Raw genomic sequence first — 72,089 nt, forward strand, 5'->3', positions numbered from 1 at the left:
AAGCACTAGAGATCTGCTGTACAGTATAGTACCCATAATCAACAATAATATATTGTACACTTAAATTTTGCTAGGATGATGGGTCTCATGTTAAGAGTTCTTACCACAATAAAACAATAATCATAATACAAAAAAAAAGGGTTCTCTGTAACCTCTGCTGTCATTTCAGAAATAGTTGAAGAAGAAAAGCGAAAAGGAAGAAATTTGTAGAGAAAAGAGACAAGGGCCACAGAGAAGAATGACCTGGGTAGCTGTTCCCAGGGAAGATAATGAAGGTTTATACAAGGAACATTCCTCATCCACAAAATAGGGGAAATTACAACATCTGTCTTACAGGTTTTCAGCTCTGTAGACCAGAGACTGCTGTGTCCTTTTTGTCTCATTTCTCAATGAGAATTGTACTGTGGGGTGATCCATTCCTGCTCCAACAATGTGGGACATAGATGGTAGGACATTGGGGCACATAATTTGTATTTAGTTTACATGTTTTCAGTTTAAAAGGAGCCTTATTCAAACCTGACATAGAGATAATGTGGCAGCTTTCTGAGATCTGATGTTTAAGCTCATTGCTCCAATGAGTTTTGGGTTTTCTTCCTCAGTGGGAGTGGCAGATTAAATTACTATTCACTCATATTTGTACTCCTCCATGCTGTACCCCTCTGCACAGGCAGATTATAAACTCCCAACCTCTGAAATTTAGAGATGGCCGTATGGCTTAGTCTGATCAATGAAATATGAGTGTAAATAATACATGTCACTTCTAAACGGCAATTTTAACTGAGATTATGGTTTAGAATCTCTTTTCCTTGGCCACAACAGCAACAAGATTCCAGAAAAAGACTGCTCCATTAGCATGGATCCCATCAGGAAGATAATGTGGAGAAGGGTTGTAGCTACCTCATGATGGGCATGAAGCATAACTGGGAAATAAGCCTTTATGGTTGTAAGCCAACCAGATTATGTGATGTTTGTTACTTCAATGTGACCTAGCCTATGTTGATTAATACACATGTAGTACCTTTACTCAATTTATTATATGTTTTTGTTAACTGACATATATATATGTATTTTTTTTAATTTTTTTAACGTTTATTTATTATTGAGAGACAGAGAGAGACACAGAGCATGAGCAGGGGAGGGGCAGAGAGAAGAGGAGACACAGAATCCAAAGCAGGCTCCAGGCTCCAAGCTGTCAGCACAGAGCCCAATGCGGGGCTCGAAATCACAAACTGAGAGATCATGACCTGAGTCAAAGTTGATCGCTCAACCAACTGAGCCACCTAGGTGCCCCTATATATGTATTTATATATGAACATATATGTAATGGTTTTCTATGACAAATATTGGTACCATTTTGTTGTCAAATTTTTTATAGATATTGTAGCCTAGAACAATGTTTTATTTTTAGGTCATTCAGTCTCTCCAGTTTTTCCACTCCGCGTGTGTGTGTGTGTGTGTGTGTATGTGTGTGAGAGAGAGAGAGAGAGAGAGAGAGAGAGAGAAAGATAGAATAGATAAATTTTACCTCACTGCCCAAGTTTAAATAAAAGTTATACATATTACCCCTAAAATTTTATAGTCATTTAAAAAAGTGTATTTGTCTTCAACTCTTCTAGGAAATAGTCTAGTGGAAAAATAGAATGTTAATACAGTTATTCAGTTATCAAATTTTATAATTTTTTCTCCTCCCCACTGATTTGAAAGGCTACCATTTTCATATGCTACCTCTAGAATTCAGTTCATTTCCATATTTACTGTTCTATTCCACTTAATCTGTCTTTCAGATACACAACATTTTAGTAACTATAAAATATATATACATTTTTATATCTTGTAAAGCCAGACCTATTCAACATGACTATCATTACTCTGGTGTTTCATTATTATAGTGGCCATTCTTATCCATTCACTCTTATAAATTAAGTTAATATTAGTTTTGGCAAGTTCTCTCCAAAATTCATCAAAAGAATAACTTCCCACACAATTTATAGGTTAATTGAAAGAATTGACACCTGCAAATATTGAGATTCTTGTCAAGCTAGATGGATGTCACTTTACTAACTCAGGTCATCTTTTATTTTCTTCTTTGGTAGAGTTGTCTTTTTTCATGCCCATGGAAAGTTATAAAATGTTATAAAGTTATAAAAAGTTATAACATGTTACCACATATGAGATAATTTTCTCCATTTTAAATTATATTTTAATAGCAAGCTTACTAAGATTTTCTATGTTTTAAAATTTTTTCAACTAAATCTTTTTTCAATTAGGTGATATAATAATTATATATATAATTATTATAATAATAATGTTATAATAATTATATATATAATTATATATAATTATATATGGTAATTATATGTAATTATAATATTAATATAATATATATTTATATAATATATAAAACAATTACACATATATACAATATATAATTATATATTATATTATATATATAATATAATAGTATAAATTAATTTCTAAAACTGATATATTATTTTTCTTCTTTATTTTTTTCAATATATGAAATTTATTGTCAAATTGGTTTCCATACAACACCCAGTGCTCATCCCAAAAAGTGCCCTCCTCAATACCCATCACCCACAGTCCCCTCCCTGCCACCCCCATCAACCCTCAGTTTGTTCTCAGTTTTTAAGAGTCTCTTATGCTTTGGCTCTCTCCCACTCTAACCTCTTTTTTTTTTTTTCCTTCCCCTCCCCCATGGGTTCCTGTTAAGTTTCTCAGGATCCAAATAAGACTGAAAACATATGGTATCTCTCTTTCTCTGTATGGCTTATTTCACTTAGCATCACACTCTCCATTTCCATCCACGTTGCTACAAAGGGCCATATTTCATTTTTTCTCATTGCCACGTAGTACTCCATTGTGTATATAAGCCACCATTTCTTTATCCATTCATCAGTTGATGGACGTTTAGGCTCTTTCCACAATTTGGCTACTGTTGAAAGTGCTGCTATAAATATTGGGGTACAAGTGCCCCTATGCATCAGTACTCCTGTATCCCTTGGGTAAATTCCTAGCAGTGCTATTGCTGGGTCATAGGGTAGGTCTATTTTTAATTTTTTGAGGAACCTCCACACTGCTTTCCAGAGTGGCTGCACCAGTTTGCATTCCCACCAATAGTGCAAGAGGGTTCCTGTTTCTCCACATCCTCTCCAGCATCTATAGTCTCCTGATTTGTTCATTTTGGCCACTCTGACTGGCGTGAGGTGATACCTGAGTGTAGTTTTTATTTGTATTTCCCTGATGAGGAGCGACGTTGACATCTTTTCATGTGCCTGTTGGCCATCGGATGTCTTCTTTAGAGAAGTGTCTATTCATGTTTTCTGCCCATTTCTTCACTGGGTTATTTGTTTTTCAGGTGTGGAGTTTGGTGAGCTCTTTATAGATTTGGATACTAGCCCTTTGTCCAATATGTCATTTGCAAATATCTTTTCCCATTCCGTTGGTTGCCTTTTAGTTTTGTTGATTGTTTCCTTTGCTGTGCAGAAGCTTTTTATCTTCATAAGGTCCCAGTAGTTCATTTTTGCTTTTAATTCCCTTGCCTTTGGGGATGTGTCAAGTAAGAAATTGCTACAGCTGAGGTCAGAGAGGTCTTTTTCTGCTTTCTCCTCCTTTCTATTTTCTCCTGATTGAGTTTTGGAAGTGTGTGGGTGTTTAGGAATTTGTCCATTTCTTCCAGGTTGTCCAGTTTGTTGGCATATAATTTTTCATAGTATTCTCTGATAATTGCTTGTATCTCTGAGGGATTGGTTGTAATAATTCCATTTTCATTCATGATTTTATCTATTTGGGTCATCTCCCTTTTCTTTTTGAGAAGCCTGGCTAGAGGTTTATCAATTTTGTTTATTTTTTCAAAAAAATCAACTCTTGGTTTTGTTGATCTGCTCTACAGTTTTTTTAGATTCTATATTGTTTATAGAATAAACAATTAAACAAATAAAAATTTCTGCTCTGATCTTTATTATTTCTCTTCTTCTGCTGGATTTAGGCTGTCTTTGCTGTTCTGCTTCTATTTCCTTTAGCTGTGCTATTAGATTTTGTATCTGGGGTTTTTCCTGTTTCTTGAGATAGGCCTGGATTGCAATGTATTTTCCTCTCAGGACTGCCTTCACTGCATCCCAAAGCGTTTGGATTGTTGTATTTTCATTTTCATTTGTCCATATATTTTTTAATTTCTTCTCTAATTGCCTGGTTGACCCATTCTTTCTTTAGTAGGGTGTTCTTTAACCTCCATGCTTTTGGAGGTTTTCCAGACTTTTTCCTGTGGTTGATTTCAAGCTTCATAGCATTGTGGTCTGAAAGTATGCATGGTATGATTTCAATTCTTGTATACTTCTGAAGGGCTGTTTTGTGACCCAGTATGTGATCTATCTTGGAGAATGTTCCATGTGCACTCGAGAAGAAAGTATATGCTGTTGCTTTGGGATGCAGAGTTCTAAATATATCTGTCAAGTCCATCTGATCCAATGTATCATTCAGGGCCCTTGTTTCTTTATTGACCATGTGTCTAGATGATCTATCCATTTCTGTAAGTGGAGTGTTAAAATCCCCTGCAACTACCACATTCTTATCAATAAGGTTGCTTATGTTTGTGAGTAATTGTTTTATATATTTGGGGGCTCCTGTATTCGGCGCATAGACATTTATAATTGTTAGCTCTTCCTGATGGATAGACCCTGTGATTATTATATAATGCCCTTAATTTCTTGTTACAGCCTTTAATTTAAAGTCTAGTTTGTCTGATATAAATATGGCTACTACAGCTTTCTTTTGACTTCCAGTGGCATGATAAATAGTTCTCCATCCCCTCACTCTCAATCTGAAGGTGTCGTCAGGTCTAAAATGAGTCTGTGTAGACAGCAAATAGATGGGTCCTGTGGTTTTATCCATTCTGATACTGTATGTCTTTTGGTTGGCGCACTTAGTCCATTTACATTCAGTGTTATTATAGAAAGATATGGGTTTAGAGTCATTGTGATGCCCGTAGGTTTCATGCTTGTAGCAATGTCTCTGGTACTTTGTCGGGATCCCCCTTAGGATCTCTCGTAGGGCTGGTTTATTGGTGACGAATTCCTTCAGTTTTTGTTTGTTTGGGAAGACCTTTATCTCTCCTTCTATTCTAAATGACAGACTTGCTGGATAAAGGATTCTCAGCTGCATATTTTTTCTGTTCATCACATTGAAGATCTCCTGCCATTCCTTTCTGGCCTGCCAAGTTTCAGTAGAGGGATCGGTCATGAGTCTTATAGGTCTCCCTTTATATGTTAGAGCACGTTTATCCCTAGCTGCTTTCAGAATTTTCTCTTTATCCTTGTATTTTGCCAGTTTCACTATGATATGTCGTGCAGAAGATCGATTCAAGTTACGTCTGAAGGGAGTTCTCTGTGCCTCTTGGATTTCAATGCCTTTTTCCTTCCCCAGATCCGGGAAGTTCTCAGCTATGATTTCTTCAAGTACACCTTCAGCACCTTTCCCTCTCTCTTCCTCCTCTGGAATACCAATTATGCGTAGATTATTTCTCTTTAGTGCATCACTTAGTTCTCTAATTTTCCCCTCATACTCCAGGATTTTTTTATCTCTCTTTTTCTCAGCTTCTTCTTTTTCCATAATTTTATCTTCTAGTTCACCTATTCTCTCCTCTGCCTCTTCATTCTGAGCTGTAGTTGTCTCCATTTTATTTTGCAACTCGTTGATAGCATTTTTTAGCTCCTCCTGGCTGTTCCTTAGTCCCTTGATCTCTGTAGCAATAGATTCTCTGCTGTCCTTTATACTGTTTGCAAGCCCAGCGATTAATTTTACAACTACTATCTAAATTCACTTTCTGTTATATTGTTTAAATCGTTTTTGATCAGTTCGTTAGCTGTTGTTATTTCCTGGAGGTTTTTTTGAGGGGAATTCTTCCGTTTTGTCATTTTGGATAGTCCCTGGAATGGTGCAGAACTGCGGGGCACTTCCCCTGTGCTGTCTTGAATAACTTGTGTTGGTGGGCGGGGCCACAGTCAGACCTGATGTCTGTCCCTAGCCCACCGCTCAGGCCTCAGTCAGACTGGTGTGTGCCTTCTCTTTCCCTCTCCTAGGGGCGGGATTCATTGTGGGGTGGCGTGGCCCGTCTGGGCTATTTGCACACTGCCAGGCTTGTGGTGCTGGTGATCTGACGTATTAGCTGGGGTGGATCGGCAAGGTGCACAGGGGCTGGAGGGGCAGGCTCAGCTCGCTTTTTCTTCGGAGATCCGCTTCGGGAGGGGCCCTGCGGCACTGGGAGACAGTCAGACCCGCCAGAGGGATGGATCCACAGTAGCACAGCATTGGGTGTTTGTGCGGTGCATGCAAGTTCCCTGGCAGGAACTGGTTCCCTTTGGGATTTTGGCTGGGGAATGGGCGAGGTAGATGGTGCTGGCAAGTGCCTTTGTTCCCCGCCAAGCTGCTCTCTGTCGTCTGGGGCTGAACAACTCTCCCTCCCATTGTCTTCCAGCCCTCCCTTCCCTGAGCATAGCTGTTAGCTTATAACCTTCCAGATGTCAAGTCCCTCTTGCTGTCAGAACACACTCCGTCCAGCCCCTCCGCTTTTGCAAGCCAGACTCAGGGGCTCTGCTTGGCCAGCGAGCCACCCCTCGCCCCAGCTCCCACCCGCCAGTCCGTGTATCACGCACGGCCTCTCTGCCCTTCCTACCCTCTTCCCTGGGCCTTTCGTCTGCGCTGGGCTCCAGAGACTCCGTTCTGCTAGTCTTCTGGCAGTTTTCTGGGTTATTTAGGCAGGTGTAGGTGGAATCTAAGTGATCAGCAGGACGCGGTGAGCCCAGCGTTCCCCTGGCCGCCATCTTCCCCAGGTCCTTATTTTTCTTTTTTAAGTGCATGACTAGAATTTCCTAAACAATGTTGAATAGCAGATAGCAGATATCCTTATTGTGTTACTTCATGGGTAATACTTTTTATATTTCAGTTCTTTAAATGACAGAAACTGTTGCTTTCTTAATGAATCTCATTTTGTGTTAAATAACCATCAAGTCTTAGTATACTCTGAATTTGCCTCAGACATATGTATTAAAAGTCTCATCATTTGAAAAGATTATAATATTATCATATTATCGGCCATATCAACATTATTCTTTTAATGTCATTAAGGTATAACCTAATATCCTTACATTTCAGGAATATATCCAATTGTCTATAGTGTTTTATTTGTTTAATCCCCTGCTGTCTTCAATTTGCTATATTTTTGTGGGGACTTTTTTTCATTTTGTTAGCATATAAGTCCTATGAGGACTAAAATCTTCTATTGCGTCTCTACCACCAATTACTGTAACTTGTAACATTAAATAATAAATTATTATTAATGAATAGATGCTTATATATCTTTAAATAAGATTGCCTTTTCGTTGTTCGCTCTCATTGGCAAATGACCTCATTCCAATGTAGGGGTTATGAACCTGAATATGGCAGGTGAAACTGACATTGGTGATCCCTCTCCCCTACTCTCTGCTATAAATATTTTTAAAATGATAAATAAAACATAATTTAAAAAATACCATTTCATTAAAAAAAAACAAAAGACAAAGAACAGGGGTGCCTGGGTGGCTCAGTCGGTTAAGTGTCCAACTTCAGCTCAGGTCATGATCTCATGGTTTGTGAGTTCAAGCTCCACGTCCAACTCTGTGCTGACAGCTCAGAGCCTGGAGCCTACTTCGAATTGTGTGTCTCCTTCTCTCTCTCTGCCACTCACTCACTCACTCATGTTGTCTCTCTCTCTCAAGAATAAATAAACATTAAGAAAATTAAAAAAAAAAAAAACAAAGAACAAAGGAAGGAACATCTCTGGTTCTATGATTAAGAAAAGGCAAAGTCCGTGTAGTAAACCTGAGAACAGATTACCTGGCCACTTCAGGTCTTTGAATTACAGATAGATATCCAAGAGATTGGGTCTTGGAGATATCCAAGAGATTGGAGATTGGGTCTTATTGACCCATGGAATTAGGATATGTGGCCTCAGTCCAATGCCAGGACAGACAGGAATCCAAAACCAATCCATCTGTATAGGACAGGAGTTCAAGACGTTCCCTTCTGTTCAGAAGTAAGGAAGGGATGAGGAGGTTTGCCTGTATCTACAGCCTTGGGTGAAATGAAAAAAAAGTCAAAACCTCAGTCTCACTGAGCTCATCTGTGAGGTCTCAATGTACAACAATTTTGTAATTTGGCTGCAGGTAAAGAAATTAAGACTTTTAAACTGGTCCAGGGCTGCCACACCCTCCTGGAGCAGGCCTAAGCTCAGCACTGCTCTCAAGCACCCTTTCACACCTCAGGACCCACAAGAAAAACAAATCAACAACATCAAAGTAAAGATCTAAAGATCATGAGCTCACAGAAAAATGCTACAGAGTATATTAGAAACAAATCATAAGGTAAAATCAGCAGATGCCACAAACAGGATAATTAGCATAGGGCAAACTTTAGATTACAAAAAAGTCAGAGGAGATTAAAAATAATTACGATAAAATTAGAAAAACAAAAGAATTGAAACTATTAGGAAAAACAGGACACTGTAAAAATAAAAGTGGATTTGTAAATAGCCATATACAGGGGTGCCTGGGTGGCTCAGTCAGTTAAGCAGCCGACTTCAGCTCAGGCCATGATCTCACAGTTTGTGAGTTCAAGCTCCACGTCAGGCTCTGTGCTGACAGCTCAGAACCTGGAGCCTACTTCAGATTCTGTCTCTCTCTCTCTCTCTCTCTGCCCTCTCCCTACTCATGCTCTGTCTCTCTCTCTTTCTCTCTCTAAAACATAAACATTAAAAAAAAATAGCCGTGTATAGTTTCTACAAATAGAAAAGATAGCTATTGACTCTAAAAGCTCAGTGCATTGGTTGAATACCAAAATAGGCATTTCTAAAGAGAAAAAATAAGATATAAATTAATATATGTTAAGATATAAATAATTTGTAAATATATATGTAGCTATTTCCTTATAATTATATTTTTCTTATTATATTTGATTTCTAGATATTCTGTAATTTTTACATTTAAATAGCACAGCATAGCAAGTACTTAGATAATATATGGAAAGTGCCTAACACTTCAACTGTGCTTTATTAATGTTTGCTATCATTATTTACATGATTTACCTAATTGGGTCCTTACAGAAATCTTATAAAATAGGAATTAATATTATTTCTTTTTTACTTGAAGGAAAAAGGTAACTGGAGGCTAAGTAACTTGCCCAAGTTCACACAGCTAGTAAGAAATAGAATCAGATTTTCACCCAGACCCCTTACAGATTAATAACCCCTTGATTAGATTCACACTCTACCACTTTGTAGTTACCAAGTAGTTCATGTTTTGTTATCAATTGCTACTCTGGGGAAATTTTTGATTGTTTAGGAAAAATCCATTTATGTGATTTCTAATTATAGGTTGTACATTCTGATATTCATCTATTTGATTCCATAGGTAATTTTTCAGGAAAAGTTCATGAGTGGTATGACAAATAATTTTTTGTGTATCTAAAAACATGTGTGTGCTTGTGTCAAATGAATGTTAATTGGGCAGGAACTAGAATTATGGGAAATTGGTCTTTCATCCTAAGAAAGCAAGTTGTGCCGCCTGTCACTGACAGAGCTGTGTTTTATCAAAACCCACTTTGGTTACTCCTGGGCATTGTTATACAAGCTTTCTGGGAAGTTAACCATGGCTATGTGGGTAATGGAACATTAGGTGGAAGCAACGGATGTCACCTTTATGTTTGTCCCATAAAAACGTCACAAGCTTCCCCACTGTCTCTCTTTCCCCATCTACTGCCTTTAAAGGAGAGGTCTCTGAATGGAGCCCCAAAGAGGAACTCAAGTCTCTAAATGAATCCAAGGAAAACCACTCACTCAGAAACACCAGCTGCGTTTTACATAAGCAAGAAGTAATTTCACTGTATTAAGCCACTGAGATATGGGGTCTTGAAACAGTATCTTGTGTTATTCACCATAACCAATCTAAGACTGTTTTCTGGATCATAGTGTTTCACAGGTTTTATGCTAATGTTATTCTTTCCTTTTCTGATAACCATCTTTTAAAATCCGATGCTTGTTAAATTTTCTCTTTGTCCTTGTAATTTACATTACATGTAGGTATGAATGTCTTTTTATTAATTCTGCCCTGCACTCAGTGAACTCTTTCCTTATGGATGCACAGGTTGTGGTTGGCAGAATAATGGCCCTCTCAAAATGTTCACCTCCTGATTCCTGAAACCTGTGAATATGATACCTATTACAGCAAAAGGGACTTTGCATCTGGGACTAAATTAAGAACCTTGAGATGGGGGATTTTCCGAGGGGGTCTAACCTAATCACAAGAGGCCTTGATAGTGAGGAAATTTTCCTAGCTGTGGTCAGAAGAAATATCACCAAGAGAAGCCTGGCCAGAGAGATATGAAGTTGCTATCTTTGAAGGCGAAGGAAGGAGCCATGAGCCAAGGAATATGGGTGGCCTCTAGAAGTGGGAGAGTGTAAGGAAACAGATTCTCCCCTAGAGTCTCTAGAAAGAAATGCAACACTGCTAACACTTTGATTAATCCCAAGGACATCTGTGTCAGATTTCTAACATACTGAGCTGTAACATAATGAATTTGTGTTGTTTTAAGCCACTAAGTTTGTGGTTTTTTCTTTTAGCAGCAGTAGAAAACTAATACACAGGACTTTGGTCAGCTCAGAAAGTTTGTTGTATTATTTATTTTATTACTGCTTTTCTTCTGCAAGTTCCATTGTCTCCTCTCAAAATTCAAACTTAAACATGTATTGGATCATACAGATATATCCTTTATTATTCATATTTCTTTCATCCCGTTCCATCATTATTTGTCTTCATCTGAGTTCCAGTCTTCAAATGTACTCATTTTGTTTGACTGATACTGAAAATGCTCTCCTTAGGAGCAATTAAATTTTTAGTTCAGCAATTATTTACATTTCCAAAATTGTACCACTATATCAACATCTTTTGTGACTGCAAAATTTCCTTGAGCCCCATTTAGAATCACCATTAGCTCTAAAAAATTATCCCTAACTTCCTGGAATAATTGTGATACCCTGGCAAACATATGTTTTGAATGCTCAAATGGTTTCCCTCTTTTGAACAGGTAATTTTTTTAATATACCTGGTTATTTTTCTCTGCTTGATTATCCTTATGAAAGTAGTTATAATGGTTATTTTGGCATCTAAAATAAATTCTTAAAAAGGAGAAAAATATTTAAGTTATATTGGATTTCTCCTTGCCTGGATAGTAACTGATATTTCCTACATGATAAAGATGGAGTTATTAGCAGTAGGAGGTGTCCGAAGGTTTGGAGTTTCATCCTTGTTTAAAACCAGTTTATTCCTTTATCTCTCTTAGCAGAGTAGAGCCAGCTGCACGTGGAATATCTCCCTAGACACAATATGACAGGACCTAACCAGGTCTGTCCCTCCTGTTCAATTCCCACACACAGACCACTCTCGACTCTTTAGTTTTGAAAACCATGAGTGGTACAGGGTGAAATTGCTACCATTTTAATTTGCAGGCACTGGGGAAAGGGCGCTTTAGGTATGGAGAATAGCATTCTTTGCAGTAAGGAGCAGGCAACATATGGGAGGAACAGAAGGGACCCCAGGTTTGATTAATATCAAGGTTTTGTATCACCACTTTGTACCACAATGGACTATTTAAAGAGCCATGAGTTTTCCTTTGGATTTCAGAATGTAATAATCTGTGTTGGTTAAAGAGGAAATAACACCAGTTAATAGTAATGGCATTTTAAGCAATACTTATTTTTCATAATCTAATTATATTATTTGAGACCTGGACATTTCTGGATGGAAGGATTAATCACACTTAATGAACAGTACTGTGATAAATGCTTTTACAAACATTATCTTATTCATTCATGTTTAACTCTTTAAAAAAATCTATTGAATAAACTTTGTAATCTATGTATTACAGAGAAGTCAACTGAAATTCAGAGGATTAAGTGTTGTCCAAGGAAAAAAAAAATACATAGCTATAAATTAGCAGAACCAGGCTCAGGATTTAAACACAGACTGGCCATCTCTAGATTCCATTCTGAAATTGAAGTGCAAATCTATTCAGTGGTAAACAATTCCAGGATGACAGGTGATGTCTGTGTATAAAGGAAACTGTATGTCTCAACTGAGACATCAGTGGTAGAAACAGCATCCATGGTCTTGGCTGTCCCAGAACTCTATCAGAGCGTAGTGTGAGGTTACCTGTATCACAGAAGTAACGTGATTGATCAAGAATCTTTTGCACTTTTAATATAAATTACATTTCTGTGATTTTTCACAATGTAATTGCTTCTGTGTGTAGTTCTTTTTCATGCTAAATTTCACATTTCCTTGATGTGGTCAGTTCCTACGAATTCAAATCAGTGGAATTCAAACAGGATTACATTTCTTTCATCTAAATAATTTATCTTAAAATAATGGATGTGAAGAGAGTGGCTTAGAAATAGAAAGCATTAGATACACAGAATCAGCTCTTGGCTTCCAGGAGTATGAAGGAAATTGCACAATAAATCAATTTTTATGGATGCTATTGACTTGCAACATTTGCTGCTTTTAAAAATTAATAGCTGAAATAATGAACATTCAAAAAACTCTCTCCACCGTCAGTTTGATTAATTCCTTGATATGAAGTACAGATGACAGATGCAATATTTGAAACTAGATTTTCCCGCAGTTCAATCAGAGGAAATCCAGATAGGGCCCATGATGGCCAATACGGTCTTTTAACTTTTTTTCAGTTAATTTGTGCAAAAGATCCCCTTGTATAGACATGCCCTAGCCAATAAAATGAAAGTTTAATTATTTGTATAAATATTATTGTAAATGCACAATAGTGCCTCCACAGTCCAAGTGTCATCATTTTATATGAATATTGCATTACAGTAAAACCGGTAATAAAGTGCTGCACTGAAGACACTGTGCATGGATTTTTAACATGGTGCTCATCCAGTAGACGAGTTTATTAAAGTTACTGAATTATGTAGTGGAAAAATGGAGTTACTAAAACCCTACCCAGGGAAACTGCCACGAAATTGAGACAATGAAATGGTTACAAGAAATTAGAAGCCAAACTTTGTGCTTGTTTGCACCGGTGTTAAATCCATGAATATCTTCAGCTTTCTACAAACCATATGCATCCATACAAATTAGTTTCCAGTAAATTCACGCAAGATCATGAAAACAAGTGATAACATAAGGCAGAAAGATACATACTAGAACAGGAAACCCAACTATGACTGTAGAAATAAAATTCCTCCCGGAGCCTTCCTTGAGGATCTTAGAGTCTCACATGCAGAGGAAAAAAGACAAAAAAGGATGCAGTTCTCATTTCGATCTTATCAAAAGGGCACTTATTTATCTCCTATTATATAAACTTAATTAGCTAACATACTACTTCTTAAACCCCTGAACTTTCCCTGAAGTTGTTATTTTATGTTGGAAAGTGTTCTTAGGTCATCCAGGTGAATGTGTACCTTATTAAAGTTAGGTTAGCGTATCATTTGGCCCATGTGAGTATAAAACACGGTGATTGAGAGCATGGCTTTGGAATCAGTCTAGCCTCAGTTTGCTTTGCAACCCTGCCATTTGCTGTGTGAGTCTGCACAAGTTAATTAACTTCTATGAGCTTCTTCCATTCTTAGAGGGCTGATGCAAAACAATAAACAAGGCATTCCCCATAAAGTATTTGGCAGAAGGCCTGGCTTAAGATGTACACAATGAATGTCAGTTATTGTCACAATGTTTTAAGTTCTATCTATATAACAAACTGCCGTAAACAGCTTGTATTAATGTGCCAAAGGTCCCCAAGACCACCTTCAGGTTTGGTGAGTTGGTAGAAGTACTCACAGAACTGAGAAAAAACCGTGAAACTCATGGTTATGGTTTATTACAGAGAAAGGATACGGATAAATCAGCAGAGAAAAAAACATGCAGAGTTTGGAGCCCAGGAGAAACCAAGCATGAGCTTCCAGTCACTCCACGTGGACAGCTTTTAATTCTCCCCGCAACAAGGTGGGACATGTGCCAGTTATTATCAACGAGGGAAGTTCGCCTAAACATTGTGTCCAGAGTTTTTATTGCAGGTTAGTTATGCAGGCACAGACTGCCCTTGGCTACTCAGGCTCTAGCCCCTCCAAATACCAAGCTGATAGAGCATGGCCCAGGATCCCAGGTAAACAGAAACAGGCATTCACCGTAAACCACATTCTGAGTATGAACTGTCTCATAAGGCTGAAGTCCCTAGGCAAACAAATACACTCTTCTCAGGCAGGATATTCCAAAGACTTAAAGGTTTCTCCCAGAAGCTGGTTTGTGAAATAAGGGTGCTAGCCACAAAGCGGGGCCATCCCAGGACATATGAAATCAGAAGAAGCACTGAAATCAGAGGGGAGCACTGCCTTCTCCCTGATTCCCTACGATGAAAAAGTGGTAGCTGTATAGGAATGAAACCCTTCTCAAACTTCTTAGAAACTGGCCCAGAGATAAACTCTCAAGAATAATCAGAGTTAAGTCAGGATCAGCATCAAGTTTGAGCGGGATTCTTTTGCTTGAAAACTGACCCCATTATAGCGGTCATAGCCCCAGATATGTGAGGCATCCAATATTGTGCTTCATTAAGGCAAGTAGTGCCTTAAGGCCATAAGGCAGCAGTTTGAGATAGTTTGGTGAATTAGGTGCTTAGGAGAGAATTAGTGTTCGATAAAGAATTTCTTAAAACTCTGACTTTGCACCTCTTCCTCTTCTGTCTTCCTCTTTCTTCTTCTTTTTTAAATTTGCTGAAGAAAGTTCCATGTTTATTTGGAGTAGGCAGAATAATGGACACATAAAGATATCAGATCCTAATCCTGAAAACTGTGGATGTTACCTTATTTGAAAAGAAAAGGATATTTACAGATGTGATTAAGGATCTTTTTAAGTTTATTTATTTATTTATTTTGAGAGAGAGAGAGAGAGAGAGAGAGAGACTGCACGTACGAGATGGGGAGGAGCAAAGAGAAGGAGAGAGAGAGAATCCCAAGCAGGGTCTGCATGATCAGCTCAGAGCCCGATGTGGGTCTTGAACTCACAAACCATGAAATCATGACCTGAGCTAAAATCAACAGTCAGATACTTAATGGACTGAGCCACCCAGGCACCCCATGGATCTTAAGATGAGTAGTGTTAGGGGTTGAATTGTGTCCCATCACAATTCATGCGTTGAAGTGTGAACCAATATGGCAGAATGTGATCTTATTTGGAAACGTTGTTGCAGGTGTTATTAGTTAAGAAGAGATCATACTGGTGTAGGGTAAGCCCCTAGTCTAACTGGTGTCCTTATAAAAGGGCAAAGTTCGAGACAGACACACACAAAGGGAAACATGAGAAAATAAAGGCAGAGATCAGGGTGATGGGACCACAAGGCAGTGAATGCCAGAGACTGCCAGCAAACTGCCAGAAGCTGGGAGACAGGCATGGATGGCTTTTCCCACACAGCACTCGGAATGAACAAACCTTGCTGGACCTTAATCTCAGACTCTGAACCTCTAGAACCGAGAGACAATAAATTTCTGTTTTTGAAATCACCCAGATTGTGGTATTTTGTTCCTGCAACCCTAGGAACAAACCCTAGGATTATTCTCCCTAGAGCCTCTGGAAGAGGCACAGCTCTGCTAACATCTTGGTTTTGCCTCAATAATATACATTTTAGATTTGGGACTCTAGGACTGTGAGACAGTAAATATCTTTTATCTTAAGCCACCATGATTGTGGTAATTTGTTACTGTAGTCATGGAAAATTAATACATTTTATATTCATTTAACATAATATGTATTAATCCCTGTGATGTTGTCAAGAATAGAACATTTGACTATAGTTGTGGCAAAGGCCATTCCAGAGTGCTGAAACATTCATCTACCCTGCCAAGTTTATACTTACATATTTAAGACACTTTATCAAACATATGAAGCAAATTAGAGCAGCTATGAGGTTTAAGGGTTTAAGGATATTTGATCCTATGATACTAGTATAAAATATTTGGAATGACCTTAGTGTATTTGGTTACTATAAAGATGCAAACTTTTAGACAAAAATAATTATCACTGAAAAACAACATGGGTTGATTAATCAAAAGTTACATCGGACCAAATGTGTTTATTTTCTTCGCCAGTCTTAGTAGACAATAAGTTTTCAGATAGATGATGGTTCTAGTATGTCTAGATGAAGACCTTTGAACAAAGGTAGAAAAAGACAGGTTGGATGTAAAATAGTAATATGGTCTATCAATCGATATATCTATCTATCTATTTATATATCATATATCTATTTATCTATCTGTCAATGTCAGGGTGAAAGGAGGTTTCGGGTAATGTGGGCAAGCATTTATGGAGCACTGTCTATGGGCCAAGCACTAGTTTGAACCCTCCTGGTTTTAGACATTATTTGTTCTCTCCACCTTCTCAGAACTCCTCCTTGGCCAACATTTTCCTTCTGTCATTCTCACTATTTCTCCTTCCCCTTGTTCTTTTCTACTTTCTCTGTAATGCAATATTTCTACTCATTTTTTGGGCAGATTTAAAGATAATTAACTCCAGTTCTGTGCCATTTTAATATAATAGCTACTGAGCTCTGGAAATGTGGCTAGTTCAAGTTGAGATTGCTGTACAAAATACATACTAAATTTTGAAGACTTAGTATTAAAAAATGTAAAAGACCTCATGAACAATTTCTTACATTGGCTACATGTTGAAATAATAGCATTTTGATATTATTCTGTAAAATAAAATATATTCTTAAGATAATTTTACCCAATTAACATGGCTACTAAAATTTTTAAAAAACAAATGTAGCTCACTTGTGGCTTGCATTATAATTCTGTAAGACAGTATTGCTCTAGATTAAGGCTGAGGACCTTGCCTTTGCATCATAAGCAAGAAATTTTGTTAATTGTTTTTGCTAAACATTTCTGGGGTAGGTAATCTACCTCAGGAAAAAATTTTTGCCACTTTTTTAGAGCCAAAAGTGAACACAAGCAGCTGTAGTTTGAAATGCCAATTATTTTTTCTTTAACCAATGACAAAAGCTACTTCATCAGTTTATTGAACTTGTTGGACACAATTGCATGATTGTTGAGAGTAGCCATCCTCCTCCCTCCCATGTCCTTTCAATAGTGGTTTTTGTAATTGATCTTTCCCACCCCTGATGAAATCTCAAGTGGTTCCCAAAGCTTTTCTGGTCCCTTTCGGAAGGAACAGCAATCTCATTTCAAAAATTTAAAAATCTCATCAAATCTAACATTACAGTTTAATCTATTATACAATTTAAATTATCTTTCCCCAGCTGGGGCCCATCACAGCTGTGCATCCTGCAAAGAGCAAGGAACGCACACTTGGTGTCTAAATTCTTCAGCCTTCCCCTTCCCATTGCTGCTTGTCCCTTCCAAAGTGGTGAAGAAGAGGGGAAGTGTCAGGGAGAAAAACTCTTAAATGCCGCATGACTTGTATAGTTAGCACATGGCCACAGGGCTCTAGGGGCAGCAGATAAGCAACTGCTTTTTCTCTCTGGGCCTTTGGTTGGATGCCTTTGAGATCCTCCTGCTATGGACCTCTAACCTCAGATCTTGTGAGGCAGGAGACATGGCATCTAGCTGACCACTGTCTCAGGAGCCTGTGTGGTTCCAGCAGTCTGTCCAGTGCTGGATCTATTCACCCCTTCATCCCTTTTTGGTATGATTCCCTATCAAGATGGCTGCAGGCTTGCTCCCTTTGGTGGAGTGCACATTTGCTTCTAGAAAAGATGACACATTTATTTTTCCTCTCTCCCACCCTCTTTCCTCTGTCACCATCTAGTCTGCCCTAGGTTTTAGAGAATTATTAGTGTCTTTATGTGACCACATTCCAGGGAACATAAAGCAAGTGTTTCAAATGATTTGTTTCATACAGCCCTTATTTTTGGCTTGGGATGGTGTACCTTCCCCTAGCTTCATGAGTGGCTGGAAGGGGGAAATGCTGTAGAACCACAGCAACTCTATCCAAGAGAATTTAGACTCTCTGTATTGGTTAGGCTGGTCTAGAAAATGACAACAAATGGAACACCATATTTCAACAGCTTAAAAAAGAAGTTTACCTAGCTCTCCCATAATAGTTCTGTGGTGGGGGGATGGGGGGGCTGTTAAGTAAGTGGCTAACTCTCTTCAGATGATCATTTGGGGACTTTTTCCATCTTCAGCTACATGAGTTCTTACAGCCTCGTCACCATCTGCACCCAGACTGAGAAAGAAGGGGAACATAGAGTGACACATCCACTCTGTTGAAAGCCCTGTCCTAGCAGTGGCACACATCTCTTCTGCTCACATCCCATTGGCCATACCAACTTGCCTGAGAAACACACTGCAACCATCAGCCATGTGCCCAGCAACAACTCTCTCTCTATGGAAGGAAAGAACAGACTTTGCTCTACAGTTGATGATATTTTCCACAATCTACAAGAACTCTAGGCTCCCCATGAATCTTTTGCCTCCTCCTTATATACCCTGGAAGGAAAACAGTGATTAAGATTGGGAGAAATCATTTCACAGTGCCTTATAGCATGCCCTGAAGAGGGGCTGTGTTCCTCATGTTATTGTACCCATGTTGTTGTTTTTCTCAGCATTGTGAGTCTCAGTAGAAACTGAGACAAAGTGTATCCTTACAACTTTCTATCACCCAATCATTTAATAAGTACCCATTCTGCACCCTGCAGTTTATAGTTGTCATCTCATTTATTCTTGCAATAGTTCTTTGACATAGGTATTAGGCTCAGAAAAGTTATGTGGCTTATTTCAACTTAATTAAAACAGTACAAAGAGAAGCTGAAATCAAAACTCAAGTTTTCAGGCTCTTATGATAAACTGACTATTGGCTACCCCCTTTAAATATTTACTTTTTTCTCTTTTAGCCACTTTTAATTTGCCTTTTAAAATGTGACATCAATGACACAAATAAATGCATTGTATATATATGTACAGTATTTATTTCCAATATATGTAGTACATGTGCATATTTATATACTGATTAAATTTGAAGGAATACAGAAACAATCACTGTGAAAAGTAAATAAGAGGATTTTTTTGATAAGGACAATTGTTTCTTCAAATTATTTGCTGTCTTTGGAATATACCTTAAAATTTATTATTGAAAGAGAAACATGCAAAATGGAAAGCATTATTCAGAACATAATAATTTGACAAAGTAAAGCTAACTACATCTGTATAAAATAAAGCTTGACTATACAATTTCTAATATATTTAATCATTTACAAAGTCTTTAGGGGCTAAAGTATTCTAGTATGATTTTTGGCTTTCAATGGGGTATTAGTCAGGGTTCAATGACAAACTAATTGGAAGTGTTAGGGGGCCAGATTCTATACTGGGCTTCAAGAAACAACTCCTAAAACACAGAAGAACTGTTGCCTCTGCCATGATTCCGACACAGAGGGGCTCATGAGAACCCACCACAGCCCAGATCACATCCCTCTGTGTGCTCAGAGCCAGGCAAGTGATTGCCAGAGTCCTCACCACATGACACCCATGGATTTAGAGGGTGGGCATTTAAGACCTCCCCTGAGACTGGTACCAAAAACCTCCACAGAGACACTTTGTGAGCAGAAGCAGCAGAAGTGTGGCCTCTGTCTCATGACACGGGTATCTCCCTCTTGCGTGTCATCACGGCTCCTCTGTTGAGTGAAAGCTTGATTGTATTCGGAAGTCTTGTTTTATTTAGCCTTTGGACTACACAGAATCATGCTGCAAGGGGTGGGGACGAGGCTGGTGAATCAATCCACTGCATCCATCACAGGTGGGAGGGCAAGTAAGGGAAACAATTAGGTTGTAAAAATAAAAATTGGTTTGAGTATCTTTTTCACGTGCAAGAAGGAAAAATTCATGCTAGATCATTTGCAAGCAGGCACCGGTTTTCTGATTGTGTGTTTTAAATGTGCAGCCATTCTCCAGATGGAAATATTACTCCTATTTGGAAAAGTCTTAACATAACAAATAAGGAGCTATCCGATGACTTCAATTACAGCTGTTTTTACAAGGACCCTTGAATGGGTCATGCTACGACTCATTATTTTTTCCATTTCAAACAAAATAATTAATTGTATTCATTTGGGAATAGTTTTGTCTGGATGAAGAATATAATTTTATTCAGAAAGTCTATTCGCCTTCGTTTAAATATGTACCAGCATTGAGCTATCTTTTAATCCTTACAACAACTTTTAAAGGTAGGAAAGATTAGCCCTATTTTATAGGTAGGAAATTGAATCTCAGAAAGGTTAAGTAACTTGTCTAGAGTCATATTACTAGGAAAAAGGTCCAAGGTAGGATGTGACCCTGGTTCAACTGACTCCTCCTTAATATTGGGAGATGGCCATACAGTTGGTGCTATCCCATGTGTTTAATAACTGCTCACACATTTTCTTTAGGCCTGTGTACTCTGCCAGACTTCCACATTAGAGATTGTATGTCATCTTCATGGCATGACATCCTGGCTGCCTCTGCTAGCTATTGAGAAAGAAAGGCAGGGCTCTGCCATTTCATTAAGATGACAGTTAGAGAGGATGGCGACAGTGAAGTAGCTGAGAGGGAGTATGCCTAATGGCAGTATAATCACATAGACAGCCGGGATCCAGGAAAACCAAAGCTGCCTATATAAGAGGTGGGAGAGGGGTGAAGGAGGAGTGGAAGAGAAGCCAGTTCCCATGGAGCTGCTATAGTTGACATCAAAAAATTCTGCCACTGTGGCTAAGAAAGGAAGAATTGAAATGGAGTGAGGAGGAAGAGCCACTGTGTAGATGAGGGCTGCCATTCATACCTAAGTAGATGCATAAGCCAGTCATATGGGTCATTTTGGTTATGGTGAACTTGTCAACCAGTAAAGAAAGTCAATAGTGGAAAATATTAAATTATAGGTTTTGAATCCTTAGAGACTAATAATAATTAGCAACGAAAATCTATAATCATGTCTCAAGTAGCACATATAATTATAATTTTAATAAAACTATGTGTTTATGTAAATTCATGGAGAAATCACTTCGTATTAAGATAGAGTGAATGATCATGCCCTAAATGAAGTATAATTCAGCTGACTTTTAAGCTTCTTGGATAGAATTCAGAGCAAAAGTAATAAATGTCATTAAACACAGATATTTTAAAGCATTTTATAATCATGATATAAAATATAGACATAATTTTGGTGAAATTATGGGTATAATATTTCCATGTTGACATCTTGGCACTGTGACAATTATGGGTAATATAAACAAGGGGAACTCTTTACCCAATATGGTCAATATATTTGAATTAACATCCAGTGTTTTTTTTTTTCTTGGTTATCTTGCTCACTTATTCAAAGAATGTTTATTGAGCATATTCCTATGTGAAACAATTTCCAGGAACTCTTAATTTTGCAATACACTCAGTATCTATATGTAATAATAATTTTAAAAAAAGCAGACGTGAATTTTATACCAGTGTAACAGTATAAACTTTTCTATCCATAGGGGAGTCTCTTCACATTCACCACTCCAAATGCTCTCCCCAAGTAGGGAGATTCTTGTGCTTGCATTTTTATTCAGTATTATTAACATAAATAAAATTATATTACCACAACTAAACCATTCTACCTACATTTAAAGCTCAAGAATACTACCTTAGGCTATATTCACTTACAAATAGTGAAATATCCTAGTGGAGGTTAACTCTTGACCTAGTGCACTGTGAATTCGTTTTTTAAAAATTGAAGGGCTGTCCATTTTTATCATGAACCAATAAATCATTTAAAAGTTTTTTTATGGCACTGATCAAGCATTTTTCAGAACAGTTGAAAACACCTATTTAAAATATTTTTTAATTTTAAGTAATTTATAATCACAAGTAATAATCATTTTTTTTCAAAAGTATTTCAAATTTAGCATCACCTCGATATCAAGATAATAAAATTTATTTTCTGATGACATCTTTCTTAGGAGGTGCCTAACTTTATTGGTTTACAACTATTTGATAACTTTAGTCACCTATTCTAAGAGGAAAATAGTGAGTCCAAATAGCTATATATCTACACAGGAGTTTCTGGTTATGAACTGAAAACTAACCAAGACATAAACTGAGAAATTATGGATAGTGAATCTATCTGCAGGGTGTTATTACTGCATCCCTAAAGGTCTCATCTGTATGAATGCAAACATCTTCCCGAACCATAATGAGACTCAGTGTAAATCTCTTCGGGGTCATGTTTAACAGTCTATGCCTATGGAAATCATAAGATTATCTGCAACACTGCTCGGTTTCTTTCTGTTTCTAGCTGAATTAATTCTGCTCTATTGCACAGTTGAGCATCTGAGTGATTTCTAAAACAATAAATAACAGGCTCCAAGAGGCTGACTTTAACTTTCCTGAAACTTCGAAAAATAGTGTATATTAATCATAAGGGTAAAAATTCACTAGATATTTATTGAAAAAAAACCCAGCTTAACATCTTTACAAATCCTACTGTCTAGTCTGCTGACTCAGGGCCTGGGCCAGCAACATTCGATAAATATGAAGACAAAAAAGCTACCCATCTACAAAGCTTTCCTGGGCCTTTGCTCTTAGGTATTATAATGCTAATAAATGAGAATGTGGAAACTATGTTTATACCAATAATGAGGTAGTGAAAGGAAGTAAATAAGAGAGGAAAGAGTTATACTTTCTTCTGGATATAAAATACAAACAGATGTGAAGATAGAGAAATATTGAAACAAGAAAGGTCTAAGTCTGCTTTTTTTACTTGTTACAAGAAACATTCAGGCAGCCATAGTGGATAGTATGTAGAGGGAACCAAATATTTTTCATTAAAAGTGATTAAGCAATAGAACATGCATTAGGAAACACACACACACACACACACACACACACACACGTGTGTGTGTGTTTTCACACAGAGGGACTATATCTGTTTTAATAGTTAAATGTAATTCCATGCTGTATCAGTTTTTGAATGAGTAAAACTATCAATGGGACTACCATAGAATAAGAAATATATGTTAGAATAAGTTTTATAGTCATGGATAAAATACTTAAATGAAAAATTACAAATAACAAAAATAACTTTCATGACAAGTGAGAAGAATTTGATTAGTATTTCATGTCACTTAATTGGATATATTATTCATGAAAGACCCCAGATGGACAGAAATGAAGACTGAAGTAATTTACCCAGAAATAAGGTACATTTCATGAGGTAACACATTCTCATGGCCTGTGACTCAGGTTATACTCTGGCTTCTTCATGCAATGTATACTTTCCTAATATCTATTTCCTCACCATGAGATTCAAAGTAATACTGCCAGCCTTATCCCAGCAGATGATCTAAGCTTGAACAGATGAAAAGTTCTCTAAATAACTTCTTAAGAGGTTGAACCTACAGTAATGTAATTGTCCTATATAAACTCACAGCTACAGTCAAATTAGAAAAACCTAGTAGTGTTATTTATGGATTTAGTATTCACTTTTAACATAAGGTCTAAGTTCTTGCAGAAAACTATTTCAAAATGTTTTAACTTTGCATTGATCACTTATCCCATTTTTTACTCCAACCTAATAATATTTCTGGGCATGCTGAGCTTACAGGAACAGTTTTAGTGATTAATGACCTCGATTTGAAAGGTCAGAGAAAATACAGAGGAAGAGGACTGGATTCAGAGCCCTCATTTCATAGTCACACTCTGACATCGTTTGTATTATTATAAGCAAGTTTTAAAAACTGTCACAGTCTTCTTGTCTATAAAATGGGAGTGACAATAGCTAGTTCATACAGTTGCCAGGAAGGAACTAGTCCAAGTATCCAAAAATCTCTTGCTGCATCCTATAGAGTCGTTGAATTTGACAACGAGCCAGCATAGTTATGGTATTAGCCACTGTCAGTGAACACAGTCAGGGGTTTGAATTTTCTGTCCTAAAGGGTAATGTGTTAATAGTTTGTGAGCAGCTTGAAAAACATTTCTCCGGGCTCATCCTCCCTTCTCTATTGAATCTGTGATAAGATTTTAATTTAAAAAGTCTATGATAGGGGCGCCTGGGTGGCTCAGTTGGTTAAGCGTCCGACTTTGGCTCAGGTCATGATCTCACAGTCTGAGTTCGAGCCCCGCTTCGGGCTCTGTGCTAACAGCTCAGAGCCTGGAGCCCGTTTCGGATTCTGTGTCTCCCTCTCTCTCTGCCCCTCCCTGTTCATGCTCTGTCTCTCTCTGTCTCAAAAATAAATAAACGTTAAAAAAAAGTCTATGATAAATATAGTAAATACAAACAAAAATGTAAATACATGTTAACTATTGTTTCAGAGATGGCTTCACATTTATATTAGACTCACATCTGGCAAAGAATCTAGTTTAGATAGCTATAACTCTCTAGTAACCAGGGGAAAATGAAGCATGAAAAGTGTGGTCCAGTAGCTTTTATGTTTGCTTATCAAAGAGTTTATTCAGAATTGAATCACTTTTCATCAGCATGAACTCTGGTCAGTCCTAGTCTCAAGCTAATTTGTAAGCATTTTAATTTGTATTGAAATGTTGTCACTATGAAAATTGATATAAAATCATTAATTTTATGTGCAAAGTGTGAAACTCTTGGCATGGATTGTATCTTGTGTGTGTAAGTGTACGAATATTTTACCCCCACTCCTTTTCCATGACAAAACAAGTAGGAAGATATAGATCCATTTATTTTTTATTTTGGAGGGGGGGGAGGTCAATAAGTGAAGAATGACAGATTATGTCTCAAAAGGAAACCTTCTGCACCAAATCCACATTCTTTTACCTGGACCATAAGAGCCTCTCAAGTAATGTGTTTACTTCCTATCTCCATGGAGAGTCCACCCCACCCCCAGTATCTGCCACCTCCTATACATACACACACACACACACACACACACACACACACACACACACACACTCTGATTTCAGGAAACCATTCAAACCCATCCACAGAGCAAAACGCCCTCTGTAGCCACCACTTGGGCTGTGAGCCTGCCAAGGCAAAGGCAAGGGCTTTTTAGTCATTGTTTGTCTTATTATTCTAATGCTGACTGAAGGTACAGTCAAATTTAAGTCATCCCTAAATGTGCCACGTGTCCACATGCTCTTTGCTGTTCTCTCCGCCTGAAATAACTTTAATTTCTTTTCCAACTGACAAATTCTTAGATGCCTCTTAAGGCCAATTACTATACCTTCTCTTTCATGAAACTTTCTCAAAACCCTTGTACACTTAATGGCAGACTCGACCCCTACTCCCTTCTTCGGGGACACATTGCACTTTCTACTTATCCCCTTTACTGTTTCTCCTTGTGTATGTAATAATATTTCAAATTATTTCAGCACTTCTCATGAACCAGTCACTGTGCTATGTACAATTGGTGAGACATGAAAAAGAATCACCCAACCAGACAATAAGTGGGCTACAAAGGCTACTTGATGTTAACAGACTTTTGAAATCAGAGTGAAAACAAAATTTACCTTAAACTATACATTTGTCTCTCTTCTCTATTTGTATATAAATATAAATATATGTATATTTATACATACACATGTTTTTGTCTGCTTGGATGGGCCTGAACAGGGCCTTCTAGAAACTGAAACCCCTTCTTCTGTGATTTAAGTTGTGTTAAATTATTAGAGCAGGCAAAGCTCACTTTTCCTAGATAGCAGTCTAATTTATTGATGTTAAACATTCGGGAGGATACATGGCTCCAGTAAATGTCTTTGATGCCAAGATACCAGGAGATGCGATTGAAGACTCTCCCAGGGGAACGGGTAAGTACTCTGTGATATACCAAAATACATCAAAAGTGCATACAAAGGCAAGATCACCAGATTAGGCCTTCAAACTAAATGCAAGTTTTCTACTTTTAGTCTCACTTCTATTTCCAACCATAACATTCTAGTTTTATGATGGACTGTGGGTTGCCATGGTAGTAGAAGATTGATATGGAAATGTATCTGGGAAAATGGGTCATTGGAGAAGTGTTTTAATCCATAAAATTATTTCTCACAATTACTCATTTGGACTTTGCCTGAGACATCATATTGCTTAGCCCTATGTTGCTGGCAAATATCCTACAGAATCTAAAACATTCTAAGGTTATCTAAACCAAAGACAACGCCAGGGGACAGAGTTCTAAAGGGTGCTCATCTTTACAATCATTCCATTAAGTGTGTATAATATTATCTCCATTTTATAGATGGAACAGTCTGAGATGATCAGAGATTTGTATGGATTACTCAATTCATTTAGTAATAGAACCAAAATTTCAACTCACGTCTGTTCAGTTCAAAGCCTATCTTTTCCAGTTTTTGATCACTCACTCAACAAATGTATACTGGGTTATGCCATGTGTTAAACATGGGTAGACTCTGAGAATGCAATGGGGAACACGCATTCACAGTTCCTACCCTTATAAAAAGTTTATAATCTAGTGTGAGAAATATATAATAAACAGGTAAAAAATGTCAATTAAAAACTGTGCTGTGAAGGGAAAATTTAAAACCAATTGCTAAGGTAGGAAATAACTGTGCAGATCCTAATTCACATGAACTATACAGGGAAAGGCTCTATAAGGTGTTATTTAAACGGAGACTCAAAGGATAGAAAGGACCTGGGCATGCGCAGGGCAGGGGAAACATAGCAGGCAGGGGAAACTATAGGCCTTGAGCAAAGGAAGAACTTGACAGGCTGTAGGGCCAGAGAAATATCAGTAAGACTGGGCACAGCTACTGCCATGAGAAGCCACAAGAAAGAATCCCAGAGAAGAGAGGAGACAGATCACAGGTGACCTTGTAGGCTGCAAATAACAGACTCCTCCAGAACCCCAGCTAACACCCTTGGGGCCAGCGCTTCTCAAACTTTTATATGTATATTAAATCACCTGGAGATCTTGTTAAATTTGTTTTAAGTTTATTTATTTATTTTGAGATAGAGAGCAGGGTGGGCAGAGAGAGGGAGAGAGAATCTCAAGCAGGCTCTGCACTGTCAGCACAGAGCCTGACGTGGGGCTCAAACGTGAGATCATGACCTGAGCGGAAATCAAGAATTGGATGCTTAACCGACTAAGCCACCCGGATGCCTGAGAGCTCATTAAAAAGTAAATTCTGGTTCACTCTATAGGAGGTGGGGCTGAGATTCTGCATTCTAACAAGCTCCTGAGTGACACAAATGCTGCAGGACTCTGGACCACACAGTGAGTATCAAGGTTCCAGGGCCCACTTTTGTACTCTACCATTGGAACTTGTGGACCCTGTTAGCCTTTCTGATGCACAACCAAACCTGGAAGTGTGAGGGCACTGACACTCCGTGGGACAAATCTTAGCCAATGGGAACAAAAGTCAATGTCTTAAATTCTTTCCCCTGCCAACCCTCAAGAGTGTTCTCTACATGACTCCTCAGAGTGTCCCAGTGGGATGGAGCTTCAGTTGCCCACAGTGGTGACCAGCTCAGAGGTATACCCTTGTTTTACCCACCCTTACTTGTCTGATTTACCTTGTTAGTTAGAAGTTTAAAGATGTTCTAATTTATTAATTTGCCTATTATTTAGTTTTGACCAGTCTACATTGTCTTGGTTTATATAATAAGTGGGGATAAGGGAATGATGGGGACCTGGGTAAATTCAGGTTTAAGATTGGAGACCCTCCCTCCGTCCGCACACACACACAGTAAACCAGCTCTAGGAGTCAGGGTAAAGCAGCCACTTAGCTCAAGATCAAGAGATGGATTCACCATCACCAATTGACAGACATTTATGATATGGGAGGTGAGCTCCTGGGAATTTGCTATTTTTATTTCTGAGTTCTTTGTTAATTTTCACAATCAGATTCTCACTCTTAGAAGTACAGTGATTGTCCTGTACAAGTTATGTGCATTTGTCAGCTCCTGAATATGCCACTCTTTAACTTACACCATTAAAAATTCATACATCAGAGTATTACATTTACATTATGCATTAAAAATGAACGTTTGCACCATAAAGTACCTGGAGATTAATAGACAAGATTAAGAAGTGAGAATAACATTCTACTCAGAACTTTAAAATAGTATTGTTTTCAAGTAAAAAATTTACAGTAAATGAAGGAAATATGCTTACTTTTAAACTTGTCCTGCATGTGAGCTTCCTTCCACCATGAAAATATAAGAGCATTTTATCTGTTCTACAAGGACACTTTGATAAGAATACCAAGTCTTCCTACTGGTCTGGGACAATCATGCCCTCTTACCAAGTGCAGGAATGATTTTATTTTTGGCATTTTGAACACCTTGTGAGCAGCAGCAGAAAAAGAAGCAGTTGTTCATCTCCTCAAAACAAAATAAAATAAAAAGTCTTAGAAGCAGGCTCACTAAAATCTAATGACTGGAAAAGCAAGCAGACTGAATCTAATCTTTTCATTAAATTGCCTAGCTTCAATTACTCTAACTGGGTTACAAGTGCCCCGAATATATTTGAATAGGTGACTGCCAGTTTCTCACAATCCTCTTCTTTCAAGGTGGTGTAGCTATTCCAAGCTTCATCACTATGTGAGGGCTCTATCCTGGCTGAGCAGATGGGCAGACAGGAGAACCAAGAAGAGCCTGGGCTCGGCCTCTCTCAAGTAGGTGAAGTTTCATTCGGAAGAAGGGGAAACAATATTGAAAACAACGGCAGCAGAGATGTGTCTAAAAAGGATTAATAAAATAACATTTATGCTGGATGATGAAATTCACTAAAGCTCTGAAGGCTCTGCACACAATTGTTTCGAACCTGATATTCCTTATGAGGTTTTCCTACTGTGTACCAATGATTATTCTGTATCTACCTCGGAGTTGTGGTAAGTGATGTGTTGATGGAGTAAAGCACTCTGCTCTTCTTTGTGAAAAAGATTGTTTTTATCTATTAAAAACATGGTTCTTGTATTTTTATGTAAAATAAGGCTATGCACTGTCACTATAAACTTGATTCACATGGGCTTTTTTATAGGTCTACGTGTTCATAGTCAAGGAGCAAAACCTATTTGGTGGGAGGCACTGACATTTTGATTGTAGGAAGAAGGAAATGGCAATAATTTCTCAGAAGCTGGGCAGATTATAAAAGAGATATAGAAAATGCGACCCAGGCTGATACTGTAACACCTCTAAAACACAGATGGTTGGCAGAACTCTGATAAGATGTCCCCCCACTGAATAAAAGTACAAAGATTGAATAAATCAAATGCCCACCATTGTGAACCAGCAAGCACATGGAACCATTTTCCCTCCATTCCATTCCTTGTTCTATACGGACACAAATTACATGACCTCAGGCAAAATGAAGAAGCTGTGTGTGGTAACCCCCCAAAACTCCCTAACCTTTTCAAATTCAGTAAGGTATTTCATGATAACAGCTCTCCAGTTAGATATATACAAATTGCCTGCAGCACAAATAATTGTTCTGACTAGCTGCACACTTGCTCTATCCTCACAACTGACTTTTTAAAAATGTAGGATATGTGGATTCTAGATAATAAACATAACAACTACTAAATGTCCCCGAAGTCATCATTGAAGGTGTTATCAAAGAAAGTTTATAGCACATGTAAAAAAATGATGGACATATTTATTCTTTTTTTGAAATGAGAGACCAAATAGGTAACAATAATTATACGCTGAAGTTGTTTCAAGACAATGATAGAACGGTGCCATCCACTGAAATATTCTGAAAAAAAAAATCTGTTTTATATATTCTTCTAAGTGTCTTCAGAACGCGTTATTATCTGTAGTCCTCACTTTGTCTGGTAGCCCAAATACCAAAGAAAAATGTAGTCAGCATATCATAGAATATATTATAAGAATGTTATTAGCTGGTTGAGATATATATAAACTATATTTCCTTTGTTACAAATTATGTATATTAGAATACCAGAAAATTTTCCCTACTAAAGTCAGAATTATGCAGTTAATTTTCATAACCTAGTCTTAGTGAGGAAAAGAGGGAGCCTCTCTTTGAAGTAGGCTTGGGCTCCAGGCCTGCAGAAACGACTAGAAAAAATTTTAAAGAATAATAAGAAGATAAAAATATTAGACAATAAGCCTCTTACTCTATATTCCTTACTGCTAAAAAATCACACTACAGTGCAGTGGAAAACCAATTCTATTGGGACAAGGCCACCAGAATTTCTGACAGTACAAAATCAGGCAGCATTCCTGTTTCCAGGCACATACTCTCTCCTGTTTACCATACCCATCCCCCAGGTCAAATGAGATGGTATAATAAATAATTTGTCTGGTCTTTGTCCTGAGTCCTGATAGGGAGCATCAATAGCCCTTAGAATTTCTTGAATGATGAGTGTCCTTGTTATGCTAATGAGGTGACTCACTGTAAGGCTAGTTAGCTTCAGGATAGGGGCTAGTCACCAGAAAAACCAACAAACAACCTGCTTAGAGGGCCTGAACTTTCAGCTGCCTGATCTGTGGGAAGGTGAGAGGGGCCACAGATTGATTCAATCATGCTTACATAATAAAATCCCAAAAACTCTGGAGGACGAGGCTCGGTATAGCTTCCTGGTTGGTGAGCACATCAGTGTGCAGGAGAGGGAGGGTGGGGGGTGGGGGAGACATGACCTGATTCCACAAGAAGAGGGCACAGAAGTTCTGTGATCCTTTCCAGGCCATGCACTATGTGCATCCTTTATAATTAAACTGTAATCATAAATATAGTACCTTCCTGAGTTCTGTGAGTCACATTGGCAAATTATAGAAACTGAGAGGGTCATAAGAATCCCCAAATTTGCATCCAGTCATTCAGACATGTGGGTGAGATAGGGATACCCCGAAAGCTGTAGATGATGTCTGAAGTAAAAAAGGGGTAGGGGATTTAACCTATGGAGTCTGTGCTAACTGCAGGTAGTTAGTGTCGGAACTGAATTGCAGTGTATCTAGTAGGTGTTAGACCAATTAGGGGTGAAACAGTACGTGCAAATATTTTAATAAGATTAAGTTTCTAAAGACAGATCATTTGAATAAAGGAAACTATGGAAATCTTTAAGTATTTGTGAAAGCAAAGAAAAAAAAAGTTAAAAGTTCCCATCACATTTATCCTTCCTGAAAACAAAAGTGCACAAATAATTAATCCAAGAGTAGGTAAAATATATTGTATATAGGTTGTATGACTAGAACTTGGAAAATTTTCAAACTGAAAGATATATATCTCTTCTATCAATATAAAAACAAAGAATCAGAAACTCTGTAAATGAAAAGATATAATAAATAAGAGAATAAATATAACTCATAACATATTATGGCCAGACTGTACATAACTGATGTTTAACAGAAGAGAAGGCATTTGAACTTGAACTTGACGCTATTATCAAGTGTGCGACATTGGATTTATGCCACATGAGATTACTAAAATAGGAATATGTCTCCTGTTCTAGGGTATAATCACACACACACACACACACACACACACACACACACACACATTTGGTATTCTACTTAATAATATTTGTATAATTATAATATTATCCATGCTGTTTATTGGTTTTCAATTTTTATACTAACTAATATATATGCAGTACTTAATGTTGGTGGCACATTAACATTGCTTAAGTATCTTATGAAAAATAGTAATTCATAGGCTCAACACCAGAGATCGTGATCTAATTGGTCTGGGAACATTTTTTTTTTTAATTTTTTTTTCAACGTTATTTATTTTTGGGACAGAGAGACAGAGCATGAACGGGGGAGGGGCAGAGAGAGAGGGAGACACAGAATCGGAAACAGGCTCCAGGCTCTGAGCCATCAGCCCAGAGCCTGACGCGGGGCTCGGACCCACGGACCGCGAGATCGTGACCTGGCTGAAGTCGGACGCTTAACCGACTGCGCCACCCAGGCGCCCCTCAAGATTTTTTTTAACATTCATAGATGATTAATACACAGCCAAGGTTTAGAACCATTGAAATAATAGCATGGGAGACTTAATTATACAGAATGAAATGTAAAGGTTACAAACCTTGATGAGGTAAAAGAAAAGAATGGTGTGGCTGACAGAGGTTTGGGAGCAGGGTAGACAAAAATGATGGACAGAGGATAAGTTCAGCAATGTACTCAACATGGCAAAAGCCAGTGATGTCTACTTAATGTTAATAAAGAAACAGAAATTGAAGTACATTATTTAAAGTTATGAAGATAACCACCAGAAGCCTTTAAAAAACTGCAATGGGCTAATTAGGAAAATCTAAGTGATTGGTTAGTAAAGGTGGTAAAAGATAGATAAAGAATCTAAAATTGATTAATCAAGAAACAGAGGCAAGATATCTGCACCCCCATGTTCATAGCAGCATTATTTACAATAGCCAAGACATAGAAACAACTTAAGAGTCTATTAGTGGATAAACAGAAAATGTGATACACACACACATACACACAGTCTTCCTCCTTTCATCCCTCCCTCCCTCCCTCCATCCCTCCCTCCCTCCCTCCCTCTGTCTCTCTCTCTCTCTGCAATATTTTCAGCCATGAGAAAGGAAATCCTGCCATTTTTGACAACAGGAAAGGAACTTTAGGCATTATGCTAAGTGAAGTAAGCCACACAGAGAAAGACAAATACTGTATGATCTCACTTATATGTGGAAACTAAACAAACAAAAACAATGATCTCATATAGATACAGAGCAAACTGGTGGCCTCCAAAGGCAGGAATGGGGGATGGGTGAAGTGGGTGAATGTACTCAAAAGGAGCAAACTTCCAATTATAAGATAAATAAGTTTTGGGGATATGATATACAGCATGGTGACTATAACTAACAATTTTCTGCATTGAAACTTGCTAGGTTGGTATATCTTAAAAGTTCTCATCACAAGAAAAAAAATGTGTAACTATGTCAGGTGATGGATATGAACTAAACTTACTGTGGTAATTATTTCCCAATATATGCATATATCAAATCATTCATTTTACTGTACAAAACTAATGCGATGCTATATGTCAATTATATGTCAATCAAAAAAAAAGAAATAGAAGCATAAGCACTTCAGAATTATGTTTGTTTTCAACAGAAGAGCTAAATACATAATAAAAACATGGTCACCCCTGGAAAATGATCCTGGGAAGGGGTAATGGAGCTAAATTTTTGCTTTTAATTTTGCACATTTGGTGAGGTGTAATTACTTTTAAACTATGGTCATGTGCTGCATTTAAAATTATTTTATTAAAACAGTATTTCTCAAAGCTGCTATCTAACTTTGTGATTAAAAGTCATGAGCAATTCTGTAAAATAAAGTAGCAAAAAGGATGTAAAGTCATGCACATTATAATATCAATCTTTTCTTTTGAAAGCAAAGGCCAGAATTTAACCATCATACCTTCTCTTTGTTAACTCATCAAGTTAATATGACACTGTTATTCAACTTGAACCAAAAAACATACACTACAATTATTTTATAGTACTTGCTGCAACCCATTCTAGACAAGCTTTTGAAATACTTTATATATTCAGCATGTAAAACAGACACACATTTTACCAAAGCCATCAGATTCTTATAAAGGACTTTTAAAGAAATCAATATTACTATTGCCTATTCATGATATACAATTTCTATAGCTCAAGTACAAATAAATGAACATTTTTTTTCTAGACTAGGCTATTGCCCATTGTTCATTCTTCCCCTTTGGTTATTATGGTCTAAAAATAATATTCCTCTATAGAGGAAAAAGAACATTTTTTGTGGCTGAGTTGGCAAATACTTCAGCGTATTAAGACATAGTAGATCCTCACTCAAAATGGATTGAAGTCCCTTCAAAACAGACAATTCCCAAGGTTTTCTAGCTCACATTTAAGTGACATAATTCCTAAATTTTTTCTTTAAGTATTTTACCCTTCCTGGTCATTACTTTTATTATTAATAATAGCAACCTATGGCTGCATAGTGCATTATAAAATGTTCACAAAAAACTTTGAAATATATTATTTTAGGTAATCCCACATATAGCACATAGAATTGATAGTATATCCTCACTTTAAAAATGATGAAATTGAGATTGAGTGTAACACTTTTCTAGAAATCTACAGATTTTAATGAGAAAACAGAATTTTAAACTAGTTCTGCCCTTCGCTCCCAGCTCATGCTTCTTTTCTCACTTCATGGGCTTGAAAGGAATAACTTGTTTTGCAACTCTCATGCTCTCATGTATCAGCCATTGGGTAGTGTTTTTTTTTTTTTAATTTTGTTTTGAGTTGTTACTTATTTGAGAGAGACAAAGACAGCATGAATGGGGGAGGGGCAGAGAGAGAAGAAGAGAGAGAATCCTAAGCAGGTTCTGAGCTGCCAGCAGAGACCAATGCGGGGCTCAAACTCACGAAACCATGAGATCATGACCTGAGCTGAAACCAAGAGTCGGACACTCAACCAACTGAGCCACCCCACCACTCTGACCATTGGGTAGGTTATCCAAAAGAAGGTAAAACCATGTTACCTGTCCTCATTAAACACTTATATTCCAGTAGAGAGTTATATCCTTGCAAATTTTCCATCTCAGAATGATGTGGAGGTGCAAAATGATAATCTAACCTATTTTTACCAGAATATTCAATGTTCTTAGATTAAATGTAAGGTCATTTGCCTTACAGCATTTAGAAATATATTTCAGTGCAACGAAGATTAATTATTAAGTACTGACAATAAACAAAGCATTCAGCTAAAAATTTATGGACAATTGGTTATGTTTTTCCCTGCTGCTTCATAGGCCTCCACCCATTGAGGTTGATGCACTCAGTGGCTGGGTGACTACACTTTCAGAGTTAAACGGCAAAGTGTACATTAAAAATTACATTACTTCAGCTTTAATGGTTGTGAGTACCAAGACTTTCATTGGCATGAGATAAATTTAAGAGACACAAATTCCCAAAACTTCCCTTTAAATATCAAAAACAGAGGCTGTCACCCCAACAGAACAAGGATTTCCTAATAACATAATTAGAGAAGGTACTAGATACAAAATGCTTATAATTTCATCTGTCCCATGAGGAGGTAAAAAAATCCTTTCTGGGATGGATTGGATACAAAATTGGCAAAAGAAGATGGTAGGAAAAATAAAAGAAGGTAGTGGGAGAACGAAGGAAGCAAGAAAGGTGTGATTTGTGATCTGAGTATGTGGCCTCACCCTACTCCTCCTTCTGGAATTTGAAACTCCAGGATGGTGGTGGGGTGGAAAATAAAACCCAAATCCTGGGAGAGAGGTGGCTTCTTTCCAACTGCTCCTCAATGGGGAGCACCTTCAACAAGAGCCAACATGGAGGCCTGGTCAGCATCAGGAGATAAACTAGGCTCTGTAGAGTAGATAAGTGGCCACAGGATAAACCAGCAGTGGTGACAACAGTACTAGATATGGGGAGGACAGAGACAGTATGTTAGTCCCACCTGCCATTTGGGAGAAAGAAGGGAGGGAAGAAGCCTGGATTCAAATATTAACAGAAAAAATATTAAAGGTTCAAGATTATGGTGTTTTTAAAAATTTTATCTTTTTTACAGTCATCAGGAATAATAATAATAATAATAATAATAATAAATAATTAGTGATACAACAGCAAATTGAATTGAGTTATAGAAAATAAGATTGCATTTCTACTCATCTGAGAGTGAAAAGTACAGCCATGCTACTTTATAAATGGAAGTAAAATGGGTTGTGACAAACAGCTAAGCTAAAGACTATAGAGAGAGAATAACCAATATAAAATTTTTTGTTTTGATATGTTAGAATATTGAATGTCAAATCCAGAATTTAAATATGAAGAAGTCAAAAGTATCTATGTTTATAAACCAACGAAAGGCAATACAGTACGTTTCAGCTCTTAATTCAACTTTTTGGTAGAATCTTAAAAAGATTATATATTCTCACACCTTTTTGGAATAAGCTGTATCATAACATTGGCTTGGTACTTCTGATTCTTTAAAACTGGTGCTCTAGTTTAACAGTGAAATTTTTAATTTTGAAACTTTTAATTTTTGGAATGTTCGTCTCTGAGAATTAATTCAATAGCTGTTAGATTGATATGGGTCACAACTGGATGTATCACTAGGATTGTCTCCCATTTCTTTTGCTTTCGCTCATTTGGCAATAGCGACACATACCTTGAGATTCTTTAAAAAGACTCCTGCCTTAAAGCTTCCGTGCTGTCTGTTCCTTTTGCTTGGAATTATCTTCCCAAAAATATCAATGTAATTAACCCCCTGCACCTCCTGTAAGCATTTGTTCAGATAGCACCTTGTCCATGAAGTCTATTCTCCCCAGCTTTGAACACAGCAATCTGACCCACAATCTGGTACTACTGATCCCTCTCATCATGCTCTACTTACTTGTTTTCAAAACACCCATTACCTTCTAAATACTATGCAATTTACCTATCCATTACTGTATGCTCCCCACACTCAAACATAAGCCCCAGGTGGGCAGAGATCTTTGTCTTCTTTATTCATTGACAATTCCAAACTAGAACAGCACTCAGAGAAGGTGCTCAATAAATACACAATGAATGTAAGAATGTGAACATTTCACATCTAATCTCAAATATTTCTTATATATAATTTTATCTTCAGAATATATCCTTTCATGTAATAAATAAGAGCTGTTCTCTCAAGTTCTGAAGATCAAAGGGGCCTGAAGGTTTCAATGACCATCCTAGTCTCTAGACTGTTTCACACTCACTGAGTCCTTATTTTGGAACATTGGTTCAAAGAGTCTGCAGTTTCAGTCTCAATCCACTTTGCATTTGTCCTTAAGAAAGTGTTTTTGTGCATAAGGCCCCATCCTTCTATTGTATCCCTTGCAGAGACTGTGAGAACTGACCATAAATTAACAAAATGCCCCAAGATTCCCAAGACTTAGACCCTTTTGCCCATTTTCATTTCACATCTTTTAAAATTCTCATGACCCCCACCTCCACCTTGTTCTCTTGCTGGTCCAGCCTTCCCCAGTAATCAATCCCCTTTGATTTACACCTTCTAGATGACAGGCTTGTCCCCTTCACCCAACTATTTACACTTCTCTGAGAGGCCCCTTCATCCTTTATTTTATAAGGGACTAGATTGCAACATATATCTCCATATTTCCATGCCAATAAGGGTCATCCACAACCCCTTTTTGTCCCTAAGAACTCTAAAATCAATCGTCTTTCCTCATCCCTAACACTGACAGCTAATAATAGAGACTTTCATGACGGAAGGAATTAATTCTGTTCATCTTACAAGCATGAGGCAAGATTCTAAAGTAATTTAAACAAAGAAATTTTCTTCAAGACATCATTAATTACATTTAAAATTTCAATGCCTTAAATCTTGACCTATAGGAAAAATTTTATATCAGTCTAAGAACTCCATGCTCATTTTCCTTGTCTGTACCCAATGAAGACTGTGAACTTTAAAAAAAAATCAGAATCCTAACTTTTCAGACACTCAAATACCATCTCCATTCCAACCTCTCTACTCTGCCCTCAATAATCTCACTTCTGGGACCTTTCCCCTTCAGTCTGGTTTTTCAGCTGTTTAATAATCCTTCTTACTTCCCTTGACCCTGCTCCTCAGAGTTTCATCATGATCATTTCAATTTTGCAGCTACTCTTCAGCCACTTCTGCTGGCAGAAAAGTAATTTTTTTTACAAGAATGCAATATATCAGATATCTACATTAAGGTGCAGCGCATATCAAAAGTCTTTTTTTGTCTTTTTCTTTTTTTTATAAAGAAAAATGTCTGGGATGGCCTTGATGATAAGAACAGAAATGATATCAAGCATCTCACTTTATAGAATCTTAAATGTGAAAAGCATTAAATAAAAAAATAAATCACATCATACATATTCTACATGAAGTACATACACACACAAACACGCATACACTCATGTACATATATTAAGAGAGAGTAAGGAAAGAAAAAATAAGGGGAGCTAGGTTGAATTCTTCACTAAAACGTAATATCCTCATGCTATCCATGGTGTGGATTTTTTTTTTTTTAATGAATGAGTGGGATGAAGAAAGAGCAGGGCTTTGGAGTTGTAATTTATTTCTGAGACAGAAGGATAATTGTGCTCTCTAGTTCAGTAAATCTCAGTCTTAGTTGAGTTACAGGCAAGTACTGACAGGACAAACTGAATAGTTGAATTCAGGCGGTATAAATGATAAGGAAGACATTTGAATAAGACACTATTAAGTTCAAAGATTTGAGAAAACTAACATGGCAGTGTGCTGGCTCAAACATACAATCAAACCCATGAGCTTCCACAAAACACAATTTCTTGGTTGTTACTTGACTATTTTTCATACTGATAGATGTTTTGCCCTTGGGGTGCACTGCTTTGCACATAAAGAATGATTCTGCTTTGTTCCCATTAGTTTGAAAGACAAGACAGTGACACTGTGCAGAACAGAGTCCAGTATGAACACTGTATTCAGAACAAACCCACTTTCAAAAGCCCTATTCCGATGATAAAGAAACAGATGCTATTTTTTTTGTGTCTGAATTTGTGATCCCTGCAGTATGAGGGGAAAGACATCGAATGTGTTCCCTGAATAGCAATGAAGTATTGGAAAGCAATGACATTCTAATCACTGCTTCAAATGTCAGTGCAAGGATGCCGTGGGTAGCAGCCCCAGTACATAAGTTAACGGCTTTACTGTAAAACCACAAGGGAGCAATTAATGGGAAGCTGTTACTAACCTTCATGCATTCCATTGCTCAAGTGTCTAGAGAAAAGGTCTAATTATAGTTCTAACCTTTCCCAATGGGCCATGAATGACTCTCCAAATATAGGATGTTGTGTAAGAAAAACTATGATGAAGACATAGAATTGACATATAATTGAATTTTCTAACACAGTGTACCCATAGTAGAGCAACAAATCATGTTGGTAACTTGATTTTCACCAGTTTTTCATTAGAACAAAAATATTAAACTCTGCAAAAAGATATATGATTAAGAAAAATCGAATAGTTAAACATATGAAACTTCCCATGAAAGATATAGTAGACATAGTATCAGAATATTACATTATATCTGAACTAAAAGCATAACTATTTAAAAGACAAGTATTTTATTTGAAGGAAGAACTAGGACCAATATAGAATGTAAGACTTAGCAGCCCATTAAGCAATGTGATTAAAGGGAATCTGGTTAGCAAAGGATTTTCATTCCCCCCAAATTTCAATAATTAGAAACAACATGAAAAAACATTTGCTTATAACAGAAAAAAAAACCCTAAAAGCGCAGTATCACTTTTTAGGGGGCATGCATTTCAAGATGATGGAACATTTGTTGTCTATTCTAGGTAAGATGCCTCTTGAAGAGTGCGGAAATTGACATTTCCATGAAGTCCAGAGACCCTATTCATTTACAAAACATTCATTGAATTCTTTGTGGAAGGAAACTATACTGAGAAGGATAACAAACTCACTACTTTCAAGAAATATATAATATATGTAGAGATTGAAGAAAATACTGAATAAATATATGAAGCAAAGATGTAGTGGGAACCCTGTAAGTGCCTAGCAAATACAGTGATACCTGGTACCCAGAGGAAATATTGAGTCCAGAGGATTGGAGTGATCAGAGATGCTTCCTAATGAAGTTGGGGCAGATGACCTTGCTGAGCATTCAGTCAGGGAGAGGTCATTCCCTAGGTGATCCTTACTTATTCCTCTCCTTGAATACAAAAGGAAGAATTGTTTCCTCCCATTTCATCAAAGAAAAAGCTATAGATCTTTGATAGCCTAAAAAGTCCTACATGATCAACTCCTCCCCTCCTCCTTTTAAACCCCCTCCTCCTCCCTTTTCCCCCACTTCATTTTTTACTACTTGCTCCTTTGTTCATACTGCTCCAGCCACACTGGCCTCATCCACAAACATTCCAGAAACTCAGGCATATGCTGCCTTAGGACATTTGCACAGCTCTTTGCTCTACCTAGGCCATTTCACTCTGCCTGGACCACTATTCCACTAGACATAGGCATGGCCACTTTCTGCACCTTCTCAATCCATGTCTCCTAACCAGGACTCCTGGCACTCCTTACACACATGTTCCCTTCAGCCTTCCAACATGTATATGTATGTACACATACATACTTACATATACATATACACACTTAGCTATACACACACACACACACACACACACACACACACACACACACACACACTTTAATTATTGTTAATTTTGGCTCTCTCTTGCTAGGATGTAAGCTTCCAACATACTGGAATCTTTGTTTTCTTCACTGATGTATCTCAAATCTCTGGAACAATTCCAGGTACAGGACAGATGCTCTGTAAATCTTTGTTGAATTGAATCAAATACTCCAAAGTTTCCAATAAGTAAATTTTAACTATAGATCCATTTTGTGATAAATTGATGAATAGTATACTTCCCCAATTTATAAAAAAAATCATTTTACTTTTTCATATGTATAATCTGGAGTCACAAGCATCTATGTTTAAATTGGTTTTCAAATACAGTTAATGTCATTCTCTGTCTTTTTTCTTGCAAAACATGTAAATGTAATTGTGGTCATTTTAAAATGCATTAGTTGGATAAAATTATTAGGAAATGAAAATTGGGTAAATACAAATGCTTCCTTTGTTTTACTTTAAATTCCTCAAGTCACTTTTGTAAATATAAACCATATCTGATAATTTGGGGATAAGAATGTTTTAAGAATAATTTGAAAAATATGGTAACATATATTTTATCTAACTTCTCATTAACTTTTAACAATGCAATTACATTTTTTTTAATTTTTTTTTCCAACATTTATTTATTTTTGGGACAGAGAGAGACAGAGCATGAACGGGGGAGGATCAGAGAGAGAGGGAGACACAGAATCGGAAACAGGCTCCAGGCTCTGAGCCATCAACCCAGAGCCTGATGCGGGGCTCGAACTCACGGACCGCGAGATCGTGACCTGGCTGAAGTCGGACGCTTAACCGACTGCGCCACCCAGGCGGCCACTGCAATTACATTTTAAAAGCAGTATTATATTGGTATCATTGATATAGATTTAGCAAATTTTATTTACATTTTATTTATTTTATTTTTTAAATTGTATTTGAGAGAGAGAGAGAGCACACGAGCAGTGTAGGAGGCAGAGGGAGAGAGAGAATGTTAAGTAGGCTTCACACTCAGCTTGGAGCCTGACGTGAAACTAGATCCCACACACTGGGACCATGACATGATCTCAGCCAGAATCAAGAGTCGGAGGCTCTACCGACTGAGCCACCCAGGTGCCCCCAACTTTTCTTTAATTTTTGATTTTTAAAATTGTTTTATTTTATTTTAGAAAGAGAGAGAAGCAAATTGTATTTACATTTTAGTCACAGGTCTACAGTAACCTTAGTTTGTAAAATTTTTACACATAAATAAACTTTTTGTTTTTTTATTTTCTAGGTTATACATACATACATACATACGTGTGTGTGTTTATATATATACATATAGTTATTTGTCTGTGGATTTTGTGGATGTTTGCTGTGCTTAACTCCAAAGGGGACCCACATGATGAGTAATATAATAATCATGAGCATATATCCATTAAATCATGTGGCATAATGTTTAAACACTAAGAAAACAAAATTAATGTAAAACCAGTGATTGGATTATTTCAGCAATGTAAGACAACAATGAGAAGTGTTGCAATGATTTTGCCCCAACTATTCAAAACATTGTCTAGATAACAATAAATTCTTGTTAGGTAAGAATGCTATGTAGTTCATATGTTTTTTTTTAAAGAATATGGCTAGTTCATGTGCCTTTTACATAAGAAAGTGTAAATAAACTATGCCAAAAAATTAGACTCAATTTTTATTATTCATTTATTAATTTAAAAATATTTACTGATCTCCTATTATGTTTCAGATGTTATGCTGTTAACAAAGAAAAAACGATAGAGATAAGATTGGCTGAGCATATATTAGAATACTGGAAAGGAGTTTGAACAGAATTTTTGGGACAGAATTTTTAATGGTGAAGCATGAGATTGTACGTAAATATAAGAAACATAAAATAATATCCTATTTCTTTCACGTTATCACAATCCACTTAAGGATATAAAACATTTATAGAAATAACTATAGTGAAAGGCAATGATGATTAATGATACATTAAGAAGAAATGAAGAATTTCAGTGAAAGTAAACCATAAACTTACCTTCGGTAGTTCTGTACCTGATTCTCCCTATTCTGTTCCATTGATCTGTATGTCTACCTTATACTAATAGCACATTGTTTTGATGAGTTCTCCAACTTTGTTTACCTTTTTCAAAAGTATTTTGACTATTAGAGGTCCTTTGTATTTCCACGAAAATTTTAGAATCATCTTGCCAATTTCTGCAAAAAAAACTCCCCAAACCAAACCAAAACAAAAAGATTTACTGAGATCTTGATTGAGATTATGATAGACCAATTTTGAGAAAATTGACAACTAATAATATTGAGTTCCAATTCATGAACTCATTTACTTAAGTCTTCTTTAATTTCTTTCAACAGTATTTTGTAATTTTCAGCGTACAGGCTTTGTACAAACTGTGCAAATTTATCCCTAAGTAATTTATATTTTTTAAATAAAATTTTTTAATGTTTATTTATATTTGAGAGGACAGAGACAGAGTGTGAGCAAGGGAGGGGCAGAGAGAGACAGAGACAGAATCTAAAGAAGGCTCCAGTCTCTGAGCTGCCAGCAGAGAGCCCAACGCAGGGCTCAAACCATGAGTCATGAGATCATGACATGAGTTGAAGTCGGACACTTCACTGACTGAGCCACCAAGGTGCCCCTCAGTACTTTATATTTTTAATGCTATTGGATATGGTGTCTTTTTTTTTTTAATGCTAATTTGAAATTGTTTTTTCCAGTTAGAAATTTAGCATACAGAAATATTATTGATTTGTTTAGTATATATTACCCTTGTATCCTTCAACTTTGTAAATTCCTTTCTTTGTTCTGGTAGCTTTTTCATAGATTCTTTGGAATTGTCTATATATTTTGTGTAGAATTGGTATTATTTCTTTCTTAAAATTTTGGTAGAATTCTCTAATGATTTTATTTGGACCTGAAGTTTGTTCGCAGGAAAGCTTTTGACTACAAATTCCATTTTCTTTACAGGTATAAGGATATTGAGTTTATTTCTTTCAGAGCAAGCTTTTAATAGCTTGTATTTTTCAATAATTGTGTCCATCATATATAATTTGTCAAATTTCTGGGCATAATTTTTATCAAAATATGAATTTATTATCAGGTTTTAATATCTATAGGATCTATAGTGATAACCTTTTATCATTCCTAATATTAGTGATTTGTCTTTAATTTTTCTTAGTCTCTCTTCAAATAACATGTTACTTTAAATAAGAACTCTACAATATCTCTCCATTTTGATCCTTTTGTCCTTTGATCTCATACATTTTATTTCTACATATGTTTAAACTCCACTATTTTCATCAGCCTTTGAGTCTTTTAAATAGATTTAAAAAAATTAAAAAATTCCATGTGCTTTTACCATCCTATGTGCTCTTTATTTTTTGTATGGATCTAAATTTTTGTCTGTATCATTTTCCCTCACCTGAAGAAATTTCCTTGAATATACCTTAAAGTATATGTCTGCTGATCATGAATTATCTCAACTTTTGGGTTTTGTTTTAAATGTTTGCTTTAGCTTTTGAAAGATTTTTGCTGAATACAGAATTCTGGAAGGATAGGGTTTTTGTTCATTTGCTTAGTACTTTACAGATGTTGCACCATTGCTTTCCATCATGCAAAATTCTAATGACCAATCTACTCTCATTCTTCTATTTCTTTTACATGATTTATCTTGTTTCCTCTTGCTGCATTCAGGATTATCTCTATCTTTGTTTTTCAGCACTGTATTAGCTCTCTAGGACTACCATAGCAAAGAAACACAGACTGGGTGACTTAAACAGCAGAAATTTATTTTCTCACAGTTTTGGAGGCTGAAGTCCAAGAACAAGGTTTCAGCAGGGCTGGGTTCCTTCTGAGGGCCTTGAGAGAAGTATCTTTTTCAGGCCTCTCTTCTTGGCTTATAGATGGCTGTCTTCCCTCTGTGTCTTCACGCTGACTTTCCTCTGTACATTTTTGTGTCCAGATACCCTTTTCTTAAAAAGACATGAGTCATATTGGATTAGTGCCCACTCTAATGACCTCATTTTAACTTAATTACCTCCGTAAAGACCCTATCCCTCAAAAGGGTCACATTCTGACGTACTGAGCTTAGGACTTCAACATATAAATTTGGGAGTGGGACATAATTTAGCTCATTACAAGAATTCTGACTAGGATTTGCCTACATACATTTTTCTCTAAGCTCTTTGAATCTGTGATTCTTTGGCTTTCATTAATTTGGACGAATGATTGGCTCTTGTCTCTTTCTAATATTTCTTCTGTCCTGATTTCTCTAGTCTCTCTTTCTGTGACTCTAATTTCCTTTTTACTATATCATTTTGTGTTTTCCAACAGCTTTTGGATGCTTTTTACTTACTCCTTATTTCCCCTTTTGTTTCACTTTGGGTAATTTCTAATGATATGTCTTAATATTTACTGATTATTCCTTCTTTTATGTTCAGTCAGCTAAGCCCATGGAAAGGATTCTTCATCTCCAACATTGCATTTTTCATTTTTAGCATCTCTACTTGACACTGCATTATAGTTTGCATGTACCTGCAAAATTTTCCCGTTTCTTCATGCATATGTTTTCTACTAGATACTTTAAAATATTGATCATAATTGTTTTAAATTCTCTCAATATTATAATATCTGAGCTGTCTTTGAGTCTGATCCTGTTGATTGCTATATTTATTGACAATGGCTTAATTTATTTTTTTTCTTTTTATATGCTTCAAATTTAGGATTGGATGCCATATAAAAGAACACTATAGCCTGAAGTAAGTAATATTTACACCCACAAAGGAGTATGTCTTTCTCCTGTCAGGTTGTGAATTTGGTGGTGAGGGTAGGGAGTGGGAAGGGGCGAACTGTTGAATAGTGGCATTAAGCTTGGATTTTGTTGTTGCCATAGTTACATTTTGTGCAACTCATATGTCAAATTCCTCCACACATGGATTGTTGCTGTCTTGGAGTTAGACTAAGCAGAGAGTCTCTGAGTGTTGTTCTACTTTTTGCAATCTCTGCACACCGGCACAACAAAAAGGGTATCTTTTCATGTTCTTGCCTCTTCTCTAGCCATCAACTGCTTTTCTTCTTTTTTCAGTTCAAATGCTATGATGTGGGCAGAGAGCATTTTTCAATTCTACTGCATTAGCTTCAGTCATAAACATGTCGTGTACACCTGAGGGATAGAACTTTCTCAGCATTCCTGGCCCTCCTCATTTATGCCAAAATGCTTTCAGTTGGTGACGATCTTTGGCATGAGTAGCTTTCCTTTTCCTCTCCCAGAGGCAGTGGAACAATAGTTTCTCTCTGTGTAAGACCCCAGGCATGTATGGGTCTCCTTCCCCACCTTCAGTGACAGATGCTTTTACTTTCATCTTTCCCCTGGCAGCACCCAGTCTTTTCTGGGTGTTACTGGGGGAAGCAAAAGAGTCTCCTACCTCGCACCCAGCAGCAGACAGCTTTTGCCTCACCTAAGGAGAAGAGTCCACAATATAGGTGGATCTCACACATGTGCACCAGTGCTAAACCACTAGCAGGTGGTATTATCACATGCATTACCAGAGAGGCCTCTCTGATATTCACTGCTCTGTCCCCAGTTCTTCTCAGGTATCCAGTGAAGGTCCATGGAAAATAGTGGTAAAGAAGCATAAATTCTATGTCTGGGACTCCCACAGATTCAAATTGTCATGCTACCCCACACCCAACCTTTTAAAATTAATTTTAAATACATTTACAGGGGTGCCTGGGTGACTCAGTTGGTTAAGCATCTGACTCTTGATTTTGGCTCAGGTCGTGATCTCATGCTTCTTGGGATTCTCAGTCTCCCTTTCTCTCTGCCCCTCCCCTGCTCATTCTCTTTCTCTCTCTCTCTCTCAAAATAAATAAAACAAACTTTAAAAAAATTCATTTACATTTCAGTTGTTTCCTCTGAACTTCACACCTGGATGGCTGCCACCTCTTCCTCCTGTAATCTGCCAAAGGCTAAAGTTTGACCGTCCTACTCTCCGCCAAGGGATTTTGTGGTTCTGTTCACATTTTAGAATTCTTTGTTCTAGTTCTTTGACAAATGCTGTTGGTATCTCGATAGGGATTGTGTTAAGTGTGTTGATTGCTTTGAGTAGTATGGACATTTTAACAATATTTGTTCTTCCTTGGGGAGCCTGGGTGACTCAGTTGGTTGAGCCTCTGACATCAGCTCAGGTCATGATCTCACGGTTCGTGAGTTCTAGTCCTGCATTGGGCTCTGTGCTGACAGCTCAAAGCCCAGAGCCTGCCTCAGATTCTGTCTCCCTCTCTCTCTGCCCCTTCCCTGCTTGTGCTGTGTCTCTCTCTCAAAAGTAAATAAACATTAAATATATATATATATATATATATAAACTATGTATATAAACTATATAAATATATAAACTATGTATATAACTATATAACTATATAAACTATATATATAACTATATATAGTTATATAATATAACTAATATAACTATAATATATAATATATATAACTATATATAGTTACTAATATAACTAATAATATATATATAACTATATATATAACTATATATATAACTATATAACTATAGTTACATATATACAGTTTCTTCCAATCCATGAGCATGGAATTTCTTTTCATTTCTTTGTATTGTTTTCAATTTTTTTCATCAGTGTTTTGTAGGTTTCAGAGTACAGGTTTTTCACTTTTTTGGTCAGGTTTATTCAAGATCCTCAGTATCTTGTTATTTTGGTGTAAATGTAAATGGGACTGTTTTCTTAAGTTCTCTTTCTGCTGCTTCATTATTGGTGTGTAGAAATGTAACAGATTTCTGTACACTGACTTTGTATCCTGTGACTCTACTGAATTCATTTATCAGTTCTACTAGTTTTTTTGGTGGAGTCTTTTGGGTTTTTTACATACAGTTATCATGTCATCTACAAATAGTAAAAGATGTACTTCTTCCTTACTGATTTGGATGCCTTTTATTATTGCTTTCTGTTGTCTGATTGCTGTGGCTTCAACTTCCAGTACTATGTTGAATAAAAGTGGTGAGAGTGGATATCCTTTTCTTGTTCCTGACCTTAGGAGAAAAGATCTCGGGTTTTCCCCATTGAGGATGATGTTAGCTGTAGGTTATTTGTATATGGTCTTTTTTATGTTGAGGTATGTTCCCCCCAAACCTACTTTGTTGACGGTTTTTTATCATGAATGGATGTTGTACTTTATCAAATGTTCCTTTTGCATCCATTGAAATGATCATAATATGATTCTTACCCTTTCTTTTACTGGTGTGAGGTATCATGTTGACTGATTTGCTCCTCCAAGGGTCTCATGAAATTCCAGTCACCTGGTGGTCTTGAAAACTCAACACTATGATGAGTTTAAAAGTGGTAATTTTGCACATTATATAGCTTTTTCTCACTGTTGGAGAGGAAGTGGCATTCCCTGTGGTTTTTTACATCCTAAATAGAAGTCAAACTTGTACTAGAAAAAACACTGACAAAATATAACCATCCAGATGAAGGACAATAGACTTTCTTCTACTTCTCTGTAGTTCCACTGCAATCCCCAAGTCAACCCATGAAAAATGGCCTCCATATTGATCTGCAATTCCCACTTCTACTCCTTAATTTAATCTGCAAAGAGTAGTCAGAATAATCTTTTTAAAAAGCATACATCAAATCATGCCCTTGCACTGCTTTAAATTCCTCAGTAGATAAAATGTGAAATCCTTATGATGGTCTATCTAAACTTGCTTCATCTGTTCATGACCCATATCTCAAGCTCCCCTTTTTTTACTTTCCATTGATGCTTTGCTTTTTCTCTGAAAAACTACAACCAATCGCCTACACATTTACCCTCAACACACCCACCCATCCAACCCCTCACCCCCCCCCATGAGTTTATATGTCTGGTTCCTTCTTATCTGGTTCTTCACATCTCAGCTGAAAAACAGAGATGCCTTTTCTAACCACCTTTTCTCTCTACCAACATTATTCTCCATCTCTGCATATTGTTTGTGAGACTCACCAAAATGTATTTGTGTTGTACTTTGCTTGTTTGCTTTTTCATTCATTTATGGCCTTTCCTCTCCACTGAACTCTTCATGAGGACACAGACTATTTAGGTCTTGTTAACCAGAGCCTATGCTGCACTTAAGACAATGCTCAGCATACCACTCATTCAATAAATATTTTTAATATATTTTTAAATGTTTATTCATCTGTGAGAGAGAGTGCAAAGAGGGGAGGGGCAAAGAGAGGGGGAAAGAGGATACCTAGAGGGCTCTGCACTGACAGCAGTGAGACCTTTGCGGGGCTTGAACTCACAAACCCGCGAACCTATGAGATCGTGACCTGAGCTGAAGTCAGACACTTAACTGACTGAGCTACCCAGGAGCCTCTCAAGAAATATTTTAGAAAGGAGTATATCTAATCACTATATATTACTAGAGATTAAATTATATACTAAGTACATCCATATAAATAATTTTATTATATTACATATTTACTATAAAATATTCAGACTAATTTAACAATGTATATATGAGCAGAGAAGGGAATTCGTGAAAAATGACAGAATTCAACCAAATAGTGGAATAGAATCTAAAAGTTAATCTCTTAGAATCTAGGTGGATTGGCACTTAAATTACCCTAGGTGAGTTTCTAGCCATTTCTTAAAAATAGAAAATATTTGTATAAAGAAATATGCAGGTGAATGTAATTTTCTTGGAAAAAATATCCAGGGATATAAATGAAAGTCAGTTTGCAACCTTCTATTTCATAAGAGTCTGTTCTTCAGGGATTTTTCAACTTCATTTTGCAGAATCAAGTACCTCAGTTATTTTGAGTAAGCATATGTACTTTTAAGTGGTTATTCAAACTGAATTGCCTGAGTCTTTTAGGGTTTAGTGCTCACTAAATGTTATATAGAACCAGGAAGAAATGGATAGTAAAATTGCAGGGACTCACCAAATTATTAACATTTTATTCTACTGTGAGCAAGAAAATAGCATCAAGTATATTTATATAAAGTAGAATGGTGTCTTAGAATATGTAAATCATCTGCATGTTTGTTGTATGCTCAGGGATACATTGAAAACTTGTTTTAGTTCCTGTTAACATATCGTAAAATAGAAGATTAAAATAAAGTTTACTAATACATCTAAACAAGGCTGTTGATTAAAAGTGACCCAGTGGCCTAAAGGATTTTGTGTCTGCAATTTATTCCAAGTCTTCCAATAAATAGAAAAAAAAAAAAAAAAACCTTTGAATCCACCTTCAAAACATTTCAGAACTTTATTTTTCATTAATGCAATGAGTAATCAGGTGAAATTTTATCTCCAGAGGATATATTTCTTTACAAAAAGCTGAGAAAGTGAAAATGGAATGGTTCGGAAGGCCTCTTTCTGAAGAGATAACTTCTGGGACCAGATAATGTAATATGAGGCAAATCCCACTGATGGCCTAGTTTTGACTTAACTATTGAAATCATATTACTAAAAATAAAAGAAAATATGTAAAAAATAGGTGGAATTTCTCTGGAATATAATATTTCTATGATCATTAGAAAGTTTAAGACAACAGCAAATAAAAGGCACTTTTAGCCTTAAAAAATATATCAACATCACAACTCAACAATAACAACAAAATCCCAGCTCTATTAAAAAAATAGGCAAAGGACAAGGACTTGAATACATTTTTCCCTAAGGAAGATGTATGAATGGTGACTAAGCACATGAAAAGATGTTCACCATTACTAATCATGAGGCAAATGCAAACCTAAATTGCAATCAGATGTCCTCTCACACTTATTAGGGTGACTATAAAAGAATTAAAAATTAAATTAAATTAAAAATAAGATGCGATAAGATAAAGTAAAATACATATAAAGTAAATATAAAATAAAATAAATAAAATAAAAAATGTTGGCAAAGATATGGAGAAATTGGAATCCATATGCATGGTTAGAAGGAATGTAAACTATGGCTACAGCTAAGGAAAAGAGTTTGTCATTTTTTTAATTAAAAGTAGAATAAACATATTTAAGCATTACTACTTCTGTGTATATACCCAAAAGTATTGAAAGCAGGGTGTGTAAAAGGTATCTGCATATCCATGTTCATGGAAGAATTATTCGCAATAACTAAAAGGTGGCAGCAACCCAACTGTTCATCAGTGGATGCATGAATAAATAAAATGTGGTTTATATGTGCAATTGAATATTATTCAACTTTAAAAACTAAAGAAATTATGACACATGCTACAACATGGATGAATTTTGAAGACATCATGCTAAGAGAAATAAGCAAATCTCTAAAGGACAAATATAGTATGATTTCACTTATGTGAGGCTCCTAAAATAATCATTTACAATTAAAAATATTTTTAATTAAATTTTTTAAAAGCACAAAAAGATATATACCAACATTATTTTTTGGTATAAATCCTTCAGGTTTATCTAAACTTTAAGATTGTGTCCATTTTACTCATCATCTTATCTCTGAGTTTTAGCACACATTAGCAGTCAATAAATAATCATGATTTAATTTGATAACTGAATGGGTCTCCATATAACCCTCCTCTGAGTTATATCATGTGCTATCATTGGTACTTAAATACAAAATGTTGGTTTACTATCATACCCAGTAGTTCACTATCATCAAGTCCTTTCAGAGACACAGTGGTAGAACTTTCTGGCTGTTTATTGCTGCTTCCCTACTTCAGGCAATTATGCACAGATAAAGACAGATAAGTAAAGACTAGAGTGATTCTATAGTAACCCACATTTAGAACTACAATGATGTCCATCACGTGAACTGTTTCCAAGTGAAAGATCCAGAGATCCAAAGTTCTCTATAGTGTCAAACAGAAGCCTGCCGGTTTAAGCTTATCAGGACCTTCAGATATCAAGCTATAAGTTAAAATGCTGTGGGTAGGGGGTGAAGTGTGGAGAACTAAGAAGAGACAACAAAGGGAAGAAGAAGATAATTCTAATAGAGAAGGAGAATATCAACAAAGCAGAAAGGTAAAAGCATATAAAACTCACATGTAGAGAGCATCTAAATCCTGGGATTATGCTAGGCATTTTTCTATGTGTCATCTCATTTAATTCTTGCAGGAACCCCACCAATTATAAAACCACCATCTTTACAGATGAAAAACATCAAGATTTATCTTTGAAGATTTCAAGATCCCATGGAAGAGGAATTTTAAATTATGTAGCAGTAAGTACTTTCCATGAGAACCTGTGTTAAACGATCATAACAATAAAGAGTAATTGTGCCAAATACAAATGTTTATACATGTATGTATATAAAGAAAAGCACTCCAGTCAGGCAGGCATCTGTATTTTCTGCCTGTGTACAAGCAGAACTTGGAGCATAGCTTTTTTGTAGAAACAAAAATTCGTTGTTTGTTATGGTTGTTAAGAGGTAACTTAGTCCTTAAACATGTTAACATTAAAAATCTTACTTAAACATTTGTTGTTTGTTATGGTTGTTATGAGGTAACTCAGTCCTTAAACATGTTAAAGTGTGGTCCCTAAAATCTATAAGGTTACATGATGATTCCTCTTGTGGTAAGCTTTCAGTTCTTTTCCCATCTTGCATTCATTCCAACTTTACTTTCTCTCCTCTTCCTATTTCCCTTCCTACTCCGTAATTGGTACTTCTCGTTTACAAAAGTAACAACTTCTATACCTTTACAGATCTCTAGCACTTTTCCCTATACAGAGACAGCAGCAGGCGGCTTTACCACCAAGTGACGTGGAAATTTTATATGTCAAACAGGCTGGTGGGAGAGGCCCCTGGAGCCAGAAGAAGATGAACGATGTGTCTCTGTGTGTATTGCCTTGCTTCACAGCAGCTCACGGAGTGAGCATTCATTTTCTTCAGGGGCATTGCTACAAAGCACACTTCTGGAACATTCTTAAGTGTTAAGTCAAACCTCAGTCTTCCAGCAAGTCTGTATCAGGAGTGGAGAGATGAGTGTAGGCCATGACAAGCAGAAAACTGACTTTGAAGTATTTCTCACTTACGTTTCCTTCATGTCCTTATTTGTCTTTTTGAAGTGGAAAGTAAAAGGGAAGGGACAACAGTCAGACTGTTACATGAGAGCTTGGAGAAAGAATGCATTTCACTGAAGAAACACTGCAGTTAAACAAAGCAGAAAATGTGAGCCTGAGAGCTTGCAGACACAGGCTCGCCTTCCATCCTATCCAGCCTTCTACAATGATCTGGAACAATATACACAGTCCTGATCCTGCTCTGTTGCCCTTTCAATGGGAGAGGGGTACATTGACTTTTCTAAAATACTTGCCATCGACTTGGAGAGTTGTCAGAATGATTAGTGGAATGATGTAATTGTCAGAAAACACTATCTTCCTCCCTCATAATGATAGGAGTACATATGAGACAGTATTCTGGGCTTTCATGAAATCTTGTAGAGTTTTAAAACAAAAAATTTAATATCTTAGACTATAGGTGTGGTAGATACAAACAGAAAATGGCTTTTAAAAGTAAATTGATACTGTTATCCCCACATCTAAAAAACATGAACATCATTTGTCCTCGTCAAATGCAGTTGTCATAGCACCGGAAATAAAATTCTTTGCATACAGTAATGTAACGGCAATGCCCTGAACTTTTGCATTTGCTTTGAAATCTCCTTTAAAATTTTCTACAGTATCTCAATCTGTTATGTTTGATTTAATGAAAACCTTATCTATGAAGTGTAGAATTTTGGAAGAAATTTATTAAATAAAATGATAGGCACAGTGTTTACCAAGATATTCACTTGGTACATATTTTTAAAGTCATTATCATGTTGTAAGTAGTTTACTTACCCGATAAATTACAATAGCAATTTAGATACATGGCATATGTATTGGTTTTCCATAGTTCCAATAACAAACAAGCACAAATATAGCGGTTTAAAACAATAAAAATGTTTTATTCTACAGTTCTGTAGGTTAGAAGTGCAAGACTGATCTCATTGGGCTAAGATCAAGGTGCTGGCAGACTTGTGTTCCTTTTGGGAAGCTCTAGGGAAGAATATATTTTATTGACTTTTCCAGTTTCTAGAATCCCTCCATATTCTTGGACTCACAGAAGATCATTTTGAAAGTTAGCAACAGAGGGCCAGTCCCTTTCACATGATCATTTCTCTGGTTCTTTTTTTTCCACTTTTATTTTATTTTGTTTTACTTTACTATTTTATTTTATTTTATTTTATTTTATTTTATTTTATTTTATTTTATATAGAGAGAGCATGTGAGCAGGGAGAAGGGCAGAGGGAGAGAAAGAGAGAGAATCTTAAGCAGGCTCCACACTCTGCTTGGAGCTCAACGTGGGGCTCGACCTCACCACCCTGAGATCATAACCTGAGCCCAAATCAAGAGTCAGATGCTCAACCAACTGAGCCACCCAGGTGCCCTGTTTTTCCAGTTTTTACCATAGTCTTGATCTGAAAATAGCAGACACTCTCCTGGTTATTAAAAAATGAGCCTATCGTTGTTTCCCCGGTTGGCTTAGTCCCTGTATATACCACTTAATCAGCAAGGGTGCCCCAGAGGGGAAAAAGAGGAAGTGATGGAGTTTGGGGAAAACCTCACACTAACAATAGTCACTCCTCATCTTCTCCTTCAAGCACAGGTAAATAGACAGTTAATTTATGTGTACCAGATATCCACAGTTTAAACAATAAACAATAAACTAGAAGTGTTTTCAAGAAGCTTATGGAGTATATGTACTGTTTTCATTTCTAAGGATATTACAACATTTATTTCTGAATGATTAAGAAATTTACAAAATAACAGATACCAATTTAAGTCCTGAAGAATGACCTCTTTTTATTTTATTTTTCTCTCTTTTCCACTTTTAAGAGGTCATGGGATCAGATTGGGCCCACCCAGCTAACCCATCTAAATAATAATCTCCCCATCTAAAAGTCAGCTGACTGGCATCTTAATTGAATCAGCAACCTAGCTCTCTTTTGCCATATACAGCAATATTCACAAGTCCCAGAGACTAGGATGTGAACATCTTCTGGGGATCATTATTTTGCTGACCACCATATATAATTATTTTTAGAAGGATGTGATAGCTTATTATTATTATCCTAGGTCTATTATACTGTTTATGTATCTAAAATATGGGTTATGTAACATATAGGATTATGTATTCCATGCTTTATGATATAATCTATATTAATTTGAAAAATACAACATTATATGTTCCTTTATTTCATGTACCCAAGCCAAAATAATTTCTCCCCATTCTATATTTAACAGTGGAGTATAAAGGAGGATAAGAGAAAAAGATATAAGTAGGAGCAGCAAATTATCAATTTCAAAGGGCTGAATGCTCCCTGACTGAAATCGCTGTCAGGGATTGAACCAGCTGTCATGCAATTTGGGACAAATAACAACTTGACTATACTTGCCATGACAATCTGAGCTCCATGACAATCTCACCAAGACCAACTGAGACCAAGGACTAGTATTGGCCTCAGGCTTTTGCAGGAACTCAGATCCAAAATTTGTGTTGTGTGAATCCTGAGATTTCCCAATCAGATTTCGCCTCCAGAATGTAGTGATGCTTCAGTGTCACTCATTATACAATGAGCACTAAGGAGAGTGATGACCTTTGCCAAACAGCTACCATGTGTCTGGTACTTCTCATAGGGGTTGCACCATCTATCACTATTCATACAAATATTACACTTTGCATATTTTTGTGTGCATCAGTTGTGTCTTCCTCATTGCACTCAAGACAGACATCTTTATCCCCATTGTAAAAATAAGGAAACAGAGGCTCACTGAGTCACGACATTGGGATTTGAATACTGGCCTTTTTGATCCCAAAGGTCATATTCTTTCCCTTATATCACATAGAGTCTCTGGTCCAAAATTATGACACATCATTAAAGACAGGAAACTAAAGCAGAAGTTACTTATAAATTTATATTGCACTGAACATAGATTTTGAATAACAGTTAACTTCAAATAATATGGTTCTCAGGTTCATGTAACTGGAAATTTCCATAGTAATCTCATCTCTCTTTTCCTTTAGGCTTTTAAGAGGGTGGGTGTGGTAGACTGAACAATGGCCTTCCCAAACATCCACAACATAATTCTCAGAACCTGTAAATATGTTTTTGGCAAGGAAAAGTTAAGGTTATGGATGGAATTACATTTGCTAATCAGCTGGCCATATTTAGATTATACTGAATTATGTGAGTGTGCACAATCACAAGTGGCCTTAAATGGGTAAAACAGAGGCAGAAATGTCAGAGTAAGATAAAGACTTGACTGACTATTGCTGGCTTTGAAAGTGAAAGGGGTTTATGAATCAAAGAAGGTGAACAGTCTCTAGAAGTTAAAACAAGGCAAGGAAATGGATTCTCCCCTAGAGACTCCAAAAATGAATGCAGCCCTTTTGACACTTCGATTCTGGCTCAGGGAGAAAAAAATCCTCACTGGACTTTTACACTCTAGATCTGTAAGATAGTATGTGTTAAGAATCTAAAAGTTTGTGGTAATTTGTTACAGCAGCAATAGAAAACTAATACAGTGAGTATTAAGTAAACCCACTCAGGGACAAAAGAACCAGACACTGTAAAGGGGTTGTGAGACTTGTTCACTCTTTCCATGACCCAGAATTTCGTCTGTGAAGGAGAGAATGGCATACATGTGGCGGTTCTAGACCTCATGCAGGGAAGAAGATAGAAGTGAAAAGACATTATTAGGGCTTCTTGGGAGTTAAAAACATATTTTGTTTCTTTTGGAGATTATAATTTAATAATTTGTTTAGCCTTTTCTTATTTATATCATAATCAATATAAAGAAAATATCACTTTCATTGCATTCTGAATAATCAAATAGGAAGAGATAGATATTTGGAAGTTACCAAGATACAGCAATTTTTAAAGCTGGTTGTTTTGCATGTAGCATCTTTAGTTCATCAGAAATAACTTGGACTGAAAAAACAAAAGAGATAACTTGGACTGGTGGTTAAGAGTACAATGCTGGACTGTATTGCCCCAAAAACTTAAAAGTGAAAATGCACCTTAGGTCTTCCTCCCCCATAATTCTCTCCTTAGGAATATTATTTTTAAAAAAATTATCTTAAAGGGGCTCCTGGGTGGCTCAGTCAGTTGAGCGTTCGACTTCGGCTCAGGTCATGATCTCACTGTTCTTGAGTTCGAGTCCCACATTAGGCTCTGCGCTGACAGCTCAGAGCCTGGAGCCTGCCCCTGATTCTGTGTCGCCCTTTCTCTCTGCCCCTCTCCCATTCACACTTTGTCTCTCTCTCTCTCTCAAAAATAAACATTTAAAAAAATGAAATAAAAATTATCTTAAAGAGAAATTATTACAGGAAAATTTTCCCTCTAAATAGAAAATAATAACTGAATAATGCCTATAGCTAAAATATTAGAAAGTCAGAGACACTGTGGGATTAACTAATTGTGAGTAATTATAACACATCAAAGTCTAAATACTACTGCTCAACACTTAAGATGGGGTTCACTTTGTGGCAAATCATTGGTGAAAAGAACTGAGGATGGAAAAGGGTGGGCAGTTTTGAAACAAAAGAATAGTTAATAAAAATGGAGGGGGGAAATAACATCTCTGTGGAGATGTATCTGGCAGTGCTAACAAATACCTCCACAGACCCGATATCCCTTGTGGTGATCTCCGAGCGCTAGGGCTGGGCAGCAGAACCAAAATGGATGGCAATAATTAGATTCTGATGAGTGAAGGACCCACATGAGGGCCAATGTTTCTGGAGGAGTTAATGAAAGGAGAGGAAATCAACAGCTTTCACAAGGATATAAAATGGATGCAGAGCCTCCAAGAGTTTTTTAAATGACTGGCTTCTTCCCACACACCTAACAGCACATTTAGAGGGGGAAATATCTTGCACACTGAAAACTGATCACAACTGGAGAATTTTAATATGTGCACACTTCCAGTTGTAAGATTCAGGGTCACCCAAGAGCTATTATTCAAAGTCAGCATCAGACCATTTAATTTTCTGCTTCAGTTCCTTTCTGCTTCTCCCCCTCCAACTCCAGCCTAATGGCCATACCGCATCTTCTCTTTTTGCTGTCCTTCCGCTGTTTTTAAGCACTGTTTGTACTCTGAATGGAGTTTTATGACTGACGTTTCCAGGTACTGTATCTGTTTTCCTTAATGAAACCCTAGTTGTAGCAGGTGCTAATAGCTCAACACGCGTTTTATTGTCCATATAAAGAAAATCTGTAGAGTAGACATGGACCTACTTAGCACTCAGGTTGGTAAATAGAAAATGGGACATAGGCAGTACAGTTACAGCTGTGAGTGATTTGTGATGACTTTCATGTCAACTGTTTTGGGTTTTTTTCTTTCCTCTTTTGTCCCTTACTGGAAGCCCCAGAATCCATTTTAAGTTCCAAAAGGTAGGTGTGAAACAAATTGTACAGTGACAGGTGAAGAATGTAAATGGAAAAAATGCTGCTAGTGGCTATTGTATGCCAATGCGTTAATCCACTTGGATAAAAGGCACTGTAAGATGTCTGAAAACATTCCTGTTTGTCTTCAACTGTCTGGTATTTTTCTCTTTGCTTCTCTTGATAATCATATCCTGATTCATTTGATATTACAATTGCTTTCTGAACTTCACCATTTCCTCTTACCCACATCCATTTCCAAGTGGAGAGACTTCATTTTTCCTTTCACTTCTTTTGCTTTTCCATTGATTCAGTTTCTGATTTAGCATTTGTGTCTAAGGATCAAATTTGTTGGGTTTTAGGTGAATAGATACAGGTACACGCAGTAACTGAAGAAATAATACAGCCAGCTGTTCCTCCTATTAGCCCAGCAGCCGTCTCCTGCTCAGTTCATCCTGGTGGGAAAACTAATAAACCTTACAAGTTATTAAAAAAAACAAAATAAAGAAGTCAAAAAGAGAAGAATGAACATGCTTTTGGAGCTACTGTTCTGGGCAGAGATTGAATAGAGAATGGTAGGGTATCAAAGAATCATGCATTTATACTGTGAAATCTGGTAGCGCTCCATTTCAAGGACAATGTGACACCTGAAAGGGAACTGGTTGTGTGCCCCTCAGATGCATAGGCACTTTCAGAATTCTAAACTTTTGGGGAGCTTTTCAGTCCTGTGAGTAGTTCATCAGCTTTTTAACTGCAAACAATTGATTCATTTCAACACACAAATCACGAAAGAACATGACTTTGAAGTAAGTAGCTAATCCCATGATATATCATTTCGTATCAAATAAAACTCAGTTAAGGACAAGCATTCAAGTACAGGTGTCAATTAATAAAGGATGCATTGAGATTGTGAGTCCCACAGTCAAGATTACATTGAAACGATGACATTAATAGTAATTAAATTAAGACAGCTTAGGTTACTTGGATTTTTTTTTATGAGATAGCAGGATCATTCCTTAACCCTATAATATTTCCATAGCAAGAGTATTGTAATGTACACTTGGATCATAACAATTATTTGTTGTGAGATGTATCATAATTATTTTGAGTAATAATTATCTGAGTAATAGCTATCAAGTGCTTAATAATTGCCCAACATTTCATAAAAATCCTTATAAAAATCTAATATGATTGGTGTCCCTACCATGATTTTACAAAAGAAGAAACTGTGGCTCAGAGAGTCAAAACACCTAGGATTCAGTAACAAAGAAAGTGAGTGACAGGGCTGGGATTCCAAACTGATTCCATGAGATTCATGCTCCCTCCCTTCTGCTGTCAGATCTTGTAGCATAATATTGTTATGGGTTGAATTGTATCTCCCCAAAGAACATACATTGGAATACTAACCCTTAGTTAACTTAGAGTCTGAAGACAGAGTCTTTATGGAGGTAATCAAGTTAGGATGAAATCAAGTTAGCACAGGTCCTAATCCAGGATGACTGGTGTCTTTATAAAATGGAGGAATTTGAACATAGAGAAATTCACACAAGGAGAACACCATGTGAAGATGAAGGCAAAGACTGGGGTGATGGACCTGTAAGCCAAGGAATGCCAAAGATTGTCAGGAAAGCCCTGAAAGCAGAGAGAAATGAAACAGATTCTCTCCATGGCCCTTAGAAGGAAGCAACCATGCTGAAAGCTTCATCTCAGACTTCTAGCCTCTAAAACTATAAGATGATAAAACTGCTACTTAAATAACCCAGTTTGTAGTTCTTAATTATGGCAGCCCTAGGAAACTAATACATGAATATAAACAAATAAATATGTAATATATAAATACATATAAAATAATAAAATGTAATATAATATATTCTTTGCATTAGGTGTTTTTATTTTTATTTTTTGAGACAGAGAGAGGCAGAGCGTGAGCAGGGAAGGGGCAGAGAGGGGAGAAAGACACAGAAAGACACAGGATCCAGTCTCTGAGCCATCAGCACAGAGCCCGATGCTGGGCTGGAACTCACAGACTGTGATATCATGACCTGAGCCAAAGTCAGATGCCACCCTAGGTGTTTTTATTTACAAATACTTTTACAACACTTTCAATTATTTTTTATTTCAATAATTTTTTAAAGCTCATTTATTTATTTTGATGGGGGAGGGGCAGAGAGAGAGGGAGAGAGAGAGAATACCAAGTAGGCTCTGCACTGACATGGTGGAACCCATCATGGGGCTTGAACCCACAAACCATGAGATCATGACCTGAGCTGAAATCAAGAGTTGGACGCTTAACCAACTGCACCACCATCTTTCAATAAATGTTTGAGATAGTTTTAAAAATTAATTTGTCAGTAAGGAATCTAAAGAAAAGAAGAAATTAAAAACCAGTGAATAAAACATGGAAACACAGTGAAAGAATCAACTGTAATAAAGATCAATTAGCTTTTCCTTATCTAGCTGCTCTAGGACATGAACCTCCCTACGCCCAGCTGCCACTCACCCCCAAAATGTATAATGTCACAAGCACAGCAAAAGTTGATTTTTTTGCTCATGTAATAATACTGGTTAAGTGAACAGGTCAGTGGTTCAAGCCTACCCCCCTTTTAGGTTCCAGGCTGACAAAAAAAGGTTTTCCTCTCTTTAATCTGTAGCCTTCTAAGGTCACCCTGGGGTTTATCTCCATTCTGCTAACCAGAGGGGAAAATAGAATGTAGTGCTCATGGGAGACCTGTTGAAGTTGGACCTGGAAGTAGAACACATCCCTTCCACTCACATTCTAGCCATCAAACCACACTTAATTTTAAGGGAGCTTGGGAAATGTCATGTGTGACCTGGAAGGAGAGAACATAGATTTTGGTAAACAGGTAGCTATTATTGATATGAATTAGCAGGCCCTCAGTGCTGCCTAGAAATCCTAAATCATTTCCCTAGCCCATTCTACTTCACTCCCTCTTAGATGACAGAGGTTCCCCTCCCCACCTTAATCTCCAGCACTTCCCTCTCAGGTCTTATTTGGTGCTGATAACCTAGTTTTCAATCTAATAACCGCCCACTGTCATATCTGCCAATGGACCAGCCTCTGTACCCACACAGTCTTCTCTCCTGTTATTGTGGATGATTTCCCAACACTCTGTCTAAGGCAAACCCTCAGGTTCCTCTTTCATGGTGCAATCATCACTTCTTGCCTACTCAAGTACATTACTCCAACAATTCTCTTTGTACTCCTGATTCATCGATGTTCCTCTCTCTGTGGGATCATTCACATCATTAATCAAACATACAATAATCACTCCCACTAAAAATATCCATTTGCTGTCTCATTTTTCTGCTTCACTCTATAGAAGTTTGCTCAAAAGAGTTCTTATACTCCCCATCTCTAATGCCATTCCTTCCATTCACTTTGAAATTCACTCCAATCATTCTTACCACTCTACAAGAGTAGTTCTTGTCAAAGTCAAAAATTAATCCCACTAATCCCCAATGATCAATACTCAGTTCTCATCCTACTCAACAATACTTGACACATGCGATTACCACTGCCTTCTTGAAATACTTTCTTGACTTGACTTCCAGAATCTCATCCCCCCCTGACTGTTCCTCTTTGCCTTCCCTCTAACCATTAAAGAAAGCCATGTTGGAATTTTCATTCTTTTATCTCTCTTCAATCAACTGGTCACTCCTCAATAATCTGCTCTAGTTTTGTACCTTTAAGTCCATCTACATGATGGTACCTCTCAAATGTATACTTCCAGCTCAAATCTCCCCTCTAGACTCCAAATCCATATATTTAATTGCTTGCTTGACATTTCCAACTGGAAATCTAATTGGAATCTCAAGCTTAACATGTCCAAAAATGAGTGCCTGATTCTTATCATCCCCACAAACAAACAGGCAAACAAGTCTTTCCTCTTCCCTAATCTTCTCAGTAAATGGCAAGCCCATTCTTCCAATTTCTTAGGCCAAAGAGGAGTCTGAGTTTTCTCATCTTCTGTTTATCAGTGTATGATCGTACCTTCAAAATGTATGTAGAGTATTTCTTACAACTTCTACTTCCCCCACCTTGATCTGAACCACTGTCATCTCTCACTCAGCAGTATTGTTGAAATAGCTTAGTTTCTTTCCCTACTGCCATTCTTGCTCCCCCGCAATCCATTCTGAAAGAAGCAGGCAGCACAACCCATTTAAAACGTGAGAAAGATCATGGCACGTCTCTGCTCATACTCAGGGACCATGACAAAAATAACCTCAGTCATTACATAAATCAATCAAACCCTACATGTTCTGGCCACGTGGCTCACCTTTGCTAACCTCATCTCGCATTCTCCCACTCAGTGCACTCCAGCTGTACACCCAAATCTGTGAACAAGTACATTCCAAGTATGCTTCTGCATGAAGGCATTTGCTCTTATTAATCCCTCAGTATGGAACTCTTCTCCCCAGATGCCTACATGGTTTGCTCCTTCATTCTTTAAGGTTTCTGCTCAAATATCACCTTATCAGTGAGGCTTTTTTGACCTCCCTATATAAATATCAATCCTCAACCTCACCATCAAGCTCCATACCTTTTATCCTGCTTTCCAGTTCACTGCAGCACTTATTTTCACCACCTGACTTTTTTTTTTTAATTTATTCCCTCAAGAAGCAAGGGCTATTGTCTTTTTTCCTTAATTTCTAGTTTCCATGTCAACTATGTGAGACAATGACAATCGCTATATTCAAAAAACCTTTGATGGAAGCTCTATGATGAAATTCACAATTTATACCTTTGCATCTTAGACCACAATTCTGAAAAGAGTGGATATTGGGAAGAGACACCAAGAAATTGCAATAGTAGATAGTAGCAGGCAGAGAACTGACCAGAAGACAGAATTAATGGATCAAAAATTAACCAAAATATTGAAAATTCAGCTTTTAAAAATAGTGTTGATTGTATACAAAATGTTTTTTTCATAATTAATAATATCAGCAAAATAAAATAATTTCAAATAGAATCTAATTTTTCCAGATATAGAGTCTTCTTCTGGAATAAATTATAATCAATGAAAACGTAAATTTGCTTCACAGATAAATAAAAGTGTTCATTACTAATATTACAAAATATCCCACAAGTTTTCTTTCCCAGAATTAAAAAATGTTCTCAGTTACATTAAAATGATTTTATTTGTAAAAATATTTTAACACAAAAATACACCTATTGTATAACATTAAATTTGTTGTAATCATTACCACCAAAAGAATATAATTCACATTAATAAAATATTGCACACAACTTCAAAATGAAGTCCTTCTTAAACAGGTAAAATATCCAAATTTGAATATCAGATCTGACCTGAAGCTGAAAACATAATTAAATAAAAATCTATAAATCTGACAACTGACAATTACTGAGATTCACTCTAGATTCTTCTGTGTGCTGCATTATTTCCTAATATCCAGTCAACCATCAAGTCTTTCAAATTCTACTTACTAATTACCTCTTAAAACAAAACAAAAGCCTTGCAATTTCCTTACAACAAAATAGAATCTCTCCTTCGTTAGAAAATTGAGAGCATATACATTAACACTTTTTGTGTTTCTGTAGACAAACAAACAAACAAAAAGCAAGAAAAGTCCAAACACCCAAAGAAAATGTTCTTCTTCTTATTTTACTTTTCTAGGCATGTGTAGCAACGATGCTTGACTGGTTATACTGATTCTGATGATGCTCTTCTAAAGGTAAGCTTCATCCCAGCCATTCACCCACATACACTTTTTGGTTTTGGGGGGTCTTTTTTGGCATGCATTGATAGTCGTGAGGGCAAAAATTACTAAGGGAAAAAGGGAGGTTTATGAGGTAATTAGCTAAATTGTCTTTACATTTTTAAGAGAAACAAAACAGATAACAATGAGAGAATATTTTCCAGTTCTAAGAAGCACACAGATTATGAGACATTTTACATTTTAATTGTATTCAAATGAGGCATATTCACAAGAAATTGGTTTTGAGGGTTATTCAACAATCAGATGATATACTCATTCATTCCACAGACATTTATTGTCTTCTATTTGTCAGGCACTTTGTGAGGCTATGTGTGTATAGCAATAAAAGACATCCAGGAACCCCTTGACTAGTAGATGCACTGGAAAACCAACAAGGAGGTTCAATGCCATCTGATAAGCAATATGACAAAGGTATCTGCAGACAGCTAAGGATGCACATACCCAGGTTTGAAGGAGTAAGGAAGGGTTCTTAGACAACGTTGCAGGAATCCTGTTCCAACAGAACTATCCCTAGTTTGAGAGACAAGAGGCAAAATAGAATGCCACCTTTTGTATGGTTAATAGACTATTATGACCCATAATAACAGTTGTGTAATAGTTATCTCTAAGGTCTGTTATAGGTCTCTGTGATCTACAAGTTCTGTAGGAGAGATAAAACCAATGTGGGAAAAGGTTTCAGAGAAGAGAGAGAGGATAATATCCAAATTTGGGATATGCTTGGAAGAATGATGTAGGGTTTCAACAGGTAGCAATAGGATAGGCTACTTCTTGAAAAGGAACAGTCTGAGTAAAGATTCAATGACATGTAGTAGTGGAGCATAGTATTTGAGCAGTATGCAGTCTTCTGTGTAGGATATGTTTATCAGAACTGTAGAACAAGAATGTGTGAACGACCACTATGGATCCGTATCCCAGATGGTCTTCAATTGGGTTTGTACTCAGTTTCATGAGCAGTGGAGAGTTATTAAAGAGGACTAAAGGTTTCAAGATTTTCTTTTGAAAATAGTCTAAAACATGTGTCCAAGACACATATTTTTACCTTTATATTCCCAGCAGAAACAATGAATGAGTTTGCTCGTAAACCAGGCACTCATTACAAGAGAATAGTAGAAGAAAACCCTGACCTCAAGTAGCTTATAATTTAGGTATGGAACAAGCTATAAATACATGATTGATTAAAGGACATGAGTTAAAAATAAAAAGCGGATACAAATCACTATACACTGATGTGACAATCAGTTGACAAGAACATCAAACACGCCTAAATATTACTTTTAGGAGAAACATTCTAGAACGTCTTTAAATAATGAATAATCCCAATCATGCTGTATATCTTCCACTATTCCAGGAATTTATTCCTAATGGGAAATATGCAAAGATCACTTTAGAAGATTTAACTTCCATATGAATTTACTTTCCTAAGTAAATTGATCAAAAGCAAAGAAAAACTAATATTTTTATTTTCAGATTTCTACTCTTTGCCTGGAGTGTCATTTAAGTTTTATAACTTAATCCTCCTGACAACAAGGCCATTGTACAATACCCATTTTTCATTTCAAACAATTAAGGTTCAGAGAGGTTAAGTGATGTGTCACTGCTGATATAGCTGGAAAGTAGAAGGGGAAAGGTTCGAAACCAGGCCCATTTCCCAAGCCCTTCTCTTTCTGTGGCACTGGTCTCTGCAGTGGCGGGTAAATGGAGATTTTATTTCTGCTGATATAACATAACCCCTCTAGAAACCTCAGCAACTTGGCTCTAAAGTCTCCTCTTTTATAGTAAATAATATTTACATGTGTACAATGCTAACTACATTTTCCAACCCTTAGGAAAAGCAAATTTTATAGTATTAAACAACTCACATTAGAAATAATTTAATTTATGGTGTATTAAAAACATAGCAAGGCCCACATTTGTTCTTCATATGTTATAATTGCCACTTTTGGGGTTTAGATATCTGCCAAAGGATTTATTTTGAATTCCCAAATGTAATTTAACTGCAGTATTTCAACATTTGTGCATTTCATATCTTTTAAAGTTGCTTAGTTTGATGCTATCTGTGGAATATCCTCCCATTTTACACATAACAATCTGTCTTCAATTTATCATGTGGCTACTTATCAATGCTATTTTAAGAATGTTATTATTTAACCCCTTATATACATTTTATTCTAAGCAATGTCCACCAAGTTTCTCTTCTACTTGCCAGTTTCTTCCCATTTAGGAAAAAAAAATCAAAATTTAGTGAAAGCCAATACCCTTTAAGTAGGGTATATTGTTGCATATAAAAATTAAACTGGATGGGAATGAGGCACTGGGATTTAACTTTTTCACTTTGTAGACATTAAGATGCATGAAATATAAATATCAAACTTTAATATGGAGGGGAAGTAAACTAGATTTTCTTTGAAGTTTGTTTCATATCTACAAAGCATCTCAGGCAGCTTGCTCTCTGACTTTCAGACAATTATAACAATGGCATTATGCTTCCAGAAGCAAAGGTAAAAACAATAAACATCCACTAAAATTGCTGCTCTTCCCAAATTTTCCTTTTTGGTAAAACTGACTGCACTATAAAAAAACAAAAACAGTTCCACAAGGCCAAAATAGGCTGGAAACTCCATTCTGAGGCTCTCCGGTGTTTTCAGTCTAAAAATCCTACTCTCTTCACCTAGAGATAGTAGTACTTAGATTTCCAGGTTACAGTGAGGATTAGAGATAAAACCTGTAAAGCATCTGGCACAAAGGCTAGCTCATGGAAGGTATTCAGGTAGCATATGCTATTACTCGTTCTATTTGCATCCTGTATATGATTATGGAATGACAGGTCTTGATGCATCCACTTGGGTCCACAGTAAACAGGCATTTTTTCTACTGATCGATTTTATGATTCCTTGACTGGCCTATCCAGATCAGCGGGAAAGGCCACTTTCCCGATGTCTTCGCTCACTGCAAGCACAAGTGCAGGTGTACGTAGCACCGCCGTTACCCAGAGGCACACAGGGTAGATCAGTCCTCCAAGTGCTTGGCCCTGGATTACTCATCATCCAGAGGATGCTAGTTAGTCATGCTAGTTTACGAATAGGTGCATTTCCCCCATGGCTGCTGCTCTTGCCAGCACACAGCAGTACCACGTTCCAGGACGGCTAAGCACCTGCAACAGCTGCCCTGCGGTGAAGAATGGGGGCGAGGCCAGAATGAGCCTTCCGTCTGAATTTATTTCAGCCAAGGGGAATGCTAAGGCAAAAAAGTTGTTTGGGGTCTCAAACGGCACATGCTATGTGATAAGCAGTGAAAGAGGGGCTATATAATTCCACCTCCAACAGTGCCAAACCAAAGATAACACATATTTGATAAATAAAAGCCAGTCACTGTGTCTCCTTGTATTGCAGCTTATTAAATAATAATGCTCAAAAAACAATATAGACTTGCTTATTAGTGGAGGTAGTGGAACGAGCAAGGACTCTGGAGTCAGCCCCAGCTGGAACCTAGCACAGGTCTTGGATGAACAGCTTTCCCTCTTTAAACCTCATTCTGTTCATGTGCAAAATTGGCATAATACATATTTTTAGATATAATACGTATAATGCCTCTCAGATTGTAAGTATGCCATAAAGAGCAGTTGTTATGATGTATAGTTACTCTTTGGAAGCAGCAGTTTTTTCCTCTGAAAAATCAGTGCAATACCTGTGTGAAGCTTGTTATGAGAATTAGAAATAGCATTTATAAAATACCCTGGCACAGTTGATTCTCAAAAACATGGTAAAAAAAAATCATACTTTGGAGATGGAAGAAGGAAGATTTTAAAGAGTGATCAAACGAAATTGAATGCTCTATCTGATTTTCTGTGGCTCAGTCCTCTAAAATACAGGGCAGTTCTGTCCAGCAGAAATATAAGGCAAGGTACACGTGTACTTTTAAATGTTCTAGTGGCCACATTAAAAAAGAAACAGGTGAAATTATTTTAATTATATATTTAACCCAATAAATCTAAAATATGCACTTTGACATATAATCGATATAAAATATTATTAATGATATATATAACATTTTTGTTTCAAAAAATCATTAGATCTGGTGTGTATTTTTTATACACAGCACAACTCAAATCAAACTAGCTACATTTCCCTCCATAATCCTCAAAGATGTTGTGAGGAATATTTTCTAAACATGTGCAAGCTGTGGGTTTGAGTGTATTCTATTTAAATATTAAATACCCAGGTTTCTTGAGTAGATTAGAGACTCAGGCAAATGATCCCTAGGTTATGTGCAAACTGTTTGACTAACCATACTCTGGTTGACCATTAGCCATAGAAACTTAATCACTATTTGCCGAATAAATGGATCATAGTCTGGACTAGCAATTGACTCCTAAACTTGACTGCTCATCAGAATTACCTATAAAACATATTAAAAATTTGTTCTCTGGCCTCAACCGTGGAGATCCTGACAATTTAGGTGTGAACTGAAGTGCCAACATTTGTACTTTTAACAAGAGTTCCAAAGTATTTCTAATGGTTCCACTTGGCAACAGGTACATTTCAAATATCTTCCATCCCTGAAATGTATGTCTCTGTTCATAAATTAGACCACTGCAGGCAGCAAGGAGAGTCCTTAGGGTAACCTCCAGTGCTCCAAAGACAGCCTGGGAGAATTAACTGCTCAAGTCCATTTTCAGAGATCACTAAAGAATCTTCGCTCAGTTGTTGGTATATCAATGAGGAGAACCTAAGAATTTTTTTCTACCTGGCTCCTGGAGTAGAAGTCTGATGACATCCAAAGTCAACCTCCTAAACACTGAGTAAAAAATATATGGTTACTTAATAAAATATTTCCATTGTCAATGTTTACTGATTAATAATGGAAAACCCCATTTTTTGTATATGTCTACATATTACAGGGCAAAAGTAGTAGGAGTGTCACATCCTCTTATGTTTTCCTTTTCCCTGCTTCTCAAGAACAGTAAAAGCCAAATATAGTAGGAAAAAAATTCTCAACTATTTTTACAACTTTGTGGAATGAGAGATGGAAAAATACATTTTTATTTATGCCTATTTATCCCTCTGAGCTTAAACTAATCCTGAAGGGTTTGAGCAAAGAGCCAGCAATGCTAATGCATTGGACCAACAGGTGATTTTAATTTACTGGCTATAAATTGTTGAGGGGGACCTATGCTAAGTCCGTTCTCATTAATTCATCTACAATCTCCTTTCCTGGAGTGAAAGTTGCTGATTGCACAGATAGGATTCAGAATGAAAAGCTGAACTGAGAAGAATAAGGAGTGGCAGCTTTTTGTTGACACTACTGGGATGCTCTCCCATTGGATTCAATACATTCAAAATCCTTTAGGCTACAGAAACCATAAAATAATGCTGGGAGAAATTAATGTGGTTTCCAACATCGTGTCCAACTAAAGAAACATAAAGTTTATTAGTTCTTCTTTGAATGTCTATAAAGATCTATACTTTATTCTGAAATCTTCAAAACTTAGAGCATAAGGAAACTGCCTGATATCACAAAATAGCTGTCAACAGCACTATGTTCTTATCAAGCTGTCCAGCTCCAGTCTCTATTACATTTTATTTATTTTTGAGAGACAGAGAGAGACACAGCACAAGCAGTGGAAGGGCAGAGAGAGAATGAGACACAGAATCCAAAGCAGGCTCCAGGCTCTGAGCTGTCAGCACAGAGCCCGAAGTGGGGCTCAAACTCACAAACCATGAATCATAACCTGAGCCAAAGTCAGATGCTTAACCAACTGAGCCACCCAGGGGCCCCGGGCTCCAGTCTCTATTAGCAGGAATTTGTTCCATAAAAAATTATTTATTTATTTTTATACTCAAGGCACTGTATTGTTTAATACTAGGAGCAAGAATGAGTAGGATCTGGTTCTTGTCAGGTTCAAGAAGTCAAAAAGAGGTAATATCCTGAAGAATACCCAGAGAAAATCTCAAGACTTTAAAGTATTCTATCTCCACTTGATCTCCCATTGTGTGGTTTAATGTCTTCTCATTGATCTTCTGTGGTTTCATACAGTGAATACTCTTAGGTGTATTTGCTGCCTCAGTTAGGGTATAGAACCCATCCTGAGAGACAACAGAACTGTAAGAACAGAAAGAGGTGACACTTCAGAGCTTATTAGGAAAAACCCAAGTGCTCCTAAATGTAAGATCAAAATTAGCCACTGTATACCATTGGTAAAATGGCATGCATTGAAAATCATGCTAAATCCTGTCCCAAGTTCCAACTCCAGGATCTAGCTCACTTAACTTTAATTTCTCACCACTTCTGTTTGCCCCAGTTGAAGAGGCAGTGTCACAGAGTGGGTTATGAATAAGGACTAGGGTGTTAGAGATACAGAGTTCAAATCATGGCTTTGCTTGTTACTAATTACATGATGTTAGTCAAGGGCTTACACTTTCTAAGCTTTAGTCCTTCACCCGTAAAATAGAGGTAATGGTAACTACTTAAAAATTTAAGGATTAAAAGAAATAATAATGATTTTAAAGTGTCTTCACAGGTCCTGATTTTTAATCAGTGATTAATGCATGGTAACTAGTCTTTTTAGTATAGGGGCCTCTACCATGTTTATACCAACCAATTCCGGCTAAGCCCCATGGTCAGACCTCGGCTTCAATCAACATTTCATACTAGCCTTGAACCAGGAGTTTTGGCCTCTATCCTTTGGCCCTTATCCTTGGCCATGATCTTAACCATTTCTCCAGAGATATTCTGATCCCAAACCTTGTTATTAGGATCCTAGACTGCCATGTCTAATGAGAGTAGTCTGTGCCCTCATGAGAATTGTAATCTAGAAGGATATGTAAGAGAGTTACAACCAGAGAAGAAAGAGTTGGCAAGCTCAGCTGGGGTGGTCCGCTTGGGGGCGGTGGCATTTAAACTTGACTTTCATATGGCTGAGTTAAGAGAACTGTGCATTCAGAATGCAGGTAGTAATATCAGCAAATGCGCTAAAGCACAAACACACGAAACAGTCTGAAGTAGTAGGTGGTACCATCTGTTTTGTTCAGAAATAGTCTTTCCACTATTTCTTTTGAAAACACAGCCCGTAATCCTTTATCAGAAACCCTTGGGGTCAGATATGTTTTGGAATTTGGATTTTTTATCAGATTGTAAAAGGGGAATGCAGTTCACATACTATATATTAAAACATACCCTGTAGGCTCTGGGCAACACCTAGTAATCAAACAAAGTAGTATTTCTACATCAAACATGCAAATATTCACACAAAGTGACATACATAAGACATAAATAGGCTCATGTGAGTTCAGAGCAGGGTTTGCCACCAAATGAATAACAGAAGAACATCCAGTGTTTGGAATTTTTAAAATGTCTGAATTGTGGATAAATTGTGCATGGGGGTACGTAGAGGGAGATGCCGCCTGAAAAGTTGGTTGGGAGTATATTATAAGAGGTTTGAATGCCTAGCTGGGGAGTCAGCTTTCATCAGAAGCTGAGGGGGCATCCTTATAAATAACTTCACATGTTCAATTTTTAGTCATTTTCAATGTCTTTTTTGAAAATATAATTGTTGTTTCTACTATATCTTATTACATGATTTTTTTTCTCTCAGCTTTTATATTAATGTGTTAATCCATCAATCAAGTCCCTCTCCTTATTCTTCTATGACACACAGCAGAACTAGTCTAAACTGTCACTTCACTGTAACTCTTTCTACTGCTATTTTAAAAGTTGCACGGAGTAGAACTGATTCCTTTTGGTTTACAATTCTATGTGTTTTAGCACATGTAGAAATTGGTACAACCATGACCACAATGAAGATATAGAACATCCCCCCCCCCATCTCCGCCATGCAGTGATTATTTTTAGCTAAGCATCACCAGGAATCCATTACCTTCTTGCCTCCATTGATCCCTCCACAGCGTAACAGAACTGGCTGTGGATTCCAACTAGAATCAATAACTATTGTTGGTCAAGATGCATGTGATCACTACTCCTTTGTTGTAGTGGGTCCCATTTTCTGAAGGGTGCTGTCCACCATGCCATTAGTTTTTCAAAGGTTGAACGTGAACTGAATTTTTTCAAAAAGTTACTCCAAGTATTGATCCCCACTGACTTATTTGAAATACAAATGCAATTCTATTCAAGTGTAATATCTTGCGTGATTCTTCTCACTCCCAGGTTTGTTTACACACAACTTCCCCCATCAGACCTCCCTAAGTATGTATTGTTTGGCTTCAGAAACAGCCTCTGCATTGGAACAGTTTATTTAGATTCAACCCATACTATCGAAAAAAGCACCACATTCCTTTAGGATGAGTGGATGCTTAATCTACACCTTAAGTTGTCAGGTAAGTAGGGTAAGAGGTATCTGTAACTGTAGCTACAGCACCGATCTCTGCAGGTACAAGAGAAAAGCTCAGATATGAACACACTGAGCTGCCTGATGATGTGTTAGTGACTCAAGGTTCCATATTGCATAGAAATCAAACAAAGACCCTTATTTGTGTCACCCCAACTTATTATGCTCTGGTCTCAGACGTTTCGGTTCCAAATTGCTCTTTACGAGACTGGTTCATCTTCATGGCTCTTTTCATCACCCTATGTAGCACACATCTTAGAAAATTACTTAAATGTAAACTTTAGAAATGAAGGTGCCCAGCTCAACCTTGCAAAGTTTTGAGAAACAACGCAAATGAACCAAACAAAAACATAACTTAGAACCCCCAGTCAAAAA

The sequence above is a fragment of the Acinonyx jubatus genome, chromosome B2 (assembly GCF_027475565.1).
Source record: "Acinonyx jubatus isolate Ajub_Pintada_27869175 chromosome B2, VMU_Ajub_asm_v1.0, whole genome shotgun sequence".
Lineage (NCBI taxonomy): Eukaryota > Metazoa > Chordata > Mammalia > Carnivora > Felidae > Acinonyx > Acinonyx jubatus.